Source organism: Triticum urartu, chromosome 5A, assembly GCF_056163025.1.
Source record: "Triticum urartu cultivar PI428250 chromosome 5A, HENAU_Tu73, whole genome shotgun sequence".
In the NCBI taxonomy this organism is placed as follows: domain Eukaryota; kingdom Viridiplantae; phylum Streptophyta; class Magnoliopsida; order Poales; family Poaceae; genus Triticum; species Triticum urartu.
In genome coordinates, this window is record NC_141877.1 from 417,528,390 (window position 1) to 417,600,478 (window position 72,089).

The 72,089-nt window shown below is 45.7% G+C and overlaps 3 protein-coding genes across 3 annotated transcripts; all 3 read left to right on the forward strand.

The window, feature by feature from the left end:
* Nucleotides 1-22,345: 22,345 nt before the first annotated feature.
* LOC125509349 (sterile alpha motif (SAM) domain-containing protein) lies at nucleotides 22,346-28,851 on the forward strand. Its single transcript, XM_048674309.2, has 10 exons — nucleotides 22,346-23,668; nucleotides 24,175-24,333; nucleotides 24,425-24,778; nucleotides 24,862-24,925; nucleotides 25,876-26,093; nucleotides 26,173-26,286; nucleotides 26,415-26,520; nucleotides 26,594-26,805; nucleotides 27,210-27,313; nucleotides 28,244-28,851. Exons 1-10 carry the CDS (start codon nucleotides 22,400-22,402, stop codon nucleotides 28,389-28,391), a joined length of 2,748 nt encoding a protein of 915 aa, XP_048530266.2. The 5' UTR covers nucleotides 22,346-22,399; the 3' UTR covers nucleotides 28,392-28,851.
* Nucleotides 28,852-29,137: 286 nt separating this feature from the next.
* Nucleotides 29,138-33,049, forward strand: LOC125509351 (20 kDa chaperonin, chloroplastic). The gene is made up of 6 exons (XM_048674311.2): nucleotides 29,138-29,294; nucleotides 29,382-29,554; nucleotides 30,490-30,669; nucleotides 30,983-31,138; nucleotides 31,844-31,921; nucleotides 32,714-33,049. The coding sequence occupies exons 2-6, from the start codon at nucleotides 29,387-29,389 to the stop codon at nucleotides 32,885-32,887; spliced, it is 756 nt and encodes a 251-aa protein (XP_048530268.1). The 5' UTR covers nucleotides 29,138-29,294; nucleotides 29,382-29,386; the 3' UTR covers nucleotides 32,888-33,049.
* Nucleotides 33,050-33,260: 211 nt separating this feature from the next.
* LOC125509350 (uncharacterized) lies at nucleotides 33,261-35,044 on the forward strand. The gene has a single exon (XM_048674310.2). The coding sequence runs from the start codon at nucleotides 33,865-33,867 to the stop codon at nucleotides 34,879-34,881; it is 1,017 nt and encodes a 338-aa protein (XP_048530267.2). The 5' UTR covers nucleotides 33,261-33,864; the 3' UTR covers nucleotides 34,882-35,044.
* Nucleotides 35,045-72,089: the final 37,045 nt, after the last annotated feature.

Genomic DNA, 72,089 nt, shown 5'->3' on the forward strand with positions numbered 1-72,089 from the left:
AGATAAGATAGTGATTGATAGAGTTCTCTAGCCACTATCACTAAGCTACTAGATCTTCGTGATGAACTATGACATGCAAGGGATGGAATTGATCCCGGAGCTGTTCGCGGTGCTTAAGACCACAAAAGGTAGAAATCAAGAAGGAGCACCAAGTGTTGATAGTTTAACAAGACCACTGGTTTTAAGAAGGGCAAGGGCTAGAAGGGAAACTTCATGGATGGCAAACCAGTTGCCGCTCCAGTGAAGGAACCCAAGGTTGAACCCAAACCTGAGACTAAGTGCTTCTATTGTAAGGGGAACGGTCACTGGTAGCGAAATTACCCCAAATGCATGGTAGATAAGAAGGCTGGCAACTTCAACAAAGTATATAAGTGTTATTAATGTGTACCTCACTAGTACTCCTGGTAGCACCTGGGTATTGGATACCGGTCCAGTTGCTATTATTGGTGACTTGAAGCAAAAGCTACGGACTAAACGGAGACTGGCTAAGGGCGAGGTGACGATGTGTGTTGGAAGTGTTTCCAAAGTTGATGAGATCACCATCGCACGCTCCATCTGCCTTCAGGATTAGTATTGAACCCAGATAAATGTTATCAGATGTCTACGTTGAGCATGAATATGATTAGATCATGTTCATTGCAATACGGTTATTCATTTGAGTTAGAGAATACTGGTTATTCTGTTTACATGAACAATACCTTTCATGGTTATGCATCCTATGTGAATGGTTCATTGAATCTCGGTCGTGGTAATACACATGTTCACGCCAAAAGATGTAGAGTTAATAATGATAATACCACTTTCTTGTGGCACTGCCGCTTATGTCATATTGGCGTAAGATGCATGAAGAAACTCCATATCGATGGATGTTTGGAGTCACTTGATTTTGAATCGCTTGACACATGCGAGCCATGCCTCATGGGCAGGATGACTAAGACCCCGTTTTTAGGTACAATAAAACGGGCAAGTGACTTGTTGGAAATCATACATACTGATGCGTGTGATCCAATGAGAATTGAAGCGTGCGGTGGATATCGCTATTTTCTCATCTTCACTGACGATTTGAGTAGATATAGGTATATTTACTTAATGAAGCACAAGTCTGAAACGTTTGAAAAGTTCAAGCGATTTCAGAGTGAAGTTAAGAACCATCATAACAATAAGATCAAATTCCTATGATCTGATGGATGAGAATTTCTGAGTTATGAGTTTGGAAATCACTTAAGACATTATGGAATTGTTTCACAGTTGAAGCCACCTGGAACACCACAGGGTAATGGTGTGTCCGGACGTCGTAATCGAACCTTATGAGATATGGTGTGATCTATGATGTCTCTTATCGATCTACCGTTTTCATTTTGAGGATATGCGTTAGAGACAACTGCATTCACTTTAGATAGGACACCATCTAAGTCCGTTGAGATGATGTCGTGTGAACATTGGTTTGGCAAGAAACCAAAGTTGTCACTTCTTAATGTTTGGGTCTGCGATGCTTAAGGCTTCAGCCGGAGAAGCTCGAACCCAAAGCGGACAAACACATCTTCATAGGATACCCAAAGGTGACAGTTGGGTACACCTTCTATCTCAGATCCAAGGGCAAATTGTTTGTCGCTAAGAACGGGTCCTTTCTCGAGAAAGAGTTTCTCATGAAAGAATTGAGTGGGAGGAAGATAGAACTTGATGAGGTTGTCGAACCTTTACTTCAACCAAAGAGTGATGCAACACAGAAATATGTTTTCTATGGCGCCTGCGTCTGTTGAATAGGAAGTTAATGATAGTGATCATGAAGCTTCGGATCAAGTTGATATCGAACCTCGTAGGTCGACAAGGATATGTACTACTCCTGAGTGGTACGGTAATCCTGTCTTAGATATCATGTTGTTAGACAACAATGAACCTACGAGCTATGGAGAAGCGATGGTGGGCCCATATTCCGACAATGGTTAGAAGCCATGAAATCCGAGATAGGATCCATGTATCAGAACAAAGTATGGACTTTGGTGGACTTGCCCAATGATCGGCAAGCCATTGAGATAAATGGATCTTTAAGAAGAAGACGGATGTGGGCGGTAATGTTGCCGTCTATGAAGCTCGACTTGTGGGAAAGAGTCTTTTCACAAGTTCAAGGAGTTGACTACGATGAGAATTTCTCACCCGTAGCGATGCTTAAGTCCGTCGGAATCATGTTAGCATTAGCTGTATTTTTCGATTATGAAATCTGACAGATGGATGTCAAAACGAGTTTTCTTACCATTTTTCGTAAGAAAGAGTTGTATGTGATACAACCAAAGTTTTGTCGATCCTAAGGATGCTAAAAGGTATGCTGGCTCCAGCGATCCTTCTATGGACTAGAGCAAGCATCTCGGAGTGAGAATATATGCTTTGATGGAGTGATCAAAGTTTTTAGGTTTATACAATGTTTGCTAGAAACTTGTATTTACAAGAAAGTGAGTGGGAGCACTACAACATTTCTGATAAGTATATGTGGATGACATATTGTTGATCTGAAATAATGTAGAATTTCTGGAAAGCATAAATGGTTGTTTGAAGAGTGTTTTTCAAAGGAAGACCTGGATAAAGCTGCTTACATATTGGGCATCCAGATCTATAGAGATAGATCAAAACGCTTGATGATACTTTCAAAGAACGCACACCTTGACATGTTTTTGAAGGAGTTCAAAATAGATCAGTCAAAGAAGGGGTTCTTACCTGAGTTGTAAGGTGTGAAGTTGAGTAAGACTCGAAGATTGACCACGGCAAAAAAAAGAGGAAGGACGAAGGTCGTCCCCTATGCTTTTGTCATAGGCTCTATACGGTATGCCATGCTGAGTACCGCACCTGATGTGTACCTTGCCACATGTCTGGCAAGAGGGTACAAAGGTGATCTAGGAGTGGATCACCAGATAGCAGTCAAAATTTTCCTTAGAGGAATAAGGAAATGTTTCTCGGTTATGGAGGTGATAAAGAGTTCGACGTAAAGAGTTACGTCGATGCAAGCTTAACACCTATCCGGATAGCTCTGAGTAGAGATACCGGATACTTATAATGGAGCAACAATTTGGAATAGCTCCAAGTAGAACGTGGTAGCAGCATCTACAATATGACATAAAGTTTTGCGAAATACATAGGGATCTGAATATGGCAAGACCCGTTGACTACAACCTCTCTCACAAGCATAACATGATCAAACCCATAACTCATTGAGTGTTAATCACATAGTGATGTGAACTAGATTAGTGACTCTAGTAAACTCTTTCGATGTTGGTCACATGGCGATGTGACCTGTGAGTGTTAATCACATGGCGATGTGAACTAGATTATTGACTCTAGTGCAAGTGGGAGACTGTTGGAAATATGCCCTAGAGGCAATAATAAATTAGTTATTATTATACCATATTTCATTGTTCATTATAATCGTTTATTATCCATGCTAGAATTGTATTGATAGGAAACTCAGATACATGTGTGGATACATAGACAACACCATGTCCCTAGTAAGCCTCTAGTTGACTAGCTCGTTGATCAATAGATGGTTACGGTTTCCTGACCATGAACATTGGATGTCGTTGATAACGGGATCACATCATTAGGAGAATGATGTGATGGACAAGACCCAATCCTAAGTCTAGCCCAAAGATCGTGTAGTTCGTATGCTAAAGCTTTTCTAATGTCAAGTATCATTTCCTTAGACCATGAGATTGTGCAACTCCCAGATACCGTAGGAGTGCTTTGGGTGTGCCAAACGTCATAACGTAACTGGGTGGCTACAAAGGTACACTATGGGTATCTCCGAAAGTGTCTGTTGGGTTGGCACGAATCGAGACTGGGATTTGTCACTCCGTGTAAACGGAGAGGTATCTCCGGGCCCACTCGATAGGACATCATCATAATGTGCACAATGTGATCAAGGAGTTGATCACGGGATGATGTGTTACGGAACGAGTAAAGAGACTTGCCGGTAACAATATTGAACAAGGTATCGGGATACCGACGATCGAATCTCGGGCAAGTATCGTACCGATAGACAAAGGGAATTGCATACGGGATTGATTGAATCCTTGACATCGTGGTTCATCCGATGAGATCATCGTGGAGCATGTAGGAGCCAACATGGGTATCCAGATCCCGCTGTTGGTTATTGACCGGAGAGTTGTCTCGGCCATGTCTGCATGACTCCCGAACCCGTAGGGTCTACACACTTAAGGTTCGATGACGCTAGGGTTATAGGGAAAGTATGTATGCGGTTACCGAATGTTGTTCGGAGTCCCGGATGAGATCCCGGACGTCACGAGGAGTTCCAGAATGGTCCGGATGTAAAGATTGATATATAGGAAGTATGGTTTTGGCCACCGGAAGTGTTCCGGGCATCACCGGTAGTGTACCGAGACCACCGGAGGGGTCCGGGGGTCCATCAGGTGGGGCCACCAGCCCCGGAGGCCTACATGGGCCAATAGTGGGAAGGGACCAGCCCCTAGGTGGGCTGAGGTGCCTCCCACCAAGGCCCAAGGCGCAAGGGAGAGTGGGAGGGGGCAAACCCTAGGTCCAGATGGGCCTTAAGGCCCACCCTAGGTGCGCCCCCCTCCCCCCTTGGCCGCAACCCTAGATGGGTTTTGGGGCTGCCGCCACCCCTAGGGAGGGAACCCTAGATGGGGGCGCAGCCCCTCCCCTTCCCCTATATATACTTGAGGTATTGGGGGCTGCAACACACACGATTCGATCTCCCTGTTGGCGCAGCCCTACCCCTCTCCCTCCTCGTCTCTCGTAGTGCTTGGCGAAGCCCTGCCGGAGTCCCGCGCTCCTCCACCACCACCACGCCGTTGTGCTGCTGCTGGACGGAGTATTCCCCAACCTCTCCTTCTCCCCTTGCTGGATCAAGGCATAGGAGACGTCACCGGGCTGCACGTGTGTTGAACGCGGAGGCACCGTTGTTCGGCGCTTAGATCGGAATCAACCGCGATCTGAATTGCTGCGAGTACGACTCCTTCATCCGCGTTCTTACAACGCTTCCGCTTAGCGATCTACAAGGGTATGTAGATGCACTCCCCTTCCCCTCGTTGCTAGATGCTAGATTACTCCATAGATTGATCTTGGTGATGCGTAGAAAATTTTAAATTTCTGCTACGATCCCCAACAGGGCCCACGAGGGTGGAGGGCGCGCCTGGGGGGGGGGGTAGGCGCACCCCCTACCTCGTGGCCTTCTCTTTTGTGTCTTGACGTAGGGTCCAAGTCTCCTGGGTCTTGTTTGTTGAGAAAATCACGTTCCCGAAGGTTTCATTCCGTTTGGACTCCGTTTGATATTCCTTTTCTTCGAAACCCTAAAACAGGCAAAAAACAACAATTCTGGGCTGGGCCTCCGGTTAATAGGTTAGTTCCAAAAATAATATAAAAGTGGATAATAAAGCCCAATGATGTCCAAAATAGTAGATAATATAGCATGGAGCAATAAAAAATTATAGATACATTGGAGACGTATCAGGCACCTGGGCGACAGCCGACAACTGATACGTCTTCATCGTATCTACTTTTTGAAACTCTTTTGCCCTTGTTTTTGGACTCTAATTTACATGATTTGAATGAAACTAATTAGGATTGACGCTGTTTTCAGCAGAATTGTCATGGTGTTATTTTTGTGCAGAAATCAAAGTTCTTGGATTGATCTGAAAATTTACGGAGAATTTTTGTAAAATATATAAAAAATACTGGTGGAAAAATATACCAAAGGGGCCCACCCAGGAGCCACGAGCTCTTGGGTGCGTGCCTCCCAGGCTTGTGGTCCCCTTGGAGCTCCAGCAACCCTAAGTCCAACTCCATGTGTACCTATCCGCGGAGAAAAAACAGAGAGAAGGATTCATTGTGTTTCATGATACGGAGCCACCGCCACTTCCTGTTCTTCATCGGGAGGGCTTATTTGGAGTCCATTCGGGGCTCCAAAGAGGGGAAATCGACGTCGTCATCATCATCAACCTTTCTCCATCACCAATTTCTTGATGCTCACCGCCGAAAGTAAGCAATTCATTCATAGGCCTGCTGGACGATGATGAGTTGGATGAGATTTATCATGTAACCGAGTTAGTTTTGTTAGAACTTGATGTCTAGTATTGACTATGTTATGAGATTGATGTTGCTATGACTTTGCTATGCCTAATGCTTGTCACCAGGGCCCGAGTGCCATGATTTCAGATCTGAACCTATTATGTTTTCACGAATATATATGTGTTCTTGATCCGATCTTGCAAGTTGTAGACACCTATTACGAGTTATGATCCGCATATCCCAAGGTGACAATAATTGGGATTCATTCCGGTGATTACTGTAGTTTGAGAAGTTCATGTATTCACCAAGTGCTAATACTTTGTTCCGGTTCTCTATTAAAAGGAGACATTAATGTCCCTTAGTTTCCTTATGGATCCCGCTGCCACGGGAGGGTAAGACAAAAGATGTAATGCAAGTTCTTTTCCATAAGTACGCATGACTATATACAAAATACATGCCTACATTATATTGATGAATTGAAGGTAGTTCTGTGTCGCCCTAGGTTATAACTATTGCATGGGCATAATTATCCATCACTGGTCCAATGCCTACGAGCTTTTCATATATTGATCTTTGCTAACTTACTTTCGCCATGCTGCTGTTACAATCACTACAAAATTGCTATTGCTATTGTTACCACTGTTACCGTTACTTCCATACTACTTTGTTACTAAAAACTTTGCTGCAGATATTAAGTTTTTCAGGTGTGGTTGAATTGACAACTCAACTGCTAATACTCGTGAATATTCTTTGGCTCCCCTTGTGTCTGTTACGGCATATCTCTCTCAAGGTAGTTTTGGTGATTGATGACAACATGTTTGCAGACTAATCTTGTGCTTTGAATAATTCACAGATTCTCCCCTGGCACGAGACGCTGTCTTCCCCTCGGAGTGTATTTCAAGACAGTGTAGCTCTTTCGTTTCTTTCTCGGTGGACTAGTTGCGTAGAAGGCACTGTACTATCAAGAGGGGGGCCGCTGGGGTATTGCATGGGTGGAATCATCACGTACACATCAGCTTCTCACCCTCCGAGCGTCTCCATTCCATTGAAGAGATCTCTCCTCTCTTCCTTGTCATGTCTGGGTCCAAGCGGTAGTACCGCGCAACCCAGCGGTAGTACCGCTGAGGAGCCACAAGCGGCAGTACCGCTCCACAGCGGTAGTACCGCCCGTGGCTCCACAGCAGTAGTACCGCTGGGGTGCCTGGCACCTCCGCCTCGTCCTCGACATCTTTGAGAGATTCTCTCTCTCTCTTTTGCGCCCCAGCGATAGTACCGCACCGCCAGCGGTAGTACGGCCGAAGGGTCACAAGCGGCAGTACCGCTCCACAGCGGTAGTACCGCCCATGACCCCGCTGCCGTAGTACCGCTGGGCAGTCTGGTTCCTACCGCCTCGATTCGAGAGGTCTTTTTCTCGTGTCGGGTTTTGCGGCACTAGTCGCGGTTGTAGAGGCGGTAGTACCGTTCTAGGAGCGGTAGTACCGTCCCTACCACCGCGGTAGTACCGCGGTTGGGTCCTTTCCTACTAGTCTCCTCTGCGCGGCAGTGCCGCTGGCTGGCGCGGCAGTACTGCTGTCCTGGCGGTAGTACCGCCCCCTCTCAGCGGTATTACCGCCCTGTGCGGGGCTGGTTGGTGGGGGGCAACGGTTGGATTGTTGCCCCCACTATAAAAGGGAGTCCCCTTCTTCTCTTTCACCTACCTCTTCCTCCCCCAAGCTCCATTTATTGCTCAAGCTCCATTAAATGCTCCAAGCTCCATTTTTGCCCGATCTATCTCTCTAGCCAATCAAACTTGTTGATTTGCTCGGGAGTGGTTGAGAAGGCCCCGATCTACACTTCCACCAAGGGATTTTCGATTCCCCCACTCATCCCTAGCGGATCTTGTTACTCTTGGGTGTTTGAGCACCCTAGACGATTGAGGTCACCACGGAGCCATAGTCCATTGTGGTGAAGCTTCGTGGTCTTGTTGGGAGCCTCCGATTAAGTTGTGGAGATTGCCCCAACCTTGTTTGTAAAGGTTCGGTCGCCGCCTTCAAGGGCACCAATAGTGGAATCACGGCATCTCGCATTGTGTGAGGGCGTGAGGAGAATACGGTGGCCCTAGTGGCTTCTTGGGGAGCATTGTGCCTCCACACCGCTCTAACGGAGACGTACTTCCCCTCAAAAGGAAGGAACTTCGGTAACACATCCTCATCTTCACCGGATCCACTCTTGGTTATCTCTTACCTTTACTTGTGCAAGCTCTTTAGTGTTTCTTCCCTTGCTAGCTTGTATGCTTGTTGTTATTGCATCATATAGGTTGCTCACCTAGTTGCACATCTAGACAACCTACTTTGATGCAAAGTTTAATTTGGTAAAGAAAAGTAAAAAAATTGGTAGTTGCCTATTCACCCCCCCTCTAGTCAACCATATCGATCCTTTCAATTGGTATCAGAGCCTCGTCTCTTTATTAAGGACTTTACCGTCCAAAGAGTATGGTTGATACCATAGACGGTGTGGAGGAACACTCCGGTGTGAACCCGATCTCGTCTACGGGCGATGGGGGAACCTCGGTCTCTCGTGAGGAGTTCAATGTGGCCTTGGAGACATTGAAAACCTCCATGACGACCGAAGTTGAAAGCATGTTTACTAAATTTCTTGAGGGGCTTAAACTATCCACCACACCGTTGACAGTGGGTGACCCCGCCAACAAGGTGACGGATGCTATCCCCGACAAGGGGGAAGCTAGTAGTGAAAAGGCTCCTTCTTCTAGTGGTAAGAATGGCACCGGCATCTTTGCCCATGTGGAACCACCACTTGTTTATGGTGGACCGGTTCCTTCCACTCATTTGAATCATGCTGGTCCTCCCCCTAAGATTGTGAAAAATGAGGATTTTGATTCTTGGGTTTACCGCTTTAAACGTCATTTAAATCATGTGAACACTAACCTTTGGAGAATCATTGAAGAAGGTTTCTATCCACATGATCCAAGCAACTTCACTCCTCGAGAAGCCGCGAACAATCAATTCAATGAGAATGCTTTCTTCATCATTCAAGATGCAATTCCACCCGAAGACCTACCTCATCTTCGTCCCTTCGCCTTGGCCAAAGATGCATGGCATTGTGTTGTCTCTCTCTATCGGGGAAGCGCAAGCATTCAACGCTCCAACTATGAAGTGGTACAAGATGAGGCCGATGAGTTTGCAATGAAAGAAGATGAAGAACCTCGTGAGCTTTATCGGAGAGTAACCAAACTCGCGGTCTCACTACGAGATCACGAGAGCAAGGACACGGATGACAATTGGATCAAGCGCAAATTCCTGAAGGCAATGATGCCCTATCACAAGGCCATGTCCTCCGTCATTCATCAAAGACCGGACTTCCACACTTTGACCTCAAGCGAAGTGTTGGATGAGTTTGTGGCCATGAACATTTTGGACAAGACCGCCGACAATGCGGTGCTCCATTCTCAACGGGCAAAGAAGCCTAACCTTGCATTGAAGGCCAAGCTCACCGTGGAAGAGGAAGAAGAGGAGAGCAACCCCGAAGATACGGAGTATGCATATCATGAACACATGGCACTTGCTTCAAGGTAATTTTGGAGCAAGAAAAACTCGAGGCCAAACTTTAGCAAAAACAACTCGAGTGGCACGAGGGGCAAGCAACGTGTAAGGACTTGCTACAATTGCGGCAATGTGAGTCATTTCGTTGCGGAATGCCCGTATGAGAAGAGGGAAGACAATGGTGGCAAGCTCATCCGAAAGGACAAGGCCAAGTCGTTTCCCAACAAGAACAACTTCACCAAGAAGACTCCTCCCAAGGCTTTGGTTGTGCAAGAAGAGTACAATGAGGATGATGACGATGATGAATATGATGAGTCAGTTGCCATGGCCTCCGTTGCCATTGCGACGACGTCACGGGTGTCTCTCTTCGACTCACCCAATGAGAGCATCACCGCCAAGTGCCTCATGGCTAAAGCCACCAACAAGGTAACCCCCAACATCAAAACTACCATCATTAATCATCCTTCTCCGACGGATAGCATTAATGAACTTGAGGGAGCTAATGTGGAGGCTAACGAGTTTGAGGCCTTTATGGGCAAACTCAAGGGAAAATCCAAGAAGCACTTTGTTGCTCTCTTGGAACAACTTGGTGAAGCCAATGACATGATCGAGGCTCACGAAGACACCATCACTAAGATGGAAGGGCATAGTCGTGACTATGCCGATGAGATTTCAGATCTTTCCAATGCTCTTGAGGAAGAGCGCGGTCTACGTTTGGCTCTTGAGGAGTCACACAACGTTGATCATGCTAAGTTAAAGAAATATTATGATCATGTCCTCATAGTTTCTCATGTGCTAAACTCCGAGAAGGCCGAACTTGAGGTTGATCTTGATAGACTCAAAGAGGAGTTTGATCTACTTGACAAGGCTCACAAGGTCTTGAAGGGTGCTCATGCTAGCCTCAAAGAGTCTCATGATCAACTTCAAGTAAAGCTAACCAAGGAAAAAGCCACTTTCCCTCATATGATGTTAATTGATAATGCAAATGCTACTAACCCGTGTTGTGAGCATGTGCATCTTGTTGAGGAGAACGCTAAGCTAAAAGGACAACTTGAGAGAGGTCTTGCAACTTGCATACAAGGCAAGAAGAACCTCAACGATCTCTTGATCAACCAAAAGGGGGTTGTGGCCAAGGAAGGGGTTGGGTACGTGCCCGACTCCAAGAACAAGAAGAAGAATGACAAGACCAAACGACCTCCTCCTCTCATGCAAATCTTTGTGAAGGAGGGAGGGAGTGCCTCCGAGCAGAAGAAGAAGAACAATGTCAAGAAGGGCAATGTCACCCCTCCCAACAAAGCCGGCGATTTTAATCCTTCTTATGTGTTATGTCGTGCTAGTGATGGGCATGTTTATGCCAAATTTGTTGGTTCTCTTCATGAGTACATTGAATGGTGTATTTGGGTTCCAAAGACCCTTGTTACTAACATCAAAGGACCCATTACAAAATGGGTACCTAAAACCAAGCATTGATCTCTTGTAGGTGTTTGCTTCCGGTGGTGGATCATGGTTGCTCGATAGCGGAGCTACAAATTATATGACCGGAAGCAAGGACTTGGTGGTGGGCGTGCACAAGGTTCCATCTATGCCCACCAATGTCGAGTGGGGTGACGCCTCATCTTCTAAGGTATTGGGACTTGGCAAGGTGGTCATCTCTCATGATCTCACGATCGAGAAGGTCATGCTTGTTGAGTCCCTTGCATACAATTTACTTTCCGTTCGTCAACTTGCAATCATGGGCTTTGCCACTTTCTTTGATATCGATATTGTGGCCCTCTTGTGGAGCAAGACTCTTAAAGTAGCCTTTGTTGGGCATGTCGAGAACGGTCTATATGTGATTAACTTTTTGGAGCGACCCACTAAGACCGCGACGTGCCTAATGGCTAAAGTTGATGTGGGATGGCTTTGGCATCGCCGTTTAGCCCATGTCAATATGAGATCTTTGCAAAGTCTCCTCAAGGGGGACCATGTCCGTGGACTAACGAATGTTAACTTTGCTAAAGATCGTGCTTGCAGTGCCTGTATCGAAGGAAAGCTACATGAGAAGGCTCACCCTCCCATGACGATCATTTATTCGAAGAGGCCTTTGGAGCTCCTTCACATGGATCTCTTTGGGCCTCCATCTTTCGATAGTCTTGGAGGTAGGAAGTATTGCTTGGTGATTGTGGATGACTACTCAAGGTACACCTGGGTGTATTTCTTCAAGAGGAAGAGCGAGACCCAACAAACCGTCATTGACTTTGCAAATGAAGCACAACGTCAACACAATGCAACAATGCAAAGATCTTGACAATAAGAAGTGACAACGGCACCGAGTTCAAGAACTACACCTTGGATGAATTTCTTAGTGATGAGGGAATCAAGCATCAATATTCCGCACCCTACACCCCTCAACAAAACGATGTTGCGGAGAGGAAGAACCGGACGTTGATGGATGCGGCAAGGACCATGATGGCGGAGTTCAAGTCTCCGTACAACTTTTGGGCCGAAGCCATCAACACCGCGTGTCATGCATCCAATCGGCTCTACCTCCGCAAGGGCTTGAACAAGACTCCATATGAGATACTCACCGGTAACAAGCTCAATCTCAAGTACTTCCGGGTATTCGGGTGTAAGTGTTTCATTCTCAAGAAAGGTGTTCGGTTGTCTAAATTTGAGGCTAGAGCTTATGAGGGCATATTTGTTGGCTATGCTACAAACTCTCATGCTTACCGTGTCCTCAATAAATCCACGGGACTTATTGAGGAGACGTGTAACGTGGAGTTTGATGAGAATAACGGCTCCCAAGTGGAGCAAAGTGGCACTTGTGATGTAGGTGATGAAATTCCTCCCCAAGCCATAAGAAGAATGGGTGTTGGCTTTATCCTACCCATTGAGGAACCCCTTGTGGCCGAAGGAGAAGGACAAAGCTCCACTCAAGTGGAGCCATCACCAACCCAAGGCCCACATGCTTCCGAAGAACAACATGAAGGCCCTCATCCTCAAGAACATGACCAAGGGCAAGATCACGCTCAAGACGGTGTTGACACATCAAGTGATGCCCAAGGTCAAGTTCTCTCCTCCGAGCAAGTTCAAGAACAGGAACAAGCCCAAGACGACTCTCAAGATGATCAAGTGACCACTCCTCGTCTCACCCCCGAGGAGGAATTAGAGCGTCGTGCCGCCAAGGTTGCTTCCAAGCTCTCCACCAAGGATCATCTCATGACGAATGTGCTTGGAAGCTTAAGAAAGGGGGCAAGCACTCGTAGACAATTAGCAAATTATTGTGAGCATCATGCGTTTGTCTCTTGTGTGGAACCCCACAAGGTATATGAAGCGCTAGAAGATCCGGATTGGCTCAATGCCATGCATGAAGAACTCAACAACTTCGAGCGCAACAAAGTGTGGAGATTGGTGCCAAGACCGACTGGGAATCACAATGTCATAGGAACCAAGTGGATATTTAAGAACAAGCAAGATGCCCATGGGATTATCATTCGCAACAAGGCTCGTTTGGTAGCACAAGGCTACTCCCAAGTCGAGGGTATCGACTACGGTGAAACCTTTGCTCCCGTTGCTCGTCTTGAATCCATTCGCATGTTGATTGCATATGCTTCTCATCATAACTTTAAGTTACAACAAATGGATGTGAAGAGCACTTTTCTTAATGGTCCTATTAATGAATTGGTTTACGTCAAGCAACCCCCAGGTTCGAGGATCCCTACTTTCCCGATCATGTGTATCAACTCGATAAGGCACTCTATGGCCTTAAACAAGCCCCACGTGCGTGGTATGACCACCTTACCGAGTTGTTACAAGACCGTGGTTTTGAAGTTGGGCTAATCAACCCCACTCTTTTTACTAAGAAGGTCAAAGGGAAGTTGTTTGTGTGCCAATTATATGTTGATGATATTACCTTTGGTTCTCCTAACAAAGCTTTCAATGAGGAATTTGCCGCTCTCATGACCTCAAAGTTCGAGATGTCCTCCATGGGAGAGTTGAAGTTCTTTCTAGGGTTCGAAGTGAAGCAAAGAAGAGAAGGAACCTTCATCAATCAATCCAAATACACTCAAGACATGCTCAAGAGATTCAAGTTAAGTGACGTCAAGCCGGCCTCCACTCCAATGCCCACCAAGTGCCAACTTGACTTAGATCCCAATGATAAACTGGTGGATCAAAAGGTATATCGTTCCATGATTGGATTCTTGCTTTACCTTTGTGCATCTAGACCAGACATCATGTTGAGTGTGGGAATTTGTACACGGTTTCAAGCCGCACCTAAGGAAAGTCACTATGTGGCGGTCAAACGAATCTTTCGATATTTGGCTCATACCCCAAACTTTGGCTTATGGTACCCAAGAGGATCAAACTTCAAGCTTGTAGGGTACTCGGATTCCGATTGGGCGGGAGACAAAGTGGATAGGAAGTCCACTTCTGGAGGGTGCCAATTCCTTGGTTGCTCTTTGGTAAGTTGGTCTTCCAAAAAGCAAAGTTGTGTGTCTCTCTCGTCCACTGAGGTGGAGTAAGTTGCCGCCGGTAGTTGTTGTGCACAACTCCTATGGATGAGGCAAACTTTAAAGGATTACGGTGTCACTTGTGACAAAGTGCCTCTTTGGTGTGACAATGAAAGTGCCATCAAGATTTCTCTCAACCCGCTGCAACACTTCAAGACGAAGCATATTGAGATTCGGTATCACTTCATCTGGGATCACATTAGGCGAGGAGAGATCGAGCTCAACTATGTCAACACTCATGACAACCTTGCAGATATTTTCACGAAGCCCTTGGATGAAGCAAGATTTTGCGAGTTAAGGCATGAGCTAAATATCATTGATTCGAGCAATGTGGCTTGAACCCTTGCACACCCTGCCATGCTCAATTTGTTGTCTAGTTTAGGTGTAGGCATGGACATAGGGGGAGTGTTGTTCTCTCAATGAACTCTCCCTCCCCCATTATGCATAAATTGATCAAGTCTTTCACTTTAGCCATTGTTGATGGTACTTGCGCTTCAAAGACGAGTTTTGGTCATGGGCCCAAGGTTAAAATCTTCGTGGCGCCATACCTTTTGACTCAAACATAGGTGGCCTCGGCCACCGCCCTCGTTTGAAGAGGTGTGTCTTGGTCTTTTTGCTGGCTCTTTTTATTTCTCTTGTCGTTTTTGTCGTTCCTTCGAGCAAAAGCCTTGTTGGTTTGGTTGCCATGGCGTGCTGGGCGGTACTACTGCTGGTGGTGTGCGGTACTACCGCTCATGAGCGGTACTACCGCCCCCCAGCACGGTACTACCACTGAGGGACGGGGCCAGGGGGTTAAGTCGGGGCAGGGGGAGGTTTCTTCTCCCCCATACCCATTCACTTCGCCCCCTCTTTCCTCTTCCTCTCTCCAGCCTCCACTCGCCACGGTAGGGCTCCGGCGGATCTCCGTCTCCGGGGCGTTCCTCTCCATTTCCTTTGGTGGAGTCGATCCCCACCCCGTTCTCTTGCCATGGATGCCGGTATTGCCCCCGTTCCTTCTTTCCTTTTGTCTCGTTTTCAGATCTTGTTTCTTAGGGGCAATGGTGGTTTCATCTCTAGATTTTTGGCCAAATCTAGGCTTGAGTTGGTTGGAGAAGGCAACTAGACTATCTCGATTAGAGTTTGGTAGGAATATTTTTGAATTTGGTAGGCCGGTAGTGCCGGATCTATCCACGGTAGTAGGAAACCGCTGTTTCACCGCCTCTTGCTGCAGGAAACTGTTGTTTCTCCGCCTCGAGCAGTACTACCGCTCTCATTGGAGCGGTACTACCGCTTGACCTCGAGCGGTACTACCGCTCTCTTTGGGGCGGTACTACTGCGGGCATGTCACGGTACTACCGCTACATGCCAAATTCCATCATTTTCCTGCCTTACCTTGATCATTTTTGTTGAGTTTGTTGGCTTATGCTCGTTCTTTTTGGTTGTTTTGCGTGTTCTTGTGTTTGGCTCCAGGTGATGACCATTCTGAGCAGCAAGGTCGCCGTATCAACCCCGGGCGTGCTACATCAAAACGCTACCGCACCTCAGAGCCAGCCGGTGGTTCCTCGAGCACCCAACCGCCTCCAGCAAGTGCATCTGCAAGTGTTCCTCCACCTCCTCAGCAATCGAAGCGATCCGCCAACAAGCCAAAGGGGAAGACTGTGACTGAGATGACCAACAAGGAGTTTTGGGAGAAGCGTCGCCGCAACCCCTATGCGGTGGACCAAGAACCCACTTTGGTCAACCGCCCGTTCTGGAACCGTTTTCAGTTTGCCATCTACTTTGATGTGATCAAGGCGAAGAAGAATCTTTTTGTTGATGTTCGCTTCATTGACACTGATGCTATGGAGAAGGACCCGGAGTACTTTGGCGAAGCCCTTCAGATATGCACTTAGCTGAACATTCTCAGGATCATGCAATTCAACAAGGATTTCGATGCGGATTTGGTGGCTCAATTCTATGCCACCGTCCATCTTGGGACGGATGTCGACAGGACTCTGACATGGATGATCAATGGCAAGCTGCTTTCTGTCAAGTGGAAGGCTTTCATGGAGTTACTTGATGTGGTGGATCACGGGCTTGAGACTCCTATCGGTTTCCGCCCTCACTGCAATGCTACGTCCACCCACAAGCAAGCCCTTTGGCCCTACTACACTGTGAAAGTTCACCCAGTAACTGAGAAGAAGACCTATGAGATGTCTCCGTATCTGGACATTCTTCATCGCATCTTCCGTGAGACTCTCTTCCCTCGGATCGGGAATCTGGATATGGTCCACTCTTACCTCGTGGACATGCTCCTTTTCTGTCAGCATGAGAAGGAAGCAAGCACTGGAGAGAGCCTGGATATTTCTCATGTCATGTGGTCTGAATTTCTCTCTGCCGTGTCTGAGCGCAAGTGCCCTATATATGGTCCATTCATCATGAGGCTCATTGAGAGGTTCTGGGCACAGACTTATCCCAGAGTGTTGCTAGAAACTGGAGACTTGGTTTCTCATGAGATCAAGCGTCTGAGGAAGAAGGACAATTGGACAGCGCCTCACACAGGGGGTCCATCTGCTACTGCTGCCACAGGGGATCCGTCTGCTGCTGCTACTGCCATCGGGACCGAGGGTGGGGCTGCTACTGATGATCATGAGGAGGACTTTGGCCCCTCTAGTACAGAACCGTCGTGGGCACAGAAGCTTAAGCGCAAGATGAAGAAGCTTTTCTACATGGAGTCTCATGGTCAGTACATGACTCATGTGGCGGAGAAGCATGCCAGGACGCGCCACAAGGAGCTCATGCGTCAGATGGGAGCAACAGTTGCCAGTGGGTCTGAGGGTCAGATCACTGAAGAGGAGGAATGGATTCATCAGTATTGCCCTTGGACCGACTCCGATGCCGAGCAGTTTTCGACCCACGATGAAGATGCAGAGATGTGATGTTCGAGATCTTCATCTTCCCATCACCTGGAGTCGTAGCATCACTCTTTGCCCTTTTTGATGTCTCGCTGCCAAAGGGGGAGAGAGTGTAGGGATTTGTGTTTGTTGCCGTGCTTTGAGTCGCCTTGTGGGTTCTTGTGTGTTTTCTCGGTGTCTTTCTTTGGTTTGGTTTGGTGTGAGACCTAAGTTCTAGACATATGGTGTGAGACATATGCTCCCTATCGCTACCTTATTACTTATGTCTATTCAGAGTACTGTAGTTTATTATGAGATGCATGCTTGTCCTGTTTATTCTCTTCTCTCATATATCTTGTGCTTAGTATTGTTGGATTATAAAATATAGGGGGAGTGTTGATCCGAATGTGTGTGTCTTGCCATATCTAGGTGCACACATTCTGGGGGAGCCCGTCTATATTTTGTAGTTCTTAGTTTTCTTTGTTTTATTTCTTTTCCTTATGCAAATCCCTAGTTGTCATCAATCCACCAAAAATGGGGAGATTGTTACGGCATATCTCTCTCAAGGTAGTTTTGGTGATTGATGACAACATGTTTGCGGACTAATCTTGTGCTTTGAATAATTCACAGATTCTCCCCTGGCACGAGACGCTGTCTTCCCCTCGGAGTGTATTTCAAGACGGTGTAGCTCTTTCGTTTCTTTCTCGGTGGACTAGTTGCGTAGAGGGCACCGTACTATCAAGAGGGGGTCCGCTGGGGTATTGCATGGGTGGAATCATCACGTACACATCAGCTTCTCACCCTCCGAGTGTCTCCATTCCATTGAAGAGATCTCTCCTCTCTTCCTTGTCCTATCTGAGTCCAAGTGGTAGTACCGCGCAACCCAACGGTAGTACCGCTAAGGAGCCACAAGCGGCAGTACCGTCCGTGGCTCCACAGCAGTAGTACCGCTGGGGTGCCTGGCACCTCCGCCTCGTCCTCAGCATTTTTGAGAGATTCTCTCTCTCTTTTGCGCCCCAGCGGTAGTACCGCACTGCCAGCGGTAGTACGGCCGAAGGGTCACAAGCGGCAGTACCGCTCCACAGCGGTAGTACCGCCCGTGACCCCGCTGCCGTAGTACCGCTGGGCAGTCTGGCTCCTACCGCCTTGATTCGAGAGGTCTTTTTCTCGTGTCGGGTTTTGCGGCACTAATCGCGGTTGTAGAGGCGGTAGTACCGTTCTAGGAGCGGTAGTACCGTCCCTACCACCGCGGTAGTACCACGGTTGGGTCCTTTCCTACTAGTCTCCTCTGCGCGGCAGTGCCGCTGGCTGGCGCTGCAGTACCGCTGTCCTGGCGGTAGTACCGCCCCCTCTCAGCGGTAGTACCGCCCTGTGCGGGGCTGATTGGTGGGGGGTAATGGTTGGATTGTTGCCCCCACTATAAAAGGGAGTCCCCTTCTTCTCTTTCACCTACCTCTTCCTCCCCCAAGCTCCATTTATTGCTCAAGCTCCATTAAATGCTCCAAGCTCCATTTTCGCCCGATCTATCTCTCTAGCCAATCAAACTTGTTGATTTGCTCGGGAGTGGTTAAGAAGGCCCCGATCTACACTTCCACCAAGGGATTTTCGATTTCCCCACTCATCCCTAGCGGATCTTGTTACTCTTGGGTGTTTGAGCACCCTAGACGGTTGAGGTCACCACGGAGCCATAGTCCATTGTGGTGAAGCTTCGTGGTCTTGTTGGGAGCCTCCGATTAAGTTGTGGAGATTGCCCCAACCTTGTTTGTAAAGGTTCGGTCGCCGCCTTCAAGGGCACCAATAGTGGAATCACGACATCTCGCATTGTGTGAGGGCGTGAGGAGAATACGGTGGCCCTAGTGGCTTCTTGGGGAGCATTGTGCCTCCACACCGCTCTAACGGAGACGTACTTCCCCTCAAAAAGAAGGAACTTCGGTAACACATCCTCGTCTTCACCGGATCCACTCTTGGTTATCTCTTACCTTTACTTGTGCAAACTCTTTAGTATTTCTTCCCTTGCTAGCTTGTATGCTTGTTGTTATTGCATCATATAGGTTGCTCACCTAGTTGCACATCTAGACAACCTACTTTGATGCAAAGTTTAATTTGGTAAAGAAAAGTAAAAAATTGGTAGTTGCCTATTCACCCCCCCTCTAGTCAAGCATATCGATCCTTTCAGTGTCGAATCAATAAATTTTGATTGAATACTCTATCCTCGAAAACTGTTGTGATCTCCTATACTTGTGGGTTATCAACAGCTGTACCGTCGATGGAACGATTGCGTAGCCAAAGTCGGCTGGGCGCCTGAGTGGAGTGGCGGAGGTCTGACAAGGCCTGAGCAGCGTCCGGGGTGGTTCAGCGGCGCCATGGGATGGACGGAGCGGGACAAAACGAGCGCTCTAGCTCGGTTTTGGGTGGGTCCGGCATATCGGAGTCTGGACTCCCGAAACCTCCCCTTAGTTTGGTGCCGGTTTCCGAGATTTCAGATGTCTGGACCGGTCCGGGCAATTTTGATGACCGTTGTTGGATGACTAAAAGTATTCGACCGTCTAATTTGATCTTTATGCCATTTAGGTTTGTCTATCGAGCCATGCCTCCGTGGTGTTGTATGAGTCATGCCTTCGAGAGCCACATGGTTCGAGAAAAGAGAACACAATGCAATATGTTTAGTTTTTTTTTATCAAAAAACATGTACACTCATCATGAGAAAGCCGCCATGTGTTTGTGAAAAAATAGACATGACTCTCAAAGAATTTGCTGTAGAAAACATTTGTAATTGTTATGCCCCGCAAGGAAGGTTCGCGCAAACCAACATGTAGTTGCATGGTTAGAGAGACTGTGGTATCCCTAGCCCATCAGAGATTCAAATCCTGGTGCTCGCATTTATTTTTGAATTTATTTCAGGGTTTTCGGCGATGCGCATTCAATGGGAGGTGCCTATGATGACTTCGTAAATTTTAAAATGACATGTCGGCCCAGTCTTTCTTTTTCGGAGATGCTTATAAGGATAGAGTGTGCGTATATGCGTTCATAAAGATAGTGTATGCGCGTGTATATGAGTACTTGCGTCTGTATTATTAAAATAACAAAGAACGTTCGCTGTCTATTGGCGTAAATAAAGTGCATCAAGCATCATCAAGCTGACATTTCTTCACCAGGCCGGGTTCAGAATAGCCAGGCACATAGTAATTCACGGTGTCGGCAAACTGGCAAAGGGCAAATAACGCACGTTGCGCACGACGCGTTGATGGGTGTGGTATTTCGTTGGTTTTGAAATTTGTTCGGCGGACTTTTGACACAGGAGCATGCGACTGGAAGGAATCGAAGGGGAGACGTGAAGGATGCACGCCGTGCGTTCATGCTGATGCACGGGCACGGGCACCCGTTCAACGCGTTTGGTTCGGCCCCGGTAACGCATTCGCTTCGCCGTATCAGGAAGCGCCGCTTCTGATTAATTTTACGCAATACGTCCATTGTTTGATTGGTGCGGCCGAGTCTTGTTTTTTTAATCCCTTCCGATCGGGCGGTTTAGCTTTTCTGAAGCGATGTATCAGGAGGCGCTGCTATGAAAAACGTCGTGCGCGAAACAAACGCCAGCTACGGTTTTGGAAGTCGGTATAATCGGAAGCCGCGCCTTTTTTTCGGAACCAAACGCGTCGTAAAAGTCGTGAAAAAACATCCGGAGAACAAAATCCAGCGGCATAGACACGAGAGTTTCCCAGCCGCTGCCTTCCTGTACCGGCGTCACGGGGCGACATGCAGCTGCAGGCACGTCTCCCCTCTGATTCGCCGCTGGCTCCGCGACATCGGCGATTTTGGCACGTCCCTCTGGCCTTTCCTGTGCGTGTCTGCTGCCCATCGCACCCTTCGTGTTAAAGGAACGTACGCACTGCTGGAAGGTCATCGTCAAAGTCTCATACAATATGGAATAAATGGACTGACCAATTACTGTTCTGCCAGTACCATCGTGCATGCACATCTATGGTACTGTTTGGTTCCTGACTCCCGTCTGGCTCGCCATCGGCGTCTGATTCTGTGGCCACGCCAAACACATGCCTCTAGCTCTCGGGGAGTAGGTCCACCTAGATCAGATATTTGAAGCTTAACTAGGAGGGATTGATCACACATGCCTCAAATCTTTATATTTTTTGTGGTGCCTCTGAAAAGCTGGAGATGAGAATCTCTTTGCAGAAAAGGGTGGCAAAACTACTCATGTCTTTGCCGCAGCTAATGCTATTTTGCAAGCCCCCAAACTTGACGATACATGGCCGAATATTGAGCAGAGACAACAAAACAACGACAATAACAATTTTTTGGCTGCCCAACTCCCTCCAACTCTCAACTCCGATCTTGAAGCAGGAACGTTTTACTCTGTGATGCGGCATGGAAAAAGAAGCAAGGGAGGCGACCCACACTCTGCTGGACTTGGACTTATCTTACATCTACAGAATAATTTACGCTGTAGAAAAAAAATATCCATGTTGCAACATATTTCTTCTCAGAAGCTTGTGCTCTACTTATAGCAACTAAGCCTGCAAATATTTTCAGAATTCATAAATCCTACTCCCTTCGTTCTAAAATAGATGACTCAACTTTATACTAATTTTAATACAAAGTTAGTATAAAATTGAGTCATCTATTTTGGAACATAGGGAGTACCTTCTACATGGACAACTACATCTTTGCCACCACAACAAGGCCCTCTGCCGTCTCTTCGGCTCCAGGGCATTGGCGCAACAAACCGCTTCTAGCGGACATCCAAGCCGCCCCCTCCTTTAATCATATCAGGATCTATCATATCAACACGACAACAACACCATTGCACATCATGGCAAAGCTTGCTATAAAGATACAAAACATATTGTTGCTTTTCAGATGCCTTGCTTTGCAATTTTCTCAGGGAAATCAATGTCTCGTCAAAGACACCCTTGACGTACTTCCTCTGCTTCATAATGTAGTGCATATAGACTTTCTCAAAAGTCAAACATTACAAACTTTGATCACGTTTATAGAAAAAAAGTACATTTAAAATACCAAATACATATCATTGGATACATCATCAGTTATGTTTCCATGTTGTGTATGTTTGGAATTGTATTATAAATAGTTTTCTCTGTAAAATCAGTCAAAGTTTGCTTGGTTTGATTTTTGAGAAATTTTATATGCACCACATTATGAAACGGAGGGAGTATCTAGCGTGCTTCCTTTCACGCTTCTACATGTAAAATGCTCCTAAATGTATAAAATCTCACAGGTTAAAAAAGAGAGAGAGAGAGAGAGAGAGGCCAAAATGGCATGGCTACACGCAAACACGCCTACCGAACGGCCCACGGAGGCCCCCAAAGCCTAGAAAGCGGAAGGCCCAGTCTCGCTCTCGCGTTTCCACACAGAAATAGGCGCGCCCTTTTCCATTTCATTTTCAAATAGCCGACGGCCAAAAATTCCACCTCCCACTCCCAGTTCCCCACCCAATTCCCCTCCTCACCAAATGGCGGCGAAGCCCAAGCCCCCCGCGAAGCCATGGCCGCCGGCGACCTCCACCTCCACTTCCCATACCAAGACCACGACCAGGCCCTTCATCGCCGCCGCAAGCTGCGAAGACGGCGACGACGACTTCCAGATCCCTCCTCCCGCCAGCCGCCCCCGCCCCTTGAAGCCCTCCTCCAATGGCGCCGTCTCGCGCCGCCTCCGTAAGAAGCTACAGCTGCCATCACCCTACTCCGGGAAGGAGAACCGTCCCGTTGCCAGCGGCACTGCTTCCGCCGAGAGTGTTGTTACAGTGGCTGCGGCGGCTGCCGAAACCCTAGCGGCCCGTTCGAGGGTCGGTACCGGCACGCGCCGCGTACCTGAGGGCAAAGAAGTGACGGCTGGAGGAATTTGCGGCATATCGAGATCCCATTCCGATGGCCCCAAGGTAGGCGCTACTGAGAATACAGGATTGGGCGGATACGACGGTTGCAACGGAAGTTCCAGTCGCTTCCCCAATTCGAGGGAATCCAGTGTTTTCGAGTCAGGCGAAACATGTGATTTGGGAAGTTGGCACTGTGAAGAGGCGGAAGGGGTCTCCAGGGCTTGTGGTGCGGTTCCTGAGGAGAGGGTGGTGGGGGGAATATCTGGTTCATGGCTCCATGGCTCTGTCTTTGATGAAGGGAATGTGGATATAGAAACTGAGATTGCATCTAGATCGGAGACCCAAAAGAAAGAGCGGACTGGATTTGAAGTTCATGACGGCAACTACCACTCATGTTCTACAGAATCAGAGCTTTTAGTGCCGGATTCAAAATATGGTTTTGGAGGTGAAGACTGCAAATACTTCCAAGAGCCTGGATTAGGAATCTCTAGCTTGGTTTCTGAAGAGAGAAAAGTTGCTGTGGAAGATGCTGCTACTCTCAGTCCTCAGACTAGGGAGAAGAAATCAAGCTCAGCTGCAGATTGTGTAGAGTATCAATCCTCGAATTCAGTTGAATCGGTGCTTCAGGAATCATGTAAGACCCAGCATTTTGAACATGGCGATTGTGATAATTTTGAGATTGGAACCCAGCTTAATGAGCTCATAAACCTGTGCATGGAGGATCAGGTGCACAGTCATCGTAACAGCAGGGCATCAACTATTGAAGGGAATAAATTGGATTCTGGGAGGTTTGAGTCAGTTTATAAAGTTCAGTGCCCATTATGTGGGTTAGATATTTCTGATCTGAGTGAGGAGCTCCAGCTAGCACATACTAACAATTGCCTCGACAAAGATGAACCTGCTAAGGTGATGCTTCAGTATCATATTACATATTATTAAACTGCTGTGCTAGTATAATGTTTATATTAATCATTCATGATAATTTATTGGGCTCTCAAAGGTAGTTTATTTCATTGGAACCTTAGGTACTGATGTGTTTCTTGAAATTATGTACCAGTGTTCAATATTGAACCTAAGCATGAGGTTGTTTAATATTTCCATTTACTGTGTATTAATCATAGTCACGTGGACTGTTGTTGTGTATGTGCATCATTATCTGCTTAGTTGAGTTGATAGATGAACACATGAACATATCTGGCCCATATTTTGTTGTGGATCGTGGGGCTGTTGGCAGCATGAGGCTTCTATTTCGTGTCATGTTAACTCAAGCACACACAGACTCAAGTGAGGGGAGGAGACTCTTGATTCGATATCTTTTGGTTAATGGTTTGATCATTGGCATTTCCAGTAGTTTTTGTATCAATTATTTCTCACCAACATGACATAAGATGTTTGAATTTCCTCTGTTCCAGGAATCTAATCCCAATCGTGAAAGAGGACCTTGCTATGGAGAAAATATTGAGAACAAGTGTGTTGTGGAATGGTTAAGGAACCTGGGGCTATCTAAATATGAGGAAATTTTTACCAAAGAAGAAGTTGACTGGGAGACCTTGCAGTGGCTCACAGAAGAGGTAGTCAACGTATACTGGTTGGTGTATAAAATTTGGCAGTCTTTCTAGTTATAGATAAAAGAATTAACATATTGGTGCCTATGGATTGCAGGATCTTCTAGGTATGGGAATCACTTCCCTTGGACCCAGAAAGAAAATTATCCATGCTCTCGGTGAATTAAGGAAGAAAAATGACAATGCTAATGACACAGAAGCAGATGTGTTAATTTCTGAAAATACTAAAAGGACTAAAGGTCCAATGAACGGGAATAAATTAATCACGGAATTCTTTCGGTGTTCCTCATCTGATCAGAAACAGAGAGAGCACAAAGTCAAGAAACCATCTAACTTAAATAACCAGAAAAATTCTAGTGCCAAGGTGGCTACTAGCAGAGGTCGTACTCGTAAAGCAAAGGTTAAAGATACACCTCTTTGGTGTTGCATCCCAGGAACACCTTTTCGAGTGGTATGATATTTCCAAGCACAAGTCATTTGGAGCATTTGTCCTTCATACACTAGTGGCTTCTGTAACTAAGTTTGTTGCTGCAGGATGCATTTCGCTACTTACGAGGAGATTGCTGCCACTGGTTTTTGACACACTTCCATCTAGACCGTAAGTCAAGGTTCTTTTTTGCGTGCCAGTGCCAACTAATAGAGTAATTACAAAAGATGATCGTCAAACTTCCTGAGTACATGTTTTTTCCCCTGTTTGAATGAAGGTTTCTCAAATCTCAATGAACAATTTTGTTATGTTTTCGTAGTGATCTAGTGGTTTTGGCCTAAGTTATCCAGAAAGAGATGTCTGCAAACTTTAATCAGTAAAAGAGCTTCCTGCTGAGCAATCAGTTTTACGGAACCCAAAAGTATATGAAGATACCTAACCCCTATGACTTTATGAACATCATGAGGCTTTTCTTTGGCAATCTAAGTGCTTTTCTAATGAAACAGGGCCAGGGTACCCTACTACTCATCCATTATGTTAATCACTTGGTGTGTGAGTCACTGGATTTGTATGGAATGTGGTAGGAGGATTACCTTTTTCTTTAATTCTTTTCTATATATTTGAATCTGCTGACTGCTGGCCCCTATTGCGTTATACATATTTAAAGCTTGTGCTGTAATGGTCATGGAGCTACAGCCGTGGCATCAGAGTAACTTTTGAACTTACCTAATCAGTATATACTGGTGCATAATTGTAATTTTTTTAATAATTTAACAACATGTGTGCTTAGCTTACTGCAGTTCCCTTTGTAAATTATAAATTGGAACAAACAAAATGGACTTGCCAACAACCTCATATGGACTAAAGGGATAGTGGTCTGTAGACAGTTTCTTGTTTAATCAAAGAACCATTTTATTTCTCTCACTTTCTGTTAAATTATCATCTGTAACGTTTGTCTAGACTACTAGTTGACCACCAGGCTTTGTCTATTTGCATGCCCATTGGTTGTTCACTCTCTCTAATTATACATTTTAGTCAATTGAGTGCTTCCCACCTTAGTGATGCTACGCACTTCTATTTGATGTTTTGATGCCTAAGCTTGATGTCTTTGTCTTCAACAGATTACCAAGGCTTGACTAAGAGCTTTTGTCATGGGAAGATATACTGTACCTCAATAACAGCAAACCTTGTACACCATAAGATTGGTGTCGCATGGGATAGAATGCATGTATTGCCACTGAACAAAAGGATTACTGTTGCCGGTGTTGATTTGACATGTTTTGATGCCAACCATTGCCCTGGATCAATAATCATCCTTTTTGAGCCTCCCAATGGTAAAGTAAGTATTGTTCTGATTCGCTTCTATCTTCTGTTGGCATGATTAGTCAATATCTTATTTTCCCTTGCTTGCATTTTAGGCTGTTCTACACACTGGAGACTTCCGATTTTCTTCGGAGATGGCCAACAATCCTGTTTTGCAGTCTTCTCACATCCACACTCTAATACTTGACACGACCTACTGTAATCCACGAGTACGTATTTTTCCCGACCAAAAGTGTTACCAAAAGTTCCCGCAAAAAAAGTGTTACCAAAGTTAGAGTTGATTTATTACGACCAATCTGCCATTAATTCTTCACACATACTAAATATTATTTTGCAGTATGACTTCCCAAGTCAAGAGATTGTAATACAGTTTGTCATTGAGGCCATACAAGCAGAAGCTTTCAATCCGAAAACACTGTTTTTGATTGGCAGCTACACAATTGGTAGTTTCATCTTCGTGCTCTTTAATATTCAAGTGCTCCTGTATCTCATGTCTTATATTGTAACTGGTCGCAGGAAAAGAAAGACTATTTACGGAGGTTGCCCGTTTGCTTCAAAAGAAAATATATGTTGGAGCTGCAAAGCTGCAAATACTGAAGCACTTGGAGCTTCCTAAGGAAATCATGCCCTGGTTGACAGCCAATGAAGCTGAAAGTCACATACATGTTGTCCCCATGTGGACTCTAGCAAGCTTCAAGCGGTTGAAACATTTATCGAGTCAATATGCTGTAAGGATGACTGTTCTATCCTACCAGCTGCATATTATTTAAGTTATTACATCTCAAAGCTATGACTCTCTCCGTCCCATAATATAAGACGTTTTTGCAAGCTAACATAGCTTGCAAAAATGTCTTATATTGTGGGACGGAGGGAGTATCATTCATCAGTATCAGGTCAACCTGGCAGCCATTACCAGCATTCTGTTTATCTAATACCAGGATTAATAAAAGGCTGTAGTTTTTTTATGCTTAGCTTCCTGTTGGATCAATTAGCCAAGCCTTAAATATCAACATTTCATAATTCATACCTGAAAGTTGCTATCCAGTGGGAAACCAGAATCTCAGTGCATTGTTATTCCCATGTTCCTTAGTGTCATCTATTATGATTTTCTGATGGCTACTTTGCTTTTTAGGACCGGTATGACCTCATTGTGGCATTCTGTCCTACTGGTTGGTCATTTGGTAAAGGGAGGAAAAAGACACCAGGCAGAAGATGGCAACAAGGGACAATCATCAGGTACTGTCCTGGAATTGCTTAACTGATACTCCCCCACGTTCAAAATTATTTCATGTTTTGGGCATCGGCAATTCAGCAATGTCTCCAACATGCAACTTTCGTAGTTTGTTATGAATATGCCAAATTTTTACTACTCCCTCCGTTCCTAAATATAAGTCTTTTTAGAGATAATATGGACAACATACGGAGCAAAATGAGTGAATCTACACTCTAAAATACATCTATATGTAGTCCATATTCAAATCTCTAAAAAGACTTATATTTAGGAACGGAGGGAGTATATATTATTAAACCATGGAAGCATGTTTCATGACTATAATCATGTATAGCTCAAATGTTTCATATTTCCGAGGGAGTAGTAGTCACACTGTAATTTCTGAGGGAGTATATATTATTAAACCATGGAAGCATGTTTCATGACTATAATCATGTAAAGCTCAAATGTTTCATATTTCCGAGGGAGTAGTAGTCACACTGTAATTTCCCTAAAGAAAATACTCCCTCCGTTCCAAATTACTCGTCGCAAAAATGGATGTATCTAGAACTAAAATACATCTAGATACATCTATTTCTGCGACGAGTAATTCGGAACGGAGGGAGTAGTAAAGAAACCATTTTAACACTATTGACACTTTCCAACAATGAGATTGTAGTACTGTAGTTTTCACCTTATTTCTTCTGACGAGTTTTCACCTTATTAACCTCACTTAATATTTGTTCAAAATGAAGAAACTGTTCTAAGAGCTGGAGTGAGCATTCTTTTGGGCAAAACTAAATGCAACGTTGTCTACGCATTAGAGAAAATGGAGATTTTTTTTGTTCGTTCAATGTTTCTGAAGTTATTTTCACAAAACCCCAAAACCCTGATGACCTGATTACTGTTTCTGGGTTGATTCTGAAGTTCTATCTGCTGTTTCTTCACCTCTACAGATACGAAGTACCGTACAGTGAGCACAGTAGCTTCACAGAACTCCGAGAATTTGTCCGGTTCATATCACCAGAGCATATAGTTCCCAGTGTAAACAATGATGGCCCTGAGAGTGCGGATGCTATGCTGGCCCAACTGTTAAATGACTAGTGAAATCTACCACTCCACGGTGACAGCGTGAACTACTAACTACCGTTAGTAGATCACCTCAATGAATGCCCAAAGATACAGAGTGAAGGTGAATCACTTTGTTTGCTGTGCTGATGCCCGTAGTTTCTGCTGCTGAGATCCTGACGCATGAACGTGCCAAATGCTCGATGGCAAATTCTCTGGCAAAGCAATTGCCCCACCGAAAGAAGTGCTACAACACATACTTGTGAACGGGTGAAAATGAAAAATGCATGGCTGAGTAGATCACAATCTTTTTTTTTACAGTTGTGGATGATTATGGGTAAAAAAATGTAAAATCACAGGACCGGGCTATGTGAGTGAATATTCACAAGTACTCCCAATATTGTGCATCAGTTTCTTCTGTAAACTAGGTTCATTTGTGTACAATCTTTGGGCATCACCAGACGAAAGGGCTATGTAGTGATTATATCTCATTTAATTCGGGAATCCCTTTGTTTGTTTGATAGTTGACTTATGTGCGATCATTCAGTTTGCAATCAAGTCTCGCTTAAGTATACAATTTTCCCGAGTTTGTTTTAGGTAATCCAATTTTTTAAAGATGGTCCAGGGTTTGGTTAAGCGTCTGCATTCCATCCGTAACATTTTTCTCCCTTTCATAATGGGCTAGGCAGCGAGAAGCCACCCATTCGCAGACAAAGCTGGGCCGGCCCGAAGCGATTCCCAGCCCGAATCCTGCCCGGCGGCCATCTTCTAGAACCATCCGGCATCCTCCTCCTTTCCGTCCTAAACCCGAGAGTAACAAAATCCTTATCCCAAGCTTAGCATCCCCGGTCTCCTCGGTTTCTCCTCCTCCCCGAACCCTCGCTCCATCACTCTCTCCCTCTCCCACTCCGGCGCGCGCTCAGCTGAATCTCGCCGCAGGTACGCGCCTCTCCGTGCCCCGGAAGCTCAGCTTGTTCGGTCTCCTGTAGTTCACGGCGTGATTTTGTGTGCTATTGGTCTCGGCAGGAGCAATGGCGTCGGTGCATCTGTGCGGCCCGAAGGTGGCGTCGGCGGCGATGGCGAAGCCGGCGCTGGCGGACGGGCTCCGCATCCCCACTTCTTCGTCGGCGCGTCCCGTGCCGACGGGGCGCAGGCTCCGGGGCCTCGTCGTCAGGGCCGCCACGGTCGTGTCGCCCAAGGTAACAATCAAATGACTGGGCCACAAATTGTCAGATACTACCGTCTATTCACACAATTTGTGCTAGCTCTATGGCTGCACCTTGCACGTAGCCATTATTTCATAGAAGGAAACTGGATAGGGTGTAGGAGAGGAAACTGCAATCCAAACACTTGCTCATATCCAGTTTAGAATGGTTAATGGTGCTTTAGGGTACTGCAAGGTGGAGCCTTAGGTCTGAGAGAGCGAAGATTAGTTACTCGTTAAGAATTGCTTGTCAGAAGACCTTCTGTAATCCTATTACAAAACACAGATCCACAGCCTAAATTGTTTTTCAACACAAACTGGAGTGCATAATTGAATAGGTTTTCCCTTCATATGTTGTTTCTGTTGTACATATGTAAATTTCTGCCCTTCTTGTCTTTATGTATATATTTTTCGAACCCAGCTACTCCGCTGTCTTGATGAATATAAAGACCATTACCATAAATAGCATGAAAAATATGAGATAATTCTGGTTTCCGACCATTTCTGATGCAAATCCTTCAATGTAGTTACTGCAGATCCATGAAAGTTCCAAATGGGACTTTCAGGACTCAAAACATAAAATTGATGTAATCCCCAAACCTGCTAGTAGGCGTTCAAAATCAGCACCACACTTTTGTGAGTCAATACGTGTGGAACCCAGGTGGCAAGGAACAAATCTTTGCCTAACTTGTGGTGTGGCATGGCTGCGCACCAACCAAGTATGTTCATGTGCAAAGCTACAGCTTTCTGCAGTTTACTAAACACACCATATCACCCACATTATATTGTAGTTGTTCAGGCGAAGCAGGTCGTTGCTCACTACAAGTTAGTTGTGATACCGTTTAAACTTCTGAGAACTTAATGTGCAATCCCTGGCCTTTTCGTTGTTACCTAAGCTCTACTGTTTATAAGCTGGTGAATTTTTTGCAGTATACTTCTGTGAAACCATTGGGAGATAGGGTACTAGTGAAGACCAAGACTACTGAGGATAAAACTGCTGGAGGGATATTGCTTCCAACAACAGCTCAGTCAAGACCACAAGCAGGGGAGGTTGTTGCAGTTGGAGAGGGGAGAAGCTTAGGCAGCAACATCGTCGAGATCAGTGTTCCGGTATGTACCCTATTTGGTTGACTAAGATTATCTAGTGTTTGGTGATAGGACCTATACCTGTTTAGCAGAGCATGTAAATAAAATAAACTGAAAGATAAATCACCTAAATGTGTTGTTACTGAAGTGCCATCTATGGGCAAGAAATAATAATACAACTTAACTGCATGTATTTGATCTTTTTTCACGTCAAAATCACTCTATGTTCTTGAAGACTACTCGCATGACCTCTTTGTGGCCACAGTTTATGTTATTATCCTATTCAACCTAATATTTTACTGCGATGAGAGGAAGTAACAATATTATCTGGTTACAGGTTGGTGCCAAAGTTATTTACTCTAAATACGCTGGCACCGAGCTGGAATTCAATGATACCACCCACCTCATTATGAAAGAAGATGACATCATTGGTATTCTTGACACTGATGACGTGAAAGATCTGAAGCCACTGAGTGACCGTATTCTCATTAAGGTCTGTTTCAACACATTATTTTGACACTCTTTACTGAGTGGTTACTGTATTCCTCTTGTGAACAGAATGTGTATTCAGATCCTTTCTTGGTTCCGTACTACAACTGCACACTCAATTTGCATAGGCTATGTTATTGGCAAATAATATTCATGGATTATGCATCACGTTTAGAATATCGCACTATGGTATAGCACCTATTCAACAGAAAAAATAGAGGATAATTTTACCCACTAATGATAGGGCAATAATAACTCATTAACAACCGAACAAAAAGTGCTCTTTCAAACAAAAAAGAAGCAACATAGAGCAAGAAAAATACTCTTTATGTTATTTGCTCTGCTCTGTTTTGCTCATGAGCCTTGGCAACCTCATTTAATTGAAATAAAAAAAGCTTGTTTGTATAACTCCTCAATTTTGTTCTTTCCTGCTCTTTCTTTCTGCCCGACTGCCTTTAGTTCAGATCCACTATGGTTCTATTCCAGGCTCACCATGCTCAGTATCTGTGCGACTATTTGCATCGTGATTGTCAATGTGAAGTTTTTTTTTTTTGCTTCAAGCATTCAGATTAGACAACAGCGGAGCTAGATTCTCTATAGCCAAGGAAAAACCTTAATTCAGATTGCCAGGATCTATTTCTTTCTTGTCTGAGTACAGTTTGTAATATGGACACGAGCACTGAAGTTTTATATTCTCCTTTGGCATTAGGTTGCAGAGTCTGAAGAGGAAACTGCTGGCGGTTTGCTATTGACACAGGCGTCGAAAGAGAAGCCTTCCGTTGGAACAGTGAGCACTTCTGTTTGTTATGCATTTGCCGCAATTAATCAGATGACCTATGATCATAACTGCTTATAGCCTCAAACTAGAAACACATCAACTATGAAATAGTTGCATGATTGCACCCCTTCACATAATTATCGTTCTGTGAGGTGTTGTTTCTATGTGATTTGTATACTTGTTATGTTAATAGTATATGTGCTCTTAGCTATAAGGAAAGGAGGAACACCAGATCTGTGTTGAAGAAGTGTGATTAGTCAGTGACCAAGACTTGTTTTGCCCTGCCCATATATTTTTGCTCATTTTGTGGTGACCTGTTTTTCTCCTGTTGCTTTTGTGGCTTTCCAGTTTCCTGTGGTATCTGTGAGATACTCCCTTTGTCCCTAAATAAGTGTCTCAACTTTGTACTAACTTCACACTTATTTTGGGACGGAGGGAGTACCACTTTAGGTACATCACTAGTAGTAAAACTGAAACAACTATGGAGATGCCTAGATGCCTAAGAAGTAGTACTCATATTGCTGGTTGACTAGGTTTGATAGATAGACTAACCTTCAACTGTGGTGCCAATCCTAAATTTATTTTTACTATCATATGAAACATGAGCAATCAGGCATACCATACTCAGTCATTTAATCTTTTTTTGGGTTCCCTACACCCACTTTATACATGACTGGTTGGAGCAACCCTCCTGTCCTGGGTAGCTATCCATGTTGATATAGTCATATAATCTTGAGTTCTTGACGCTTAGACTTGTTCGCATGAGTTACAGAGCTGTGACCACTTCTCTGGCTGAAACAGGTGGTCGCTGTTGGCCCCGGGCCATTGGGCGATGATGGCAGCAGGACACCATTGTCAATCACTCCTGGAAGCAGCGTGCTGTACTCCAAGTATGCAGGAAGCGAGTTCAAGGGTTCGGAAGGCGAGTACATTGTTCTCAGGTCATCCGACGTGATAGCGGTGCTGTCATCATAAGCTTGCCCTGCCCTACGTGAACTAGGAATTTTGATATTTAGTCCAAAACCTTGTTTGGTTATTGCTCTTTGCTTGTGATTGGTGAACTGTGAATTGCTTCTTCGCTCTATCGTGGAAATGCTGCTTGATAGTTTTAATAAGATGACGGCTTAGACTTCAGAAGTGGCTGTGCTCTGCTTCTAAGCGTCTTGGTTTGGTGGGCGTCTAAACGTTGACAGATCGGCAGGGTCAGCGTTTCTCACGAAGATTGGCCGACTGAAAATAACCCGCGCATGTGAAGAACGCTTGGTTGCTGTAGTAAAAAAACATGCTGACATTGCACTTGGCTCGGTTGGTGAACCACTATGCTGGATAATACTACTCGTCTGCCAGAGTTGGTGTATCGGTACAGAAGATTTGTCTCTAGGAGGATATAGTCATACAAAAATGCTATTTGTGCGTTGTTACCTGACCAGCTCTTTCTTGTCAGCGAGACAGAGACTGGCAAATCGTTAATGCGGCATCTGAAAGACAATGTCCAACTGGAACTGATGCCACCCGGAGAGCGAAAGGCAGATCTTAACAAGGACACAAATCTCCCCAGTCAATTCCGGCGACCTAGCTTTTCCGAGCCTGCGGTTCGTGAAGGAAAAATCAGAGCCCTGTCACGACTTTCGCACTGTCTCTGGGACGTGAGAAGCTGGCCGGGTCGACGCCGCCGTCCCCAGCCACCTGGTCAACCAAAGCCACGGCTGCGTCCTCGTCGGCCGCACCCGCGCGCGACCGAATCAAAACACAAAACACTCCCAAGACCCCGTGCCGCTTTCCGCAAAGCACGAGATCCTCTGGACTGGGGTCGTCCGACACGGTCACATTCGCACCTCCCAACTTAATCACGCCGCGGCGACGCGCGCGTATATAGCCCGCTCCGCCCGGCGCGCACCCTCCGGCACGGCACGGCACGCACAGGATCGTCTCTGTCTGTCTCCACGGGACCGATGGCGAGCCACGACGCGCTCTGGGCCAAGCTCTGCGAGCTGGAGCTGCAGCTCGCGGCGTACAAGCTGCTGCACGCCGCGCGGCGCGGGGAGGAGGACGACGCGGGCGCGGACGGCGCGCGGGAGCCCGCGGGGGCCGCCGCCTGCCGCCGCGGCAGGCAGTACGACGCCTACATGCGCCGGCGCGACGCCAGGCGCGTGTCCGTCGCCGCGGCGCACAGGAGCCACCACCAGCAGCAGCAGCAGAGGCCGAGCGGCGTCACGCGCGCCGGCGGCAGGCCGAGCCCGCTCACCGTCAAGTGCGCCGCTCGGGACACGCCGCAGGTGAGGAGGACGGTGCCGTCGGGAGTGTCCATCCCGGCCACCCCGAGGAAGGAGCACGGCGCGCTGCCACTGCCCAGGAGCAGGACGGTGAGCAGCGGCGCGCCGGAAGCGAGGCCGCAGTCGCACAGAAGGCGGAACAGCGTCGGCGGGGACTTGTTGGGCGACTGCGCCACGCCGAGGCCGTTCCTCAGGCGCGGCAGCGGGACGGGCGGCGCGATCGGGAACCTGCGGTCGCCGAGGGTGCACGACCTCCCCAGCGGCAGCCCGAGCCCGAGGCGGCCGCCGCAGGACCAGTTCGTCCCAAAGGTGGCGGCCGGGCGCCACCTCCGGTCCGTGTCGGAGCTGCCGCTCCACGCGACGGTGGAGTCACCAAGGTGGGCGGAGACGCCGCGGCCGGCCCAGTCACGGGCGAGGAAGCAGTGGGGCAGCCTGGAGAGCCCGCCGCCGGTGATCTTCTCGGCTCCGGCGGCCAACCCGCACATGGACCTGGCCAAGGGGCTCCGGAAGCTGCTGAGCTTCGTGAGGAAGGGCAAGAGCAGCGAGCACCAGCGTGCCGGCGGTGGACGTGAATCCGGCGACGGGAAGCCCGTGAAGGGGTGGACAGCTTGCTCCGTCCTTGATGGCCCGTTCGAACGTGCGAGCCTGGAGGGGCACCGGTTCCCCATGACACGGGCAGTCGGCACCTCCGGATGAGGCGCGTGGGCTGGCATTGCCATGGCACGCGGCGCCTAATAAAGAGAAACCGTGATGCCATTAGATGCCCTCTGCGTTCCTCGTGGGGTTGCTTCGTCGACCGCCATGCTTTTGTAGCTTTGTATTGTGCTCCATGAATGAACTTGTAGATATCCGCTTGTGTGGTCCGCTTGTTTGAGAGATGTAGCGCGAGAGAAACGCGGATCTAAGGCCCTTTGATTTCAATAAGTCACCTGACTTATAAGTCAGGTGACTTAAAATCAGTGACTTATAAGTTTTAAGTTAGGGTGAAGTAACTTATGACTTCTAAGTTGGGTCCGTTTGGCAAAATAAGTCACTTTTTGCACTTTTCGACTTATAAGTTAGTGACTTATTTGAAACCAAACAGAGCCTAAATCACAAATTTCTCGCCAATGCAGCGAGTCATCAATCATGTTAAAGCCCGATGAGGGTTTCTAGTTGAAGATGGATCGCAAAATCTGGATGTAGCGTTTGTGACAGGTCGTCCACAGGTTTGGAGCAAGTTCTTTTTTCCTCCCTTTCGCTTTTCACGTGCTCCCGCTGTTTCTGTTTACTCTGCATGTTAGTTTTGAACCAAATCAAACTTTCTATAGTTTAATTTACTCTAAAGAGTGAAGTATATCATCAAACTATTTCAAAGGTGTCAAATAGATCCTCAAACTATGAAAAGTGTCATGTAGGTCCTTGAAAATCTTTGAAGTGTAATAAGTGTGTATATATGTGACACCTCTGAAATAGTTCGATGACCTACGTGACACCTTTGAAATAGTTTGAGGACCTGGGTGACGATTTTTATAGTACGAGGACACCTCTGAAATAGTTCGAGAACCTATGATGCACTTTACTCTTTAATTTTTTTATAGAAAATAATATGAACTTTCACAGCAACAAATATATATGATGTGGAAATATATTCAGCGATGACTCTAATTGTATTGATGTGATATCGTGGATGTTAATAATTTTTTGTATAAATTTGGTCAAAGTTTGCAAAGGTTTACTAAGATGAAGCTAATATGCAGAGCAGTACAATGGTTTCTGGAGTTGTTGTTTTCTTTTGTCTAAAAATGAATTACTTGCATTTCCCCCCTTCAAATATAGAGTTTATCATGAATGCAAAATTTCTGCTACCGAGCTCAAATGCATCCCTGGGAACAATACAAAACTCTAATTTCTTTTTTTTGTGCCAGCAAACATTTTTCAATGTTCTGCCTACGTGCAAAATTCTATTGAGAAATAACATTCCTATTATTGCTCTGGGATAAAAAAATGATGCTCCAATAAGACTATTTTTGAAACATTTTGGAGCGCCAATTTTGTTGTCACTTCGGGTACCTCTGCGAATGTTTATTGTAAAGAAAAAAAATTCAGAATTTTTGAATTGTGTATCTATTTTTCCAATATTACTGTTCATAGAGGGATCATTTGAGATTGGGATTAGAAAGACACTTAATATGTCTTAGAGAAACATACATTCAAAGTTCGTGAATCCTGTGCGCGATGCACACAAAGATATTTATAAGGCCTCCTTTGGTTCATAGGATAGGAATACCATAGATGACATGTATCTCAGACCCTATAGGGAAAGTGATGTCAATTGATTGATATGATATGATTTTGTTTCCCATTAGGTCTAGGCTAATGTTTGAAATACGAAGGATTGGCTCCTATGCTGTATAAGAATACAAATATATTCCTACAAACCAAATGTCTCCAGACGAATTTTTCCTAAGTTCACAGTAACATACATTCAATATGTCTCAAAAAAGTATAACAAGCAAAAGAGCACAAAGCTCGAAACAATCAGACACTAAGAAGAAACAATGACTCAATCACATATCCAATCACTGAATATCCATCAAGCCCGGTTGAAGATACCCCGTGCAACATCTTCAGTCGGTCGCACCCAAAGTCCGTGTACCCACTATTGTCAATGAAGTAGGGTAGATCATGTAGGAATGAAGCTGGTGACCTTGTAGATAACCTACATGAAGTTTTGATTTGTGAAAGACAAAATCATTAGGACAATTCGATGACGCCCAATGTAAAGCACAAACGCCGACACATACTTGTGTCCTAAAGCGACGAGTGAACTCTCCTCAACCAGCCATCATATTCTCTATGCTAGTTGAGGTGGTAGATTAAAAGCTACACGCACCATTTGCCACACCAATGTTGCAAAAGGGTACACTTGAAACAACTAAGGAATAATTCCCTCGTGATAATAACCGCAACATTTTTTTCATGTAGTCAATGTTTGACCAGTTATCTGTCGTCAAAATTATATCTTTGTGTAAGAACCACATAAATACCTTTTTTTATGGTTCAAGAAAACCATAGTCAAGATATACCCTATAGGGAAATTAAGAAATTTTTTTCAACAAGCTTAATCTAATTAAGTAACATGATGGGTGCATTAGCAGAGCAAATATGAAAGCATCAACTAGAGGGGGAGGGGAGGGGGGGGAGGGCGAATAGGAGGCTACAACATTTTATCTTAACATGCAAATTTTAGGTTCAGTGCGATAAAATAGTTCTCTAGATAAGGAATCTACGGTGAAAACAACCTATATAGCAAGCAAGCTAATTAATCTTTTAATTCACTAAGCTCCATAGGGTGGAAGCTCTCTCGATCCACTGAGGTCTCCAATTCGAGATTTGGTCTACGATTTTGACTTGGTCAATGCATAGTGCTTTGTGGAGTGATCTACTGATGGGTGGGCCCATTGCCAAGTGGTTGTATGGTGAAGCAACATGAATCGATTCAGGTTAATGATTTTGAGAGCACACCACAATTCCAATTTCAAACGGTTCCAATCCCATATTCCAGTATCAACCAATAGCCTATACCATGTCAATGCCTTTATCCCAAAGATAAATGGAACACTTTCTTCTTAACTCCATCCCCGGATAAACCCGCAAGCTTAAACAATTCCACAGATTCCATATATATAGATCAAGTGCATACCAGGATGTATTGTTCCATCTCATGCATAAGGATTAGCTAGCAGTTTATCTAACATACCTGAGGGAATATCATAATAAATATTTTCAGTACGTTCAGTAGGTTGAGAGGCAACTCTTATTGCTTCCGGTCGAGGTGAAGATACCCGAACAAGCTCCTCAAAGATTACTTTCCATCGTGACAAGTATTAGTAAATTTCAGCAAGCGATAAAAATGTTCCCTTACCAATTTATACTTACTAAAGGTGCTTCACTCCCCAGCAGCGGCCCCAGAAAAGAGTCTTGATGACCCACAAGTATAGGGTACCAATCATAGTCCTTTCAATAAGTAAGAGTGTCGGACCCAACGAGGAGCAGAAGAAAATGATAAGCGGTTTTCAGTAAGGTATTCTCTGCAAGTACTGAAAGTAGTGGTAACAGATAGTTTTGTAGCAAGATAATTCATAACAAGTACAAGTAAAAATAGTAACGAAGTGAAACAAGGTGACCCAATCCTTTTTATAGCAAAGGACAAGCCAGAATGTTCTCTTATATAAAGCAAAGCATTCTTGAGGACACGTGGAAATTGCTGTCTAGTCACGTGGAAATTGCCGTCTAGTCATGTTCATCATGTTTAGTTGATTCGTTTTCGCTACTTTGATAATTTGATATGTGGATGGACCAATGCTAGTGTGATGTTCTTACTTGAACAAGCAACCCTCTTATGATTACCCTCTCGCAATCATCCGCAACTACAAAAGAAGAATTAAGATAAATGTAACCATAGCATGAAACATGTGGATCCAAATCAGTCCTTTACGAAATGACGCATAAACATGAAACATGTGTAACCATAGCATGAAACATGAAACTAGGGTTTAAATTTCTATCACTCTTGCAACCCATCATCTACTTATTACTCCCCAACGCCTTCCCTCACTACAAAAAAATACACTTCCATGATGATACGTGTTTGTCACAGTAGGTCGCGTTTTTTGTCATGCATGTACATCTGTGACAATTTTATGACAGAATCAAGATAGTCATACCTGTGCTGTCATAGAAGTGTTCCATGACATTACCAAAATTATCATCACGGAAGTGTCCACTTCCATGACGATAAATCGCGCATCACAGAAGTGCTTTCGTCAAGGGTGACCGACACGTGGGATCCACCGTAACGGAACGCTGTTAAGCTATCGGGTCGGATTTTGGATCCGATAACCCGTTAAAAGCCCTGACCAATGGGAAATTTCCACGTGTAAAATTCTGATTGGCCGAAGGGAACACCTGTCAGCTCATTAGTGGGCCAGATGTCGCCTGTCCATTGGAGGAGACCTGCCTATGATACGTTGACACGTGGCTGGGCCCAACAGAGGCCCATATAGGTTAAAAAGGCCGGCCCAGTCAAAGGCCCGTAGAACTTAATCAGGTACTAGTGGGCCAGCCCAATAACAGCCTGCTTAATAAAGGCCCATTTACGGCCCAAAGCCACATCTGGCCCATTAATTGTTCGCCTAATATTTGGGCCCATTTACGGCCCGAAGCCAGATCTGGCCCATTAATTGTTCACCCAATATTTGGGCCCATTTGCGGCCTGAAGCCAGATCTGGCCCGTTAATTGTTCACCGAATATTTGGGCCCAACTATAGCCCAGTGACTTTCGGCCTGTTAGAGGCCTGATGTAGACATGGGCCCATTTCAGCCCGGTGTGACTTTCGGCCTGGGAATGGCCCGTGCTGCCCATGGGCTATATATGGTCCGACGGGACATCAGGCCCACTAACGGCCCGTGCTAAAGGTGGCAACAGTTAAGCCCAATGTGACTTTGGGCCTGTTAAAGGCCTGTCACGTAATTCGGCCCGTTGATGCCTATGCTAAGCTTTTGGCCTCTTAAAGGCCCATGATATTAGTGGGCCAACTAAGCCCCGAGATATGTTTCGTCCTGGTAACGACCCGTGAGCTAACTGGGCCCAAAACGGCCCGGTCTACATTTCGGCCTACTGAAGGCCCATCGACGACTAGTGAAAATTGAGGCCCAACATGCATTTTGGCCTGCTAAAGGCCCGTGGTTTCATCTCGGCCGTAACAGGCCAGTACAGTATTCAGCCTGTTAATGGCCCAACGCTACCTAGGCCAAACTAAGCGCTAGGTCGACAAAAGGCCCAACTAAAATATAGGCCGGTGTAAGTTTGGTCCTGGCGCAATGTGTGAAGGCCCCAATCATTTGGGCCCAAGAAAGACGTAGGCCGGCCCAATTGTGGCCCGCTAAAAACTTGGCCCGTCAGAGTCGAATATTTCGGTCCGGTCGACTACATCTGATTTTTTTTTCAGATAGCGAATGATGGCAGTAACTAGTAGGAATTAAGAACAAACCTACTCTATACAATAAAGAAATTACGGCATAGTAACTAAGAATAAACCTACACTATACAATAAAGGATTTAAGGTTATTACATCCACTGGGCATCGAAGTTCGCCACCAGTGATCATAAAGCGCAACGAAGAAGCAGATTACAAAAACTGGGCACCATTGCAGCGTAACAAAATAATACTGAACCGAGACCACTTCCAAGACAGTTCAAGAAAGGTTAGCCTTGCGGAGGAACTGCTGCGCAAGCTGCTAAGCAAGGCTGTGAGACCGGCCTAGCATGTCGGTCATAGCTTCCAGGTGTAGCTGTTTAGCGATGAGGTTCTCATTGGTGTTCTCCGCAATCTTTCTTAGAGATAGGACTTCCAAGTCGAAGTTGAGTTGCAGAATGCCTTTCTGCTAGAACTTGGGACTGAAGAAGTCGAACTGATTCAGACAATGAATTCTGTGAGCTTGTCTGACTGTTAGTCTCAAGTAACTTGAACGCTGCATCAAGACAAGACTTTGGGGTTGTCTCGCTATCTTGAAGATGTTTTGCCTTCTTTGCTGCAACATATATGTTGGGTTTGTCTCACAGCCTTCAGCAGACTTGTGCATGCCATCAGGCATATCACCCTAAAACAAAGCAAAGAGATGACAGGTTTTACACGTGTATAAACAAAGATGATAACTGTTCTGTCAATTCTATCCAATTTCAAATTAGAAAATAAAGAGTAAGTTCAAAATATCAATAGCATAATTTGGCATTGTTCATAATGCGGGGAGCTTCACCACACTACTGGATTACCATGTCAACATAACAAGCATAGATGAAGGGCAAAGAAAATCATTGTATCTATTTTGGATAATGTGCATGGCATGTTGTTCATATCATCAGCCACATCAGTAAGATAAAACAGGAGATGACAAGGTGCAAACGTGGGCTGCTTCACCACACACTGGATTATAGATCCACAAAAACAAGCATACATATAGGGAGTATTAAGTAATGTGCATGGTATGAATAAGGAATTTGGTTTTACAAGTAAAACTTAGAACTTACGGTTCTTATGAACATGCATTTTGGTAGAAACATCAAACTAAACAGCAGTAAACGATAGGGAGTATGAGCAAATTAAACAGCTGTTGAGGATAAAGGCTTTAGAAGGAATGACTTACATTAACAGTTAACACCGGCTTTATAATGCCCTTCTCCATGTCAAGGGAAGGATAACTCAAGAATTTCAGCACAGAATCTTCTTCATAAGCATTGCCTGTACTCTACATTTTGTAGAGAGTAATTATAGATATGATAATACTGGAAGGGATAGAGGATAATGAAGATAAGATGCAGATTGATGCTACATAATCAACTACCAATCCCTGGAAGTACAAGCATTACAGGACAAAATGTACTGACAAGAGCAATGGGCTACACTTCTGCACTGGCATTGTCTGTGTATTCTACTTGTTGGTAAGATTAAATATAGATCTGATCTTTTTTAGTAAATGGTGGGCAAGGGAGATAAGATGCAGAATGCTACAAAATGAACCAATCCCTCTTCCCATAATACAAGAGTGTTTTGAACACTGGTGTACTGTACAAAACGTTCTTATATTATGGGACGGAGGGAGTAGCTGTTAATGTAAGTACAGTGATAGACCACGTTCAGTCCTTACAAGAGGACTGCAGAGCTAAACCTCTTCAAAAGCATTGGGTTGATTCTAAATTTATGTAAGAGTCCATACGGATCTTATAATGTCCACCAAATGGACGATTACGAGGCTAACATGTGCACTGATGCTACATAATCAAACAACTATGAAAGTAAGTATGGTCATACAGGGCAAGAGGTACTCACAAGAGCAATGCAATGTGCAGTATAGTTGCGAGATTCCGTGGTCCCTTGAGAACGAATGTTCTTCTGCTAACAGTTTTCATACAAGTGAGACATTAAGGCAAATGCAGAATGTAGTTCAAATTGTGATGTGATATCATAGACAGTACCTTACGCTGTAGCCGAGACCAATGTGTAACAAGATTATTCCAGTCACCGTCGGATAAATGTAGCACTGGAGACTTTACAGAAATTTCATTCAGAGGCTTGCCATTGAAGTGCGCTTGCCTCAGGTAGGAACGATACTTCATCAACGAGTGCTTGAAAAGCGCAACCAACCCTTGCTCGTCATCACAATCCAGTTTGCTCCTCGCCTATTTAAAAGAATGAAATCTTGTGTCTTCTGTCAGCAGAAACATATGCAGTAATGACCATGAATAACATTAGTACATTACTTACGCGTAAGTTGCGGAGGAAGACTGGAAATTGTTCTGTGTCTGCGGTATAATCTTTCCATGAAGGAAAGATGCGCACAAAGTTCCTGACAACAACATAAGCTTCGTCTTCTAAACTGGGAAGAAATGGAACAGGGGTCCTATTTGCTGCAATTGGGGCTCTCTCTGGTTCGAAAAGGGATTTGGCAACTGGATTTGGTGTACTCTTTGCTGGAATGGGGGTTTTGCGTTGTACAGCTGGTGCTATGTCAACTGGCATAATCATACTGTTTGCTGCAGTTGGGGTCTGCTGAGTTGGGGCATCAGAAATGACCAGTGTAGTAGGGCTAGAGTCTGCTAGAGTTGGGGTATTTTGTGGGTCAGGTGATATTGCAACTACACCTAATGGGCTATTTGATTTATCAGGTGCCACTACCTTTTCCAAATACTTTGCTTGTGCTCCTCCACGATCAGCAATCACCCTCTTCCTTTTGAACGTCTGATACACAAGAACAATATTTGAATGGATAAATATGGTATGATGACAGATGGAATATGTACTGAAAATGGATAGGCAGGGCGTATTCACATACACGATGTGTAAACTAAGCTAATGGCAGTTCAAAAAAGTAGAAGCAATGCAAAGCATCAGTTGCAAGATGTGTGCGAGCAATGTAACCTTGGAAAGTTAGAGCAAGTACCTTGATGGGTGAATAAGATAGGGCATCTTCCTCTGACTCCTCCACTAGGGAGCTACATTGACTTAGGTCTCCCTCTAGCTCAGAATCACTGTTAGGATCATATTCTAAGCATGAATCTGTAGGTGGAGAGCGTTTGCATTCCATTGCATCCAGACTTGATTTCAGTCCCTTAATGCCAAGTTTGACAGCCATGGCATTGTTCTGCTTTATTCTTCTCATGCGCGCAAGCTCATAATCATTATGATGCTGTTCAGAATCTGAGATTCATGAAAACATAATAAGTAGTCAGATTATCTATGGAATGCATTGCAGATTCAACTCGGAGAGTGTCTCCCTATAAACCCCTGCACATGCAAAGTTCACCTCCCCAACCGTGCTGACCAGACCACACACAGGAATACAAACCCCTTATGTCTCTATAACAGGCAGATACACATTTCAAAACTGAAGTAGGAACATTAGAATCATATGAAATTCATATTTGAACAAATAAACTAAGCAATTATGAGTGGCGTAATGTTTAGCTTCAAGGGTGGAGTGTTGGTAGTGCAACACAAAGCAAGTAGGCAGATTGTATTCCATGTAAAAGATCGAAACCTATGTAAAAGATGGAAATGACACTTTCTTTCTATACAATGCAGTGTTCGTTACCCACACATGATGGAAGAGATCACATAGAGAAATACTATTCACTCATGTCTACGGTTCCAGCAATTAGAAACAGGGTGGTCCACCCTAAAAGAATATTGACAACAAATATGACAAGGCAAGCATAGATGTAGTGAATCAATCATTTACTTGTGAGCTTACTAGGACAAGTATGCAGAATTGTAACTGCAGTAAGAGACCATCCAAAATCTGAATGAAGAAGTTTGTCTAGCACATATTGTTTGCAACTAATCGACGTGAATAATTGGATATTATATCGAATGAGTAAGAAAGACAAGTAAAATTGTCAACAAACCTGGCTTGCAGTAGTAATCTGGGTCAATGTCACTACGACCAACAATCCAAAATGACTAGTTTCTGTTCCGAGGGCCGGAATTTTGAAAACCCTGTGAACTTTAGAGGTACTAAAGATTACCGAAATACATCTGAACCATTAAGTGTAGGTAGCACTGAGCACACAACAAACCCTAATGACAGTCCTGCCTAATGAGTAATGAATCAATTAGAAAATGGATGATGAGGAGTGGCTGCTGAGTGTTGAGGACGTATCTCAGGATAAATCGGGTTGGCTTGGTGGGTGCTGCACGCCTGAGCCCTGAACGGACTGTGAAGGTAGGCACGGCGGCGCGCCCGGGCAGCGGTGACGCTGTTGGGCGAGCGGCTCCTGGCCTCCTGTTAGTCCGGCATCTCCTCCTAGAGTCATGCCGTCCGGGGGACGGCAAGTCGCCGGCAAGGCAAGCGGCTGGGGGCGAGTAGAGATCGGAAGCGCGCAGCAGAACAGACCCAGGGTGGGCCGGCCCACCGTGGGCACCCTGTAGAGATACACACCCAAGCGGCGAACATGCATTTTCGAAACTAATTTAGGAACATTTAGCTGACCAATTAAACAACTCTGTTTTAATAATATCAGATTCGTATTTGAACAACTAAGCTTGTTTAGCTTGATGGGTGGAGCAGTGTTATTATGACACGAAGCACGTATTCTGATCGTATAGTGATCATAAAAGGGGGAAACTCTAAGCATATTTTTTTAGCAAAAGAGGGTTTCCCCTCTGATTTCTATTAAAGAAACCACCACGGAACCAACATGATCAATTAAACCCTAAGCATGATCAATTAAATCGTATTATGGCTGTGCCATGGCAGATTTGAAGCTGCAAACCGGAGAAATGATATTTAGCATCCATTGTTTGCTTTGAACCAAGAACTAAATTCTATGAGCTGAAAAGAAAGTAGAGTAACCAAGTTAAGATCTATTTTCTGGTTGAGATCAAAAAGTTAAGGAGATATGAAGTACCACCTCTCTTGCGGTGCCTTGTAGGCATCGGGGGTGCGATGGCTGTCGGTGGCGTTGAAGCAGATCTGCGACGGTAGACGGGTGCATCGGGGGATAAGTCCCATTGCGGTGGAAGAGAAGGTCGTGTGAGCGGCCCCGACAAAGAGGATGACGGCGCCGATGAAGCGAGAGGACGCGATGCAAGGCTATTGGTCCGTCGCCGTGGATGAGAAATGTCCATCTCTAGTAGTGGACGACGCGGTCTTGGTAGGCGCTCCAGCATGGTGGATGACGGTGGCGATGGATGTGGTGGAGGACGACGGCGATGGATGGGGTGGCGGACGGAGGCTGTTGTGGGGATGGGGTGTTCTAGCGCGGATGGTGTATGAATGGGAAAATGGAGGGAGAGGTACGGGGAACCATGTTTTTGGGATGCGCCTGTCTGAAATATGGGAAAGTTACGAACTTAGCCCCCGTTTAAAATTTGGACGTCTTGTCGGTTGGAGATAGGACGGTAATCTCGCATCTCGCCAATATTTGCCCAGAGCGATTTCGGGCGAGGAGAGGGTGGTTGGCGCCCATGGTGTATGAACGGGGCTGACAGGTAGGGCGGTTGTGTCACGTCTGAGTGAAGTTACAAACCTGCCCCTATTGAAAATATTTGCCTACATCGATTTCGGCCGAGTCGAGTTTGTTTTTCCGCCCACCGTGTATGAATGGGGAATGGAGGGAGAAACAAAGGTCTTTCGGACGAGTTTGAATCAAATGAGTTTTGCCGCCCATGTTTGACGCCCACCGTGTCGGAATGGGCTCAGAGGCGGTCGTGTCACGTCTAATTGAAGTTACTAACCTACCCCTATTTAGAGCAGTGGAAATCGGGCCGATGGATTGTCTGTGTAATGGGTAGACAGTAATTTCCATCTCCCAAACACTTGGCTTCGGGCAGCTGACATGGGAGTGGACATTTTGCTGCTTCTTTCGAATTTTGGGACAATAAGCATCCATGTTTAACCTAGCAACTAAATTCGAATCCATTTTGTATTCCTATATGAATCTTTATAAATCATTCTATGTGTTTTTATATATCTTCAAAAGGACGACAAAGATGTATTCCACTGTCATATATGAATATGGTTTACAAATGCCGATACTCAAATTCAAAAACTAGAATCCAGTTTAAGGTGAATTCTAATATTTGGAACACTTCATGTCCAACTCAAATGTCACACGCAGCATAATGTGTACTCCCATTTAGATATGTACACAAGCGATGTATCAAGATTCAAATACCGAGTCAATCAACCAAGAATGTACAGAACTAACAGACATATAAACATTTATAGAGTATATGGATCAATAATATCAACTAACATACATAAGCCAGGCCGTTGTACTTTTTTTTGCCTACAACAGCATCCTTTTTTAGCCAGCATCTTGGCCCTTTTCGATGCGTGCCACTTATGGTCCATCTATACTACTACTATTGCTGAATGCACATTCAGCCCGATTGGCATATTTGTAGGTTTGGCACAGCAATCCAAATGAAATGTCTCCGAGTCTTATCAATTAATACAGACTTGTGCTCAAATAAAATTACAAACCAAAAAAAAACAATTATTACATGATCTCTAAAACAAATGGTTTGATTGATTACATTAACAGACAACACAAAGGTTATTCAACTATGGAAAGAACATTTCACCTATGATTTACCAAGTAGGAATTTAATTTCCTTTTTTCCTTCAGGACCTTAACAATCTGGTCAGTCTCAGCTTGCTTCGTTTTGAAATCCACCAAATATTTAATGGTTGTCTTGAGTACTGCTTGTGATTGTGCTGTTTGCTTCCTCAACATGTCAACTTCATCTCTAAGTGCAGAAGCAAAATCTCTTGCTACCACTAGTTTAGCCTCTAGAGCATCAGCAGCTGGCAATTCATAATGCACGATTGGGCCGGTGCCACTGCTGTGGGATGATGCAACGTCCATGGGGACCTTGCTCTTTGATCTTGGGCTAACCTGTTTTGCCATTAAAGTTCCGATTGGATTCAGAAAAGTTGAAGTTAGCAAAACATCTCAACTGGGAGTTATAACAGCAAACTAGTTAAACAAACAAGGAATTAAAGAGTTTCAATTGGATGCTGAAAAGTAGTTATTAACATCATTGTAACCCGCTGTTGCAGCAGCAAAGCAGTTAAACAAACAAGTAGATATTTAAGTTAAGGCAATCAGGTAATTCTTAACAGTAAGTATCAAACACATAGATAGGCGCAGTCTACAATATGATTAACAGGCTATGCCATTATGTAATCAGTAGCAAACTAAATTAAGCCAAGCAACGTAATTGAACAATTTTGCAATAAATGGCTAACTAAAATTCTGAGAAGCAGGTAACTGAACTTACGCTAGTTCTTTGTACAGGCACATTGCAACTTCTTTTTCGCTTACAAGGTTGTACGAAGGAGTCCATGTCATCAATTGCTTGGATACGCAGTCCCAATACTTCTTTCTTCCCACACTGCATGGGTAAGTCGAATAGTTAATCTGGTAAGATGGTGCGTCCTTGATATATTATATGAGGACGTGTAGTCAGACTAGTTGTAGCCAAACACATCACACTGGCTTTTACTGTATATTTCATGCGATTACTTTTGGCATATAAAGATCTAAGCAATCTACAATAGGATGAAAAGACTGGCATCCTTCACATTATTGGCGAACTCAGTTCATAGAAACAAGCAATTCAACCATTCTATGGGTAAATCAAAAGCGCCACTGGAATATTTTTCACTATCCAATCATACACGCAAAAAGGGGCGACGCCACCATAGGGCTGGTATGGGCGGCCGCCTCAGGTGGCTGGAAAGTGTGCACCTAGTTTGAGTCGTCCAGATTGGCCCACGCTAGTTTTGTTCATCCCAACGCACGAGCAGGCAATGTAAAAAATGAAGAAAAATGTTTCAATTTGGATGGACCAATAACATAAGTGCAAGGCAGGCCCTATAGCAGGCTCGCGGCCCAAACGAGCGCCTCCCATATCAATCGATAGCAGGAAAAATCCCAATTCATTCGCTCCAGCCTCCAGTCTGGTTCACTCCTAACCTAGCCACCGCTAGACAGACCAACACAACACTTCCTCGCGCCCTCGTTGGAGGGCAGTCACCGGGCTTCAAGCGAATGGAAGGACAAGAAGATGAAGATCCAACCCTGGGTGTAGCCTGCGTCGGAGGCAGCGGCGGCAGCACGGGCATGGCATCGAGCTTGCACAAACGGACAATCACAACTTGCAAGAGTAGCATGCGCAACGAGCAGGTACATCACATCCCTGATTATATCTAATTCAACTCTTCAATTTCCGGCCAATAATTAAACCCGACGGTGTTGTAAAACTGCTTGTATGTAGGGAATCTATGAGAAAATGAAACCAATTTCTACTTATTTTATAACTCTCCCAATCAATACTGAACTGACTGAATCTGATGTATCTAATCAGGTTTCCGGTGCAAACATACAAGCTCATGTTGTTCTTGAGCCTGAAGTGTCTAATGAACAGACTGCTAATGAAGGATTTGATGCAAACATTTTACATGCTCTTGGTGATGAACATATAGTGTCTAATGAGGGATCTAACGCAAGCATTTTGCAAGCTCATTGAAGGATTTAGTGTCTAATGATGATCTACTATGTTGAGAGAGACAGAGATTTGCAGGCATTGATGACAAGCAAATTATAGTGCATTTCCGTAGCTTGAGGAAACGTCGAGGCCATCTACCAGAAAGTCCCCGTATCATGACAACATAGCATAAATACTTTTCTAATCTGTTGTTTGAAACTATTGGCATACTTGTGCAGGATAGATATATTGATATGTAGTTTGCGCACTGGTTATACGTGCAATTACACTTCGATATTTTCAGCTAGAGAACGAATAATTCAAGCATGTACAGACCATGTTTGTAGTCCTTGTACACCATGTTGCATTTTGTGTTTTTGGTGCTTGCATCATTTAGTATTTATAATCTGAACTACTTTGGATCATTAGCTGGTTTTCAAAGTGCATGTAGTTTCACATTTCTCAAGTTATGTTGATTTCCGGAGTGCAAGTGCCTTCGTATTTTTTAAGTTAAATGTTCGCCCCTGGTAACTTGAATTCGTGGACCAGCCACTGCATACAAATCATACATGAATGCCAGTATGAATTAAGTGAAATGCAGGGACTTACGCTAGCTCGCTGTACAGGCTCACTGCAGCTCTGCTTGCGCTTGGGATGTTCCATGTACAAGTACGTGTTACCACTTGCTTGGATGTGCAGGCCTTGTGCTCCTTGCATCCACCTCTGCATTTTTGACACGTCGAATGGTTGATCAAATAAGAGGAATCGACCTTGATGTTGTACCGGAGGACAGATACTTACAAGGTTATACATGTGTGCAGAATGTGTACCAGATCCCGTAGCGCAGTCATGCTTCGCTAAAAAATGGATTTGCTTGTTTCAGATGATATCTCTAGAAGAAATAAGAGTTAAAGTCAGAGTTGCATAGGCGTGTAAGCTAAGAGAGCAGTGAAAGGATATCCAAACATCGTCGGAACAATGCACAAGGGAGTGATGTGTGGATACCTAGTTCGGGCCGGCGTTTGGGCATGCTCGCCTAGCTAGAGTGTGGGTCATTTCAGAGCCGTTGAGGGTGATGCGCTGGCGTTGGCTGGCCGTGCACGGATGCATATCTTGAGTGGTAGTGGAGCGCTACGATGCGGTGGACGAGACCGTTGGTGAAGCCCCAACGTCCTCAGGGGGGCGGAGGTGCGACGATGTGCTCAGTGAAGTAGCCCCGGTGAGCTGGGAGACGGCGTCGATGAAGCGCACCTGATGCGGTGGAACCCGGTGTCTGTGAGGCACGTCGGTTGCGGCGGCCGACGTTGTCAGTGGACCACCCGGTGCGGTGGATGAGGGCGTAGATGAGGTAGCTCCGGTGCGGTGGTGAAGCGTGACCGTCGTCTTCGTTGTCGTCGTCCGGCACAGAGGTGGGGAATGGTGGGGAAAGAGACGAGACGAGGGGCGATTCGAGGGTTGGCAGCGAATTAGGGATTTGAGCAATCTGGGCGCGGAAGGGGACAGTGGAGAAGAGAGATTTTGCAGGGCTGGAATTGGGGCCGCCAGATATTTCAATCTGAAACGTGGAAGCGCGAACTTATATTGTCGTTGTGGCGCCGAAGCATAGTTCTGTCGGGGTGGTCGCGTGTGTCGGATGGACGCGTAGCACCCAGCCACCCCCCCAAAAAGGATGACAACAATATAAGTTCGCGCTTCCACGACGACCCTGGTCTGCCTGGTGCGCCTACATTTGAGAATGCAAACAAATCTTCTTTCATTTCCAAACGAATCTGTATGTATTATCATGCTCGTGTTTTCCTTGCAATAATTAGTCATTCGAAACGAGATACTCCATCCGTTCACTTTTGTAAGTCATTTCAGACAACTTAAAATGAACTGTTTCGCACATTGTCTGAAATGTCTTCAAGATCTTATAAAAGTGAACAGAGGGAGTACTATAAATTAATTAATGAGAAGTTATTTGAAAAAAATCGAAACGGTACCCACGCTAACGTGGATTAGAGTGTGTGTCACATAATTAGTTATTTGAATTAGAGTGTGTGTCACGTAGTTAGTTATCTGAATTGGAGTGTGTGTCACATAGCGATCTCCAATTCTAACGTAGATTTCGCATTTCACTGTATCCATGCTACTTTTTTTAATACAAATTCATATGTATATGATGAACACCATGGTAGTGAGAAAACTTTTGGATGGATTCAAACGTATGACCTACAAAATAGCACAACAAACTGAGTCAATGTCAACTTTTCGAAACTTAGTATGGCACGAATTCGAAATAATTACCCGTATGCCTGCTCCTCGCTTCAAATCTTACAATGCACACCTGATTGAAACATCGATATTAAGTCTCGTACTATGTACATTCAAATGTTGTTTTTAGCCCCCCCTGCACAAACGCTACATACTTCCTGTATCGGTCAATCTTCCTCTCCTAACCACCTTAGGAAGCTATCGGTTTCCAACACACGTTCATTTTTTCTCTCCATGTTTCGATCTCTAAGTCTCTCAACTACACAACCCCTTTTCCACTCTGTTACCAAATGTATTTACCTCACACACCCACCATTGCACCCCATGTCGAGCTCTCTCTCTCTCCCCCCTCTCCCTCTCACCCTCTCACGCTAAATACATGCATTTCCTATCTAGCCCACCCAACCTCTCGTGCGCACGCACGCACGTTGTATATCTAGGTCACTCCCTCGAGACTGTCTCACTCTTTCTTCCTCACAGCGGGCCACATTCGCTCAATCTCGCTCTCTTTATTCGAGTCTCGTTTAACCTCGTTTTCTTTCACACACAAATGATATATCTCCCTGTTCGGGCCTCGATCGACACACTCTATACTCTCTCACGCAGATTGTCTATCTAGGTCAGTCCATCCAAGCCACCGCCACTCTTTCAACCTCATGGTGGGCCACACTCACTCTCTCTCTCTCTCTCTCTCTCCGTATGTCTCGATTAACCTCGCTCTTTCTCGGACAAAAATGATATATCACCATGTTTGAGCCCAATTCGACCTATTCACATTGTATACTCTCTCACGCACATCGTCTATCTAGGCCACTCTCTCCAACCCGTCTCACTCTTTCGATCGCACGACGACCCTATGTGATCGGTTGACCTTGCTTCCTCCCACGCACAAAATATATCTACACGTCTGTGACTGGATCATCTCTCAAGCTCTATCTTACAACCCTCACCCTTGCCAAAAAACTTAATCGGACAATATCTCTCCAGAGCATATATATTTGTTCAATGAATGTTGGACCACACTCACTTTGTCTCTCTATCTATATGTCTCTCGATTGACCTCGCTTTCTCACACCGTATCTTCCACGCGTTGAAGCTACCACCTCTCCATCCCTCGCAAAGCCGGAGCTATTTACATTGCGAGGGGCACTCCAACCTTGGATTAATTTGTGTAGGCATTTGTTCCGGTCGGTTTAGATTATATTTTCGTAGCATTCGGCCCACAACTACTCCAAACACCATTGCAACCCACACAACTCCCCTAGTTGATTTCCCTCTGGCTTGGTCATCGCTCCCTCGCACGTCCTTTCTCGCCTTCAACATCGCACCATGGTATTATTGAAAAAACTGTGTTGTTCTCTTTAATTATTATAAATAAGCTACAAAACTACACACCGATAGTCCACTTGGAATGGAACAAATTCCGACCCACAAATTAAAGTGCTACAAACTACACACCGAGGGGCCCACATGTCATGAAACAAATTTGGACCCATATACAAATTAAAAAATAAAGGACGAGGATCGAACATGCGACCGGGCCTTCAAGCCACACGTCAATAGGCAACATACGTAGAATAGCAATGTTTGTTGTACCCCCTTTGTTCACATAATGTTTTTATATTACCACAGCCTAATTAATGGATAACATGTAATATTATTTTTAGTACTATCCGCCTTCACTTACTGGTGGGTTCCATGTGTGCTCTCTCTCCTCCCCTTCTGCGTTTAGACGCACGGGCAAACAGGAAGAACTCGCGGGCGATGTTGCCGTTGACCATATCTGGACACGTTCACAAGTCACGGCACCAGTTTCACATACTCGCAGCACTAGTCAGTGTGTATGTGCAATGCACGTTAATTTGGAAGTATATTAAGTGCATGCGGATATTAACTACTAGGATATTATTTGCGTGTTGTCATGTGATTAGCACTATTTTTGGCATGAAATTAACTGCATGCTAAACGTGTTGAGCGCTCGACATTGAAGCAGTCTAGGTCGTTGGATGACAAGGAATACATGTGGCTTGATGACGTTTTATATTTAATTTGATATGGCTCTAGCAGAACATTCAATCGATCAAACCATACATTTCGTTCAGTCTGACTCCGACTATAAATTATACGATGATCAATATAAAATAAACGGAAATGATAAACATTCGGATTTTAAGCATGGCAATCCAAACGTTTTTCATGGAAAATTTAGATTACGCGGCGGCGGCGGGGGCGTCTCGCGGTGGGAAGCGACTCCTCTGCCGTGCTCTGTGTGTCATCGGGCCACTGACTGATGGCGATGGCGGCGTCTTGCGCCGTTGTTGGCGTACTCCTGGACGTTGGCCTAGCTTCAAGGAAGGCCAAAATGTTCTGGACTTCGGTGCGAGTCAACGGGCGGGAGGCTACTGGCGTTGGTGCAAGGAAGCGGTCGACGGCGGCCATCCATGCCGCTGAGGGGGGCACTGGCACCCGCGCGGGGACATGCGCTGTCAACGGCGCGGCGGAGACATTCGTGTGCACGGGCACCGGCACGGGCGCGCACGTCAGTGCACGCGCAGGCAGGTGCACGGGCACCGGCACGGGCGTGCGCGTCAGTGCACGCGCAGGCGCATGCGCTGGCAGGTGCACGGGGATGGGCGCTGGCGCAGTCGGGGCGACGGGAGTCGGAACGGGAGCGGGGACAGGCGCGGCGTCTTCCCGCAAGGCCAGTTCAAGCTCATCCCAAAGCGCCTTATGTTCTTGAGACTCCGGCTGGGTGTCTTCCTCAGGAAACTGGAACACTAAGGGCAGACCATCATGATGCGGCATGGTGTACGTTTAGGTCAGGCTAGTTGAAGGTAGACGACAGGAGAATCGGAGAGGAAGAGAGAGGATTGTAGCGATACCGGGTAGTGCGGGGTTGATTTTAAACTGCGGCGCCGACGACATTAAAAATGGGAGCAGTTGGGACGATGGTGGGCGGCGGAGCCTGGTCAAAGGGCTCGCCTCCCGGTGAGCCTGCACAGCGGTCTGCTCACATGCCTCCCTGACAGCCGGCGCAGCGGTCTGCTCGCACGCCTCCCGTCGACTCACAAGCTTGCTCGGACGACACCTGCCGATGAGAAGCGGGGACTCGTGGCGGCACGTAAACGCCCATGGTTTCAATAGTGAAAGCGTTCACCTTAACGTGACAGGTCTTTATTCCAAAATACCTTGGCTCTTCATTTGTGCAACTTGTCATAAGCAGCTTGTCTCAAATTGAAGAAAAAACTTATGAAGTAATATTTGTGCCATATCACGTGACCATGCTTAGTTTCAAGAATTTATGCTCACTTTTGGATTTTTTGAAATTTAAGATCCAGGATTCGAAACAATATCATAACCTGCATCATGCAATAAATTTTCAAGCCGTACATCTGTCCTGTTGTATTTCTTAAGAAAGGATTTGGTCAAACATTTTGCTTAGTTAGACTTCAGACAAGTTATATATGCAGAGTAAAAGGATAATCCCTCCGTACCAGTGCATTGCCTGATATATTAACTCAAGTACTAGGCACGAACAAACGGGCTCAATTCTGTGCTCATCCTGGTGTATAGTAGTAGTACTAGGCAATGCAGTTGATGAGTGACCTTGACGAGCGGCGACCGAGGGAATTGAACCGTGCTCGGCACGGTAGGTAACGGTGTCTAGTTACTAAAGCATCCCTCCGTTGTTCATCGGTAGTCATTATGGACCGGGGACATGAGGGGAATTTCCTAGGGCTGGAATTCTGGCCGCCAGATATTTCGACTTGAAACGCTGAGGCTCGACTGGTTGGGGTTGCCTAATGTGCATACCATGCACGCCACCGAAGGACACGAGCCCGTTTTTTTAGGATCAACACGGGCCAAGGTCTGGCTGGTACGCTGTTGGGTCCTACCGTTCGAGAATACGAAAGGAACCTTTTAAATTGCCGAATGAATCTATGTGTATTACAATACCCGTATTTTCCTTGCAAATACTAATCTCAACGTGGTAATTGATTTATGACGAGTTGTTGAATTAGAGTGAGTTTGTGATATAGTGATCTCAACGTGGATTTCACATTTCATGGTATCCCTAGTAAGTTTTCCAATGCAAATTCAAATTTAAAAGATGAACAATATAGAGGTGAGAAAACTTTGTATGTATCAAGCATATGACCACACACACACACACACACAGAGAGACACACACGCACGAACACAACAACAATCCAATAAGTATAGTGCATCTATTTTTCCAAACCATGCATGTATGACACAAATTCAAAAATACTCCTTCTATTCCTAAATATTAGTCTTTTAGAGAGTTCAACAAGTGACTACATATGGAGCAAAATGAGTGAATCTAGACTCTAAAATGTCTATATACATCTGTATGTGCCAGTCCATTTGAAGCCTCTAAAAAGACTAATATTTAGGAAAGAAGGGAGTAAAATGTAAGACATCCATGGTCCTCAGTTCAATATTTGAAATGAACATGAAAATGAAACATGAATATTAAGTCTAGTACTACAGTACATGCAAATGTTGTGTTTAGGCGGAGATATGATTGTCGGGGGTCAACCCCTCGACCTTAGATAAAATTGTGGAGCTCTGTTTAGGGTTGTTTAGATTATATTTGTCCCCACCCTCCCAACCACCAATTGGTTGTGCACCCCACCCCTCCTCCCCGGGAGAATATCATGTGCCCCCATACCTTAGATGCTATATGCCGATACGAGTTGCTTGGAGCTTGTAGATCTGAGATATAGCAGCTCACATGATGTGTCTTAATATTTTGTAGGAAACCTTGATGAGTTTGAGAATTGCACACAATTTGTACAAAAACTACTTAGATGCCCTTTGATCCCATATCCAACGACCTCGAAGCTCATATCACCGTAGCATCTAAGATGAAGGAGGACATCATATTCTCTTGTATGTAAGAATATCATGTGCTACCACACCTTAGATGCTTTGGTGATACAAGCTCTTCGGAGGCGTTGGATTTGTGACCCAACACCTCCTCGGTGGTTCGAATGGTTTTTGCAGAAAAGCCCCAAAAGAGTTCGGCCACTGCTTACAAGCACAAAGACTGCTCAGATGCCATTGGATCTCAGATCAAACAACCTCCAAGCTCGTATCACCGTAGCATCCAAGCTGCGATAGCACCTTATGTTTTCTTGCACGGGAGAGTATGAGGTGCTCCCGCACCGTAGATTGTATGGTGATACGAGTTCACTGAGATCTATCGGCCCACAGTAGGAAGTTTGAATGTTTTTGCAATATACGACTGATAGAGTTTAGGAAATGCGCAAAAAGTACAAGTACTACGCATGTGCCATCTGATCACTGATCATACGACCTAGATGCTCATATCACCATAGCGGGTAATTAAGCTACGGGGAGCACCTAATATGAGCACTGGGGAGCCGTTGGATCGAAGATGCAGCGGCACACACAAGGCCTGAATGTTTTATTTGCAAAAAAAACCTTTGGAGAGTTTTGAAATTGCGCATAATTACAAAGACTACTCCCAAGCCATTGGATCTCACTTCCAACGGTGTAAAAACTCGTATCACCATAGTGTAATGCCCACGATGCGGCTATATCTCCCACGTGTCGAAGCACGACTTAGAGGCATAACCGCATTGTAAGCAATGTCACAAGTGAGGTAATCTTCACACAACCCATGTAATGAATAAGGAAAAAGGTACATAGTTGGCTTACACTCGCCACGTCACACAAATAGCATAAATATCATTACATTCATCCAGATACAATCAAGGTCCGACTACATAACTAAAATAAAGAATAACCCCAAATGTGACAAAGTCCCCGACTGCGCCAACTGGGCACCACTACTGATCGTCTGGAAAGGAAACGTAGTATCGTCCTGAGTCCTCATCAAACTCCCACTTGAGCTCAGTCGAATCTCCTAGAATGGTATCATCGGTCCCTGCATCTGGTTTTGAAGTAATCTGTGAGTCACGGGGACTCAGCAATCTCACACCCTCGCGATCAAGACTATTTAAGCTTATAGGAGGGGGTAAAAGTATGAGGTGGAGCTGCAACAAGCGACTAGCATATATGGTGGCTAACATACGCAAATGAGAGCGAGAAGAGAAGGCAAAGGCGCGATCGATAAACTATGATCAAGAAGTGATCCTAGAACAACCTACGTTCAAGCATAACACGAGACCGTGTTCTCTTCCCGGACTCCGCCGAAAAGAGACCATCACGGCCACACACTCTGTTGATTCATTTTAATTAAATTAAGTTTCAGGTTTTCTACAACCAGCCATTAACAAATTCCCATCTGCCCATAACCGCGGGCACGGCTTTCGAAAGATCATATCCCTGCAGGGGTGTCCCAACTTAGCCCATCCCAAGCTCTCACGGTCAACGAAGGATATTCCTTCTCCCAAGACAATCCGACCAGACTTGGAATCCCGGTTACAAGACATCTCGACAATGGTAAAACTAAACCAGCAAAGCCGCCCGAATGTGCCGACAAATCCCAATAGGAGCTGCACATATCTCATTCTCAGGGCACACTCAGATGAGCCAGACGTCGGGTAGGCCAGCCCAGAGTTGCCCCTGGTAGCCCCGGACATCGCTCAGGTTGGACCAACACTTAGAGAAGCACTGGCCCCGGGGGGGGGGGTTAAAATAAAGATGACCCTTGAGTCTACGAAACCCAAGGGAAAAAGGCTAGGTGGCAAATGGTAAAACCAAGGTTGGGCCTTGCTGGAGGAGTTTTATTCAAGGCGAACTGTCAAGGGGTTCCCATTATAATCCAACCATGTAAGGAACACAAAATCAAGGAACATAACACCGGTATGACGGAAACTAGGGCGGCAAGAGTGGAACAAAACACCAGGCATAAGGCCGAGCCTTCCACCCTTTACCAAGTGTATATATGCATTAAAGTAGACAAGATATAATAATGATATCCCAACAATAAACATGTTCCAACAAGGAACAAACTCCAATCTTCACCTGCAACTAGCAACGCTATAAGAGGGGCTGAGCAAAGCGGTAACATAGCCAAACAACGGTTTGCTAGGACAAGGTGGGTTAGAGGTTTGACATGGCAATATGGGAGGCATGATAAGCAAGTGCTAGGTATCGTAGCATAGGCATAGCAAAAGAGCGAGCATCTAGCAAGCAAAGATAGAAGTGATTTCGAGGGTATGGTCATCTTGCCTGCAAAGTTCTTCGAGTTGACGTTAGCTTGATCCTCGTAAGCATACTCAACGGTTTCCTCGATCACATACTCATCTCCCGGCTCTACCCAAGCAAGAACAACAAGCAAAGGGAGACAACAATCAACCACGTGCAATGCACAAACAACATGATGCAAAACATGGCATGATATGCGGGATGTGATATGCGATGCATATGCATGTTTCAGAAAGGAAAGATTGAACCTGGCCTCAACTTGGAAAACTAAGAGTGCCACTGGAAAGATGAGTTGATTTCGGTCGAAATCGATATAAAGATCACCGGAAACGGATGCACGGTTTGGAAATGACAAGCAAAACAAATATGGCACCGATCTGCGATTAACAGCACGAGGCCATCTAAATGCATCAAGAACAACAAGCTACATCATTCTAACATAGCAACAAAATACATGGCAGGGATCCACTCAAGATGCTTGACAAAATATGAACACTAAGCTACGGTTGTGAAGGAATATCCTTCATTGACCGTGAGAGCTTGTGATGGGCTAAGTTGGGACACCCCTGCAGGGATATGATCTTTCGAAAGCCGTGCCCGCGGTTATGGGCAGATGGGAATTTGTTAATGTCTGGTTGTGGAAAACCTGAAACTTAATTTAATTAAAATGAATCAACAGAGTGTGTGGCCGTGATGGTCTTTTTTCGGCGGAGTCCGGGAAGAGAACACAGTCTCGTGTTATGCTTGAACGTAGGTTGTTCTCGGATCACTTCTTGATCATAGTTTATCGATCGCGCCTTTGCCTTCTCTTCTCGCTCTCATTTGCGTATGTTAGCCACCATATATGCTAGTCGCTTGCTGCAGCTCCACCTCATACTTTTACCCTCCTATAAGCTTAAATAGTCTTGATCGCGAGGGTGTGAGATTGCTGAGTCCCCGTGACTCACAGATTACTTCAAAACCAGATGCAGGGACCGATGATACCATTCTAGGAGATTCGACTGAGCTCAAGTGGGAGTTCGATGAGGACTCAGGACGATACTACGTTTCCTTTCCAGACGATCAGTAGTGGTGCCCAGTTGGGGCGATCGGGGACTTTGTCGCATTTGGGGTTGTTCTTTATTTTGGTTCCATAGTCGGACCTTGATTGTATTTGGATGAATGTAATGATATTTATGCTATTTGTGTGACGTGGCAAGTGTAAGCCAACTATGTACCTTTTTCCTTATTCATTACATGGGTTGTGTGAAGATTACCTCACTTGCGACATTGCTTACAATGCGGTTATGCCTCTAAGTCGTGTTTCGACACGTGGGAGATATAGCCGCATCGTGGGCGTTACACCATAGTATGTAAGCTGCGGGGTGGATGTGATATTCTATGACGCTGTCATTTTTGTTTGTAAACTTGCAAAATACGTGTAACTCGTGCCGTTACTTGTCTAACCGAGCAAAGTGTTTGTTCAAAAAAACCATCCTACACTGAAATATCGGAACAACACACGGGGGTCCCACTTGTCATTAATCAAATTTGGACCTAAAACTAACAAATCTGAAAGACGAGATTTGAATTGGCAACCTGGACTACAAAGCGTAAGTCGATAGCTTGAAAAAACGAACGGTTGTTGGCTTTGTCCCATAACTTTATTTTGTACAGTACTTGCATTGAGTAGAGTAGAGGGAGTGCCTCATCAACACGTGCATGACCGTTGTCTCACTTACTGGTGGGTCCCAGGTCTCTGATCTCAATCTCTCTTCTCTCCATCGTCTAACCTTTGCACGAGCACACGCGAAGAGCGGCGCTAGCTTGCCGTGGTGTTATTACAACTAAAAAAAGGTTGGAAAATAGAAGAATCGCCTAGAACAAGAGACATTGTGGCTGGTCGAGACGGAGTTAACCACATCTATCCTCTGTGCCACGTTTGCATGATGAAGCTGTGTGGCTAGTGGGGTGTTTTCGACTGACTGGCTGGGTCCCGAGGTCAAACCATAGGTACTACGTCTGATACAGTATATTTTTACACGCACATTTTTCCTCCGTGCCGAGACATGGCACACCCTACCGCGCGGTTTGGGGGTCCTCCCGGGTGGTGCACGCATATATTCTTCCTGACGTGGGACGCCCTACCACGCGTTTTCTGGGTCCTCCTCGGTCATAGCGCCGAAGCAAGTAAATGAGTCGTCAAATCACGAAAGACCACCTTTCCCGCCGAGTACATCAGTGAAGCACGGTGGCTAGCTAGTTGGGCTAGTTCGACCGATTAGCTAGGCCGCCACCACATTTGTTTTTTCACCCCTTTTTTTATCTACTTGCCTGCAGGTAAATTTAAATATCCGCCACGGCGTTGCTCTGGTGTTTGGGTGCGACAGGATTTTTAATTTTTTGATTGACGGGAGCAGGCGCGACAGGTTTTTTGATTTTTTGATTGACGGGAGCAGGCGCGGCAGCAATTAGTCATGATGACTCCGCCTGTAAAAACCCATTGCTCCCTGATGTGAGAAGTCGTCGACTGGTGTTTTACCGTGATGAAAACCAAAAGATGCCCCGCTCCCTCCGCCTTCCCGTAGATTGCATTGCCTTTCAGCCGTTTCGCCCCCTTTGCTTCCTCTCCCCATTGCTTCTACGTGGTGCCATGGTGGCGTAGCAGATCACGGAGTCCGAGGTGAGGCGCCTGACACTGGCTCCCGTCGACCGGGAGTGGGCGGTTGCACCTTGCATCACCAACGTCGTGCGCCTCGAGAAGCAGAGGGACTTCGGTGGTGTTTAGGCACCCTCTGCATCGGCGCAACATGTCCATGTATCTACAGTGACTGATCTGCACCGTCCGAGTTTTTTCATGACAAGTCCAGTTAATGTCTCTTGTTGACTATCTTTTTCTCGATCTTGATCGTGTTTTTTCATCTAACACGCAGTACTAGTACTGGTAGTACAACTTTCTGGGTGATCTTGCATGTGATTTTAGTGTGCCAAATGATGGTTCTAAATTTCTCTTTTGACCAAAACATGCGAGAGGTTGACACTGATTTCTTATAGACTACTTTCAACTACTCCCTATGTCCCAAATTTCTTGTCTTAGATTTGTCTAGATACGGATGTATCTAATACTAAAATGTGACTTGATACATCCGTATCTAGACAAATCTAAGACAAGAATTTTGGGACGGAGGGAGTACTTTATGAACATCAATGCTACCTTTTAAGAGGGTATATTTGCCTCAGTAACTTGTGTTATGGATATTGCATGTAATCCCTCTGCTCTCATGCCTTTGAAGACATGTTCTAGTGTCTTTGTCCACTCATTTTTGTGCGTATATGTAGTCATATATGGAGTATAATATCGAAAATCATCTTATATTTCTGAACAGAGGTAGTAATAAAATATGGTTTCTGTTTGAATTAGAACCAGGTCCGCGGTGGAGATGAAGTTCTCAAAGTCATGTCGTGTGAAATGGAAGACCTGATGATGAGTTCTATTGCTGAACTATCCAGCTGCTGTGTCCTTGTCGCCACGTGTCCTGAACTAGTGTTTTCCTGTAGCATTGTTGTCAGGCGTGTTCTCGAGGCTGTACTTGACCACAACAATTTCCTGGCTGTGCCTTCGATTACGAATGGTGTGGTTCTTGTAAAGCTTCCCAACAAATCTGATGCGGCCTGTCTTCATCATCATGTTTATGAGTGGAAAGACCACTCTGTTAGGTTCTCCAAGGTTGACAAGATGGTGATGGTGCATGTAGACATCTCACACGAAGTCCATGGCCTAGTCAGTTATGCGGGGTTCACCCATAGGTCGGTGGCAAGAAATAGTCTGCAGAGTTTAGTTAGTGCAACTTTGCTTGTCTGTAGTAAGTACTATTGTTGAGTACTTGATTTGTGTTTGTGAACCATATATTGTTTATTAGTACTGCCGCTTTTGGTGTGTGGTCAGTCCTGAGAACGGTCTATGTTAATGTTTGTCCACTCAATTCAGTCCCAGATCATATTTTTTGTGAGGACGGTTTATCAATTATGGTTACACTCCAATATCTGTATGCATTGCAGGGTTTATCACACCCACCAGGATTTCCAGTCCCATGGATGTTCGGTCCATACGATTTGTCACAACCTTTGGACTGTCCTACTTGTGGGAGTAGGCAGGGCCCCTACATGCCACGCGTAGTTGGACGATCAATCTTCTGTTTAGTACTTCAACATAGTGATTTCCTGGTAAGGATTCACTCGTGTCACATCAAGTAAATCTTATTGATTTACTGTCTAAATCTTATTGATTTAATGTCATGTTTTCTTTCTTTTCCTGCAATTTTATGATGTAGGTTTTGCCATGTGACATTCATCACAGAATAAACCGTTTGGTTTGCTCTACGATGGCTATTTTTGCAGGTTTCACTTCTTATGTCGTGTCAGTAATGAAGGCACTGTCCATCACTTATATTACTGGAAAAAATTGGATCAGTCTGTTGTCTGAGTACAAGCTGAATCCCTATGATGAACTATAGTTTGGTTTAACAAAAAACGCCACAATTAGTCCTTCTCGCGTTTAAAAGAAATGAAGAAAAAAACTGGATCACGGTCACGGATCCTAGTCAAGTTAGAAAGCAGATCATAGCAGACCAGACACGATCGCCGCTGTCTCGCACAGATCGAGCACCAGCAGTTGCTCTAGCACTGACAGCGGTACCAGCTCAGTCTGATCCAGTTGAGGATTGGGCACCGACCGCGTCAGCGGATCAGTCTGATCTACTGGAGGATCGGGCATCGACACGGGCACCTGCTCCGACACCGGCACCAGCTCTACAAGGAGCACCATCTCTGGCAGCAGCAGCGGCTTCGGCACCTGCACCAACACTTGCACTTGCATCTGCTCCGGCCCGTGCAGTTGCACCGACAACAGACTGGGCTGCAGTTCGCACTTCATATACCAAAGTCCTTATAAAAACCGACATGTCCACCTTCTTGGTAAGCATTGGCCGCCCAAGTGCTTCGTTCTTTTTTCTTTCCATGTTGTTTCACATGATTCACTGTGTTGATCTAACTATTTGGGTATGTCTTCTTGTTTGCAAACAGAGAATTCCTAGAGCAACGAGGGAGTCGTTCAACAATCCGGGCGACCGCGGCCAAGTTTCTCTTACCATGCGCAGCCTTGGTGTGAATGAACCTGCTCAATATACCGTAAGTACAAAGGATGGTCGCATGATGATTGATGCTAAAGGATGGTCAAGGTTCAAATCTAAATCATATCTTGCGGTAGGGGATGATGTCAAAATCAAACTTTCTCGGCAAGGAGAGCTGGTCCAAATCAACTTTGAAATTCTTCAGTAGCAGCACGCAACTGCCGAACTGATCTATCATCCGAGAGATTTTGATGTAATAATCTGGCATGGTGAAACAAGTGTCCTGTGTGTGTAAGTAGTACGACCGTATTATTTATCACATGGTATATCGTTGATAGAATTGCAACTCTGATTGCTGGTTAGGAACTGTCGTTCAATTTCATTCCAACAGCTGCCGTGCTTTATTCAATTTTGTGTATTCGCCTTGTGACAGCATCTAAAACCAGCGCCGTACCGATCGCTTGCAATACGAAAAGCACTGAGGTAGAACACATGGGCCCCCCAAACATGCAGGGTCGGCCTGCGGCCCAAAGTCCAGAACCGTGAGCCTATCTGAGTATTATATTCTCAGCTGAACCCCAGAAAAAAGCTGAACCCCCATAATGCCCGTGCGTTGCAGAGGGAGTATATTTCTCGGCAAGGTGAGCCTGTGATATAGAAGATTTGTATATTTCTTTACAGAGGGAGTATCTCTATCAAAAATATATATTTATGTGTAACTAGTTACTCCTGTCTTTCTACTTCCTTTCGCTGATATGTGGGGCAACCGACAACGGGGTCCACGTGCCATATGCACAAATTAGAGTGCACAACTTCATGGTAGACATACCCCGGTCGTAGCGCCGCAGTAATGCCTAATGAGCCGTCAAATCACAACCCCCTTTCCAGCTTTAGCAGTAAGCTGGACGGACGAAGCGGCAATATTTCACCGGGCCTGAATCCCCTTCTCCCTCGTCTGCTTGTTCAAAGAAAACCCCCTCTCGGTGATTGCATAGGGTTTTCTCATGGAGAACCAGGTACGAATTCTTCATCCATCCCCGATAAATCCAAGTCCCTTGGTCGCAGGTAATCCTAGGATGGCCGTCGCCGCCGTTGATGCATTTTTCTTGCTACTGAATCTAGTGTGTTTCATTTGCAGTGCCCAAAGTGCGAGTACCCTACAGGTTTCTGCGCCCTTGGCGAGACGCCACACTTATTCCTTCTCATCCTAACACAACATTTTTGAAACACGCACAATATGTTCCTAGAATCCTCTTTTCTATCCGAGAGGGTGGGGTTTTTTTGAACATGCTGTGTTCTCATATTATTTTTCCTGCAGTGTATTTTTTGCTGTGCCAGAACACATGTACTCAAGATGCTCGGCCTTGTCGTAACTGAATACACTAGTTTAATGGTCACAGTGAAGACAAGCCATGGATATAAGTTCTGAGTTGGGTTCATGAACCAAGAAGATCGCTGCTTTTTTTATGGCCGAACTTGGATAAACTTTCTCAAGTGTTATGGATTGAAAGTTGGTGCATGAATGTTGATGGAAATAGCAGAACCTGGTCTCATCTTCACTGCGATCTTCCACCCCGACGTCGTTCCAATTGTTCATCCATGTTAGTTTTGTATCTGGTTCTTGCTTGTTGCCTCGATTACTTCTTAATCCACCTATTCTGTCTAACTAATCACAATTTAACTTTAGAAGTAGCAACGAATCTCTCACGAAGATGCTACTTCTAACTAATATTTTCTTATAATTGGTGGCACGTGTAGGTTTTTTTATATTTAAGCAGCCTGCTCGTTTGTTACTCTGTAATAACTCGGCTGTTACTAATGGCACTGAAGTTGACTGGATCGACATCCACAAGTTCCTACACTTTATTGATCGTCTTGAGGTCCTTGTGGGGCGTTTCAATGGTGGAAGGCCACGTGGGATATGTGTGCCACTGCTGCACTTGTTGAACAGGTCCAACTGTGTCGAGAAACTTATGGTACGAGCTGTTTTCTGTTATATATGTTGTTCATAAACTATTGCTTATACACAGTTTTACAGCTGTGATCTTCTTGAGACAGGAACTGCCGAGTTCTATTGTTCCTATACAGATGCCTGACCATGGTCGGGTCAGACTTGCGCTTGGTCTCAACATGATGTTTATGTCGACCTACTCAATTCCCCTTGGAGGTGAAAAGATACTTATTCATGGGTGATACGTCTCCAACGTATCTATAATTTTTGATTTCTCCATGCTATATTATCTACTGTTTTGGACTATATTGGGCTTTATTTTCCACTTTTATATTATTTTTGGGACTAACCTATTAACCGGAGGCCCAGCCCAGAATTGCTGTTTTTTTGCCTATTTGAGTGTTTCGAAGAAACGAAATATCAAACGGAGTCCAAACGGAATAAAACCTTCGGGAATGTGATTTTCTCACCGAACGTGATCCAAGAGACTTGGACCCAGCTCCAAGGAACAAAAGAGGCGGTCACGAGGGTGGGGGCCACGCCCCCCTAGGGCGCACCCCCTGCCTCGTGGGCCCCTCGGTGCTCCTCCAGCGTACTTCTTCCTCGTATATATACACACGTACCCCCAAACGATCAGAACAGGAGCCAAAAACCTAATTCCACCGCCGCAACTTTCTGTATCCACGAGATCCCATCTTGGGGCCTGTTCCGGAGCTCCACCGGAAGAGGGCCGTCATCACGGAGGGCTTCTACATCATCCTAGCCCCTCCGATGAAGTGTGAGTAGTTTACCTCAGACCTTCGGGTCCATAGTTAGTAGCTAGATGGCTTCTTCTCTCTCTCTTTTAATCTCAATACAAAGTTCTCCCCCTCTCTTGTGGAGATCTATTCGATGTAATCTTCTTTTTGCGGTGTGTTTGTTGAGACCAATGAATTGTGGGTTTATGATCAAGTCTATCTATGAATAATATTCGAATCTTCTCTGAATTCTTTTATGTATGATTGGTTATCTTTGCAAGTCTCTTCGAATTATCCGTTTGGTTTGGCCAACTAGATTGGTAGTTCTTGCCATGGGAGAAGTGCTTAGCTTTGGGTTCGATCTTGCGATGTCCTTACCCAGTGACAGAAGGGGCAGCAAGGCACGTATTGTATCGTTGCCATCGAGGATAACAAGATGGGATTTATTTCATATTGCATGAATTTATCTCTCTACATCATGTCATCTTGCTCATGGCGTTACTCTGTTTTTAACTTAATACTCTAGATGCATGCTGGATAGCGGTCGATGAGTGGAGTAATAGTAGTAGATGCAGAATCGTTTCGATCTACTTGTCACGGACGTGATGCCTATATACATGATCATGCCTAGATATTCTCATAACTATGCTCAATTCTGTCAATTGCTCAACAGTAATTTGTTCACCCACCATAGAATACTGAGAAGCCACTAGTGAAACCTATGGCCCCCGGGTCTATTCTCATCATATCAATCTCCATCACTTTAATCTTGCTTTGCTTTTTTACTTTGCTTTTACTTTTTACTTTGCATCTTTATACCAAAAATACCAAAAAAATTATATCTATCAGATCTCACTCTCGTAAGTGACCGTGAAGGGATTGACAACCCCTAATCGTGTTGGTTGCGAGTAGCTATCGTTTTGTGCAGGTATGAGGGACTTGAGCGTGGCCTCCTACTGGATTGATACCTTGGTTCTCAAAAACTGAGAGAAATACTTACGCTAGTCTGCTGCATCATCCCTTCGTCTTCGGGGAAAACCAACACAAGCTCAAGACGTAGCAATGGGTGGTCTCAAATAATGAAGGCCCGTCCATCTTGGAGAATAGGACAGAAGATTATGTTCATGCTTTTCCATGGCTCTAAACCGAATATCCTGTTTATTGACCACGTTGCAAGATGAAGCCGCTTTCAGAAGGTTGTGGATGCGCGGAGTGGCGCCTGTGCCTTGTCCTGGGGCTTGGCGGCCTCACCCTTGGTTAACTGTAGGCAAAGTAGCACTGTTTGAGGCGTGCTTTGTACGGTTGAACCTGTATAAGTACTCATACTATTTTCAGCTTTGGTTGTTAAGTGCCCCTGCTGGTTTCAGTTAAGGTTGTTAAGTACTCCTGCTACTTTTACAGTCTGTCGTGTTTCTTCAGTCTTGTCTTCCTCCAGCCACCAAAACCAAACCAGCGCCGGCAGGGCCGCCTGCTTCCGCCTCCCACGGCTGGCTGCGTCTCAGCGCACGCATCGCCGCCCCACCGTCTCCAAAATCGTTAACACCGACATCCTCTGCGCGCTTTGGTGCGCTCGCCGCGGCGCCGCTCTCTCGCGTTGTCAACATGGTCAACAAACAACAGGAATCAACAGAAGTACGTGGAGAGGATGACAGTAGGGGCCCACCACATCAGCGTATGGAAAAATAAAATGCTTCCTCCTAGTGTTTTCCTGACATCTGGGACCCACGACATTGTGAGCGTATATAGTCAATAGACAAGAGAACAGCATAAGATCGGCTGACACCTGGGACGTAGCTACTCGAGCAGTATTTTTTTGTTTGGTATTGTTGAGATGGGGTAGGGTTTGAACTGGGTTGTGGCCCGTCTAGCCCAGGCTTATATTTTATGTTCACCATGTGACCAGCCCAGCTATTTTTTCTTTGTGAAAATGAGTCCAGTTTATTTTTTTTGAAGAATACCCAATCCAGGCCTACTTATTTTTCTACGCCCTGATGGGCTGCAACTCTTTCAAGACGCCTGCAAATCTTGAAAGTAATATGAAATGGGTTGTAAATATAAAAACATATGACAAATTGGCAATTACTTTATAATTTCTGAATTTTTTCACATTTTTAGATTCCTATTTTACTGGGCATTAACCTAATTTAAATATATCTTCAAAGTACTTTAAATCTGGCTCGACATTTCGGTATTAAAAATAGTTTGGAACCCACAGAAATATGCGAAATTGGCCCTAGCCAACCAAAAAAAACGACTGCAATAAATTGCATAAGAAGTTGCCATGAGCTATATATAAATTATTAAAAAAAGAGGGAGTGGTCTGACTTGTGGGCCTGTTTAGTTGACGCGTATGCAAGATTTTTTTAGTTATTATATACGTCAACAAATGATTCTAACAGACATAACCATTGGATGTCAATCCAACGACCGTCGTGTTTTTCAATCTCTGATCTTCTTGCTCCAGCTGCCAAAGCAGCGCCGGCGGGACCGCCTACTCCCGCTTCCCGTGGCCGGCTGTGCTGCCGCTCAGGCCTCAGTGCCCCGTACTACTCCAACCGCTGGCCAGGGCATCCCTGTACTCACCCACACCCCATGTTATTCTGCGGCGACGACAACCTCACACCGCAGCCGAACCGGTGAACCCTCGTACTCCTCTCCGTGCGGGCTTCCACTGCCGCGTCTTCCCCAACTCCGCGTCGTCCCCTTCCTAGGCCTCGCCGTCGTCCACCGTTGTGGTGCTCTCGGTGCGGCGTGGTCAATGTGGTCAATGACCGACTTCCATCGGAAGAGTACTGTACGTGGAGAGGCTGACTGCTGGGTCCACGGCAGCCGCAAGGAAGTGCCTCCTTATTACGCGGAAAACAATTATTCCTCCACCTGACAGCAGGGACCCACCGGATGGGCCACCAATATTTCACGAAAAAAACGTTTCCCCCTGACTGCTGGGACCCACAGGACGGGCCATCGTATTTCACGAAAAAAACATTCCCCCGCTGTCAGCTCGGACCCACCGGAAGTGCCTCCTTATTACGCAAAAAAATGAATACCCCCTACTACCTGGGACCCACCTTGGTGGGAGGCTGACTTGTGGGCCTACTAAGTTGACTGGGACGGAGGCCTTTGTCAACTTTAGTCAATATATGAACGATTCTAGCTCCAGTGACCGTACGATGTCCATCCAACGGCCGTAGTGCTTCTTCAACCTCTGGTCTTCTTGCTCCAGCCGCCCAAAGCAGTGCCGGTCGTGCCGCCTGCTCCTGCCGCCCGTGGCTGGCTGTGATGCCGCGGAGGCCTCACCACCCCCTACTACTCCCACCGCTTGCCAGGCCATCCCTCTACGCACCCACACCCCCTGTTATTCTGCGGCGATGGAAGCCTCACACTGCAGCCGAACGAGTGAACCCTCATACTCCTCTACACGTGGGCATCCACTGCCGCGTCTTCCCCAGCTCCGCGTTGTCCCCTTCCTAGGCCTCGCCGTCGTCCACCGCCCTGGTGCTCTTGGCGCGGCATGGTCAAAGTGGTCAAGGAATGGCTTCCATCGGACGTGGACTGTACGTGGAGAGGCTGACAGCTGGGTCCACGGCCGCAGCAAGGAAGTGCCTTCGTATTACGCGCAAAATAATTATTCCTCCACCTGACAGCGGGGACCCACCGGACGGGCCATCGTATTTTGCGAAAAAATGTTTCCCGCTGACTGCTGGGACCCACCAGCTACATCTTCGCACGTAAGGAAGTGCGTCCGAAAAAAACGATTATCCCCCCTGACTGCTGGGACCCACCAGCTACATCTTCGCACGCAAGGAAGTGCGTCCAAAAAAAAATGATTCGCCCCCCTGACTGCTGGGACCCACTAGCTACATCTTCGCACACAAGGAAGTGCGTCTGGGCAAAAAAAAAACGATTCCCCCCTGACTGCTGGGACCCAGCAGCTACATCTTCGCACGCAAGGAAGTGTGTCTGGACAAAAAAAATGATTCGCCCCCCTGACTGCTGGGACCCACCAGCTACATCTTCACAGGCAAGGAAGTGCCTGACAATCGGGACCCACCTGGTCGAAGCGTATGTAGCGTTGTCATTCTGGTCGCGAACGTGTACGTACATATATACTGGTCGATGTAGAGGCGCACACGTGTCGTAGTAGAGGCGCGTACGTGTCGTAGTAGAGGCGCGCACGTAGCATGTACACGTACATACAACGGCCAGGGTGCAAGAAAGAAAATACGGCCACGTACGTACATTGGGCAGGGTCTCGAACGCCTACTCGTGCATACGTACGGCCAGGGCTCGTGTACATGGCTGGGTCGGAACGGAGAAACAACGTCATCGTCGTGTTCATGGGGAGGCAACGGAATGCGTCGTGTTCATGGGGAGGCAACAGAATGCGTCGTGTTCATCAGGAGGCAACGGAACGCGTGGGAGCCAACCGGCTGGGTCGGAACGGAATGCGTGGTCGTGTTCATCGGGAGGGCTTGGACGGAACATGCGATGGAAACGAGGCCTGGCGTACCGCACAATGGAGGAAACAGACCTCCTACGTTCGGAACGGTGTCCTGTTGATCGGGAGGGGTCTGGCGTACCGCAAAACAGAGGAAACGGACCTCCTACGGTCGAAACGGGGTCCTGTTGATCGGGAGGGGTGTGGCGTACCGCAAAACGGACGAAACAGACTTGTGTTGGAGCGCTACGGTCGAAACGGGGGTCCTGTTCATCGGGAGGGGTGTGGCGTACTGCAAAACGGGACTCCATGGGATACTGTTCATCTCCACCGCCGACCTCCTCCAGCCTCCACGGGCTACCGTCGACCTCCTCCAGCCTCCACGGGCTCCTGTTCATCCAACCTCCACCGCGCGCTACTCCACCGGCTACTGTTCAACCACCCCTCCACGGGCACCCCTCCACCGTCTACTGTTCATCCAGCCCTCCACACCACGGGATCCTGTTCAACCACCCCTCCACGGGCACCCCTCCACCGTCTATTGTTCATCCAGCCCTCCACCACACCACAGGGTCCTGTTCATCCAGAGGCAAAGCCACCGCTCACTGTTCATCCAAACCCCCCGCAACGCTCACTGTTCATCCCAGAGGTAGCATCGATCGGCTTCAGTTAGCAGCAGTAGCGAAGGAATCGCTCGATCGGGTTCAGTTAACATCCATCGATCGATCGCTCGGGTTCAGTAACGCGTAGCCTGCAGTGCAATCGCTCGGGTTCAGTTAGAGCCCAACACCTCACTCAGGTTCAGTTAGAGCCAACGCCTCGCACACACGTGCGTACGTGTATGAGAGAAACGCGCATCGCTCGGCCCCCGACCTCCCACCGTAACCAAGAACTCCCCGAAATTTTCTTCCTCCTTGCTTCTACCACAGTTTTTTCCATCATGGACGGCCCAAAGAATGTCATGCAGCTGCGTCTCCGGCCCGCCCAGGACGAAAAGCCCATTTTCTGTCATGATTTTTTGTCATAGAAGTAGGAGCCCACCACATCTATGATGATACCGGGTTTTGTCACAATTATCGTCATAGAAGTGTCATATGTATGACAGAAAAAAATTCGTTCGGCCCAAAATGTCACGGATGTGTCTTTTTTTTGTAGTGCCTTAAGCCCAAATATGGTGAAGTGTCATGTAGTTGACGTTCACATGTCACCACTAAAGGAAGAACAACATACATATCATCAAAATATCGAACGAATACCAACTTCACATGATTACTTATGACACGACTTATTCCATGTTCTCAAGAACAAAACTAACTACTCATAAATCATATTAATGTTTAAGATCAGAGGGGTATTGAATATGCTTAAGGATCTGAACATTTAATCTTCCACCAAATAAATCAACTAGCATACTACAAGGAGTAATCAACACTATTAGCAACCACAGGTACCAATCTGAGGTTTTGAGACAAAGATTGAATACAAGAGATGAGCTAGGGTTTGAGAGGAGATGGTGCTTGTCGGTGTCAAAACCAGCGGATCTCGGGTAGGGGGTCCCGAACTGTGCGTCTAGGCTGATGGTAACAGGAGGCAGGGGACACGAAGTTTTACCCAGGTTCGGGCCCTCTTGATGGAGGTAAAACCCTACGTCCTGCTTGATTAATATTGATGATATGGGTAATACAAGAGTAGATCTACCACGAGATCAGAGAGGCT

What these genes read in the sequence shown, in the direction of transcription:
- LOC125509349 (XM_048674309.2), top strand. Translation starts at nt 22,400, where the DNA reads ATGGCGGCGAAGCCCAAGCCCCCCGCGAAGCCATGGCCGCCGGCGACC. An exon ending in ATTTATCGAGTCAATATGCT is followed by an intron (nt 26,806 to 27,209) that starts GTAAGGATGACT and finishes TTTGCTTTTTAG; the next exon opens with GACCGGTATGACCTCATTGT. An exon ending in CAACAAGGGACAATCATCAG is followed by an intron (nt 27,314 to 28,243) that starts GTACTGTCCTGG and finishes TCACCTCTACAG; the next exon opens with ATACGAAGTACCGTACAGTG.
- LOC125509351 (XM_048674311.2), top strand. Translation starts at nt 29,387, where the DNA reads ATGGCGTCGGTGCATCTGTGCGGCCCGAAGGTGGCGTCGGCGGCGATG. An exon ending in TCGTCGAGATCAGTGTTCCG is followed by an intron (nt 30,670 to 30,982) that starts GTATGTACCCTA and finishes ATCTGGTTACAG; the next exon opens with GTTGGTGCCAAAGTTATTTA. An exon ending in AGAAGCCTTCCGTTGGAACA is followed by an intron (nt 31,922 to 32,713) that starts GTGAGCACTTCT and finishes TGGCTGAAACAG; the next exon opens with GTGGTCGCTGTTGGCCCCGG.
- LOC125509350 (XM_048674310.2), top strand. Translation starts at nt 33,865, where the DNA reads ATGGCGAGCCACGACGCGCTCTGGGCCAAGCTCTGCGAGCTGGAGCTG.